Source organism: Mustelus asterias, chromosome 7 (assembly GCF_964213995.1).
Source record: "Mustelus asterias chromosome 7, sMusAst1.hap1.1, whole genome shotgun sequence".
NCBI lineage: Eukaryota > Metazoa > Chordata > Chondrichthyes > Carcharhiniformes > Triakidae > Mustelus > Mustelus asterias.
Genome location: NC_135807.1, coordinates 21,046,256 through 21,114,473, shown reverse-complemented (window position 1 = coordinate 21,114,473; position 68,218 = coordinate 21,046,256). Strand labels below are relative to the sequence as shown.

Here is a 68,218-nt window from a genome sequence, read left to right as displayed (position 1 = left end):
GCCTCTCTGTGTAAAAAAACAGTGAGTTGATATTACATCTGGATTTTTCTGTTTGATGAGTGCCGCCAAGTCTCTCTCATTCCCTATCATACATGGCGCTCCATCCGTACAAATTCCAATACAAGAATCCCATGAAATCTCAACTTTTTCCAAATACTCAGACAAGGTTTGGAAAAGATCTTGTCCTCTGGTATGTTTTTCAAGTTCCTTGCAAAATAGAAACTGTGTGATTATTTCGTCATTGTGAATGAATCTGATATAGGCAAGCAACTGTGCTTTTCCACTAATGTCGGTCGATTCATCAACTTGAATGGCAAATTTAGAATCCTTCATACTTTCGGAAACACGCTTCTCAATATTAGCTGACATATCAACTATTCTTCTGCGAATTGTATTATCAGACAAAGGAATTTCCATAACTTCTCGCTCAGCATCATCACCAAGCAAAGTTTTCACAATCAAGCTGCAGGCAGGCTGAATCAATTTTTCAGCTATTGTATGTGGTTTTGTCTGTTGAGCAATCAATTCAACCACTTGGTAAGATACAATCTGCATCTTATCTGAGACTGTCATTCGTTTTTCGAAATACGATCGTTGGCATTTCTGCTGTTCCAAAAGCCTTTCAAAATATTGAACATCCTTGTTTGCCAGATTTCCATGTTTTGACAACAGATGTCTTTTCATCTTGCTTGGGACCATATTGGAATTGGAAAGCTTCTCACCACAGATCAAACACATAGGCCGGGGTACGTTTTCATCTCCAGTCCATGGGAAACCAAGACTCAGGTAGCTATCCATATATTGTCGATAAACTTTCTTTTTTGGAGGTTTGCTTGGGCCTGCTACTGATGTAGAATTAAATGACTCTTCTTCAGCACTCTATTCGAACGGCGATTCTGGATCACAACGTGGACGCGGATCGTCCTCAGCATCACTTGATGCTCTTGCTCTCACTTTGGAAAAATATCTATCCATGTTTAAATGTTTCTTTGATTGTCCTTGAATCTTCCCGCCACACTTGCCATCCTCTCTCGCTGCACCAGTGTGGCGCGCCGCACCCTTTGGGAACCACTGATCTAGAGTGACATTCCAATGATTAGTAGAGATGCAAACCATTAAACTTGAGCACATAATTAAGACTGACATTTTAGCGCACTGCTGAATTATAACTACTCCCACTCTTCATCCACACACTAGATCACCTGTCTTATTGAACTGTTGGACACGATTTAGTACACTGTTTTCAATTTAGTATCTGTAATTCACTCATTGCAATGCGACCTGCTCTACGTTGAGGAATTGGGGAGATCAGATGTGGATTGCGTGATGGCTTTGCAAACACCACCATTCTGTCTGAAAGTGTGACCCCAAATGTCCAGTCACCTGTCATTTTGGTTATCCACTTTGACCTCTCTTTGCACTTCGGTAGGCAGTGTCTTTGCATGACATCATGATGGTTAAGGTAGGGATGACAGGGCAACGTTGGAAACCTTTGTGATTCACAGTTGGGTCAGATAGGGTTGTGGTCTGGCACTGGCACACTTTGCATATTCTTCTCTTTGCCTTCATATTCCTTCAGGTCATCTACAGAGCGTATCTACTTGCAGAGCAGAATTCAGAACTGACTGAAAGCTGTTCAGCCTTGCTTGCCTGAGAATCTAAGACAAAGGTGTGCCAAATCCACATCCTGTACAGCAATGATGACACTAACATTTCATGCTGACAAGCACAAGAGGTAGCAAATAGACTTTCTCATGGCTGTGAGTTTGTTCAACCATCAGTATCAGGAGGACAACTGTTATGATCCAAGATGTTGCCATTCTGCCAAGTGTCACATTGACCATGCAATGCTGATGGCTGTTAACTCCATAATCGCCAGTAATCTGTCATTTGATGCTGAAATACATACATGCACACATTACAAAAACTACGTGTTATGTCCAAGCTGAGTAAGAGCTTATGGAACAACAGCAACTTGCCTGAGAACACCAAACTGCAAGACTACCAAGCTTCAGCGCACTCCTGTACAGTGGTGAAAGCTGGCCAGCTGGCACGAGCAAAGCCTGAACAGTTTGCACCTTTTTGCTAACTGAGACAAATCCTGGCATTTCTTGGCAGGACAAGGTCACCAACTGAGGGTCTGCAGCATGCCAATTCCATCAACGTACACTTGTTACTAAGCTAATGATATCTGCACCAGCTTGGTCATATTCATCTGATGGATAATGTCTTATACCCAAAGACCTTCAGCATGGTGAATTGGCCATTGGATCACAAATTCTTGGGTGTTTATAGTTCTGTTACAGAAAGCATTTGATAAGGTGCTATGTCCAAGGTTGTTACGGAAAGTAAAAGCTCATAGACAGAAGATTGGCTGGTAGAAAAAGGAATATGCATAAGTGGGTCTTTTTCTGATTGGCAGAATGTGATGCGCATAGTCCTGCAGGGGTCTGTGCCAGAGCTTAAGTTTTTACAATTTACATCGATGACTTGGATGAGGGCAGTGAAGCTAAATTTTCAGATGGCACAAAAGATCAATAGGAAAGTATGTTGTTAAGAAAACTGTGGAGGCTGCAGATAGGTTATAGATAGGTTGAGTGAGTGGACAAAAATCAGGAATATAAAGTGGGAAAATGTAAAGTTGTTTACTTTGGCATGAAGAATAAAAAAGCAAATGTATTACTTAAATGGACTGCTCAATTATACGTTGTGGAGGAATCTGAACGCATGACTCACAGGTACAGCACACAATCAAAAAGGCTAACGGAATGCTATCCTTTATTACGAGGAATTGAACATTAAGGATAAAAGCAAAGTACTGCAGATACTGGACATTTTTTGAAATAAAAACAGGAAATACTGGATAACTTGGGTCTGGCAACATCAGTGGAGAGAGAGTGTTAACATTTTGAATTTTTATGACTTTCTCGAGTTAAGAATATTCTACGTCAGTCATACAGGCATTGGTGAGACCACACCTTGAATCCTGTATGCAGCTATTAGGTCTCCTTATTTAACGAAGGATGTAGATGAATTGGAGGTGGTTCAAAGCAGGTTAGCTAGATTAATGCCTGGAATGAGTGGATTGGCTTGTGAGGAAAGGTTGGACATGTTGGGCTTGTTTCCACCAAGAGTGAGGGGTGCCTTAATTGAATATATAAGATATTGAGCAGCCTTTATAAGGTAGACATAGAAAGGATGTTTCCTCTTGAGTGAGTCCAGAACGAGAGAGCATTGCTTTAAAATTAGTTGTCATCTTTAGGACCAGGATGAGGAAAAACTTTTTTTTTTCTGGGGGTTGTGCAACTTTGGAAATCCTGTCTCAGGTGATGGAAATGAGATCATTGAATATTTTTATGATGAGATAATCCATAGCTATTGGGGATAGATGGGAATGTGGAACTCAACACAAACAGATCAACCATGATCTTACTGAATGAGAGCAGTCTCGAGCGGCTAAATAGCCTACTTCTATTTTGTATGTTCACATCACTGGGGCTTGGTGGCTCATGTGTCCCTAATAATACAGAACTAAATTAGTAATTACTTGGAGAGCTGTGGGCTAATCAGGGCCAGGTAGCATGCATTTCTGAAAGGCAGGCAGTCCTTGATTAACCTTGAAAAGATGGATGTCGGAAATGCAGCAAGTTGCCACATGAGCCTGAGTATAAAAAAGTGAGCATGGCGACATGGATAAAGAGGTGATTGAAAGGCTAAGGATAAGCATAATAGGAATTTTAATGGAATGAAAGACTGTGGCGAGTGATACTCCACAGGTATGTATTAAAACCCGTGCTTATTTAGTGCAAATAAATAACCTAGGCTTCAGATTTAAGGGAACAACCTCAATTTTTGTTCATGTCACAATTTGGCATTTGTTTAGGAAAGACTGCGGAGACCTAGGAAGCCTAGTAAAATGGATGTTGGCAGATTCTGATCAATGTCGAAAAATGTGAAATAAATTTGGAAATAAGAATAGCAAAGGAAGTACATCTTTAAAAGGCAAAATTTTTAATCACGGTAGGGAAGCAGAGGGACTTTGTACTGATGTGCAGGTGGAAATGCAATCTTTTCTCAGTGGTATATTCTCTCTGTTCTGGAGTAAATTTTGTAAATCCTTTTAGTACTTTCACCAATGCCTTTTATATTTTTCATATATAATACGCAGACCAAAAATGTACACCGTATTCCCAAGTGAGGTCTAACCAAGGTTAGAGTCATAGAGCAATACAGCATGGAAACAGGCCCTTTGGCCCAACCGGTCCATGCCGACCATGGTGCCCTCCCAGCTAGTCCAAATTGGCTACATATGGCCCATATCCCGCTAATCCTTTCCCATCCATGTACTTATCCAAATGCTTTTTAAATGTTGCTGTAGGTTCTATATACAAGTTTGACATGGGCCATCTCTTAAGAAATAGACCTCTTGTGCTTTTTTGCAATGGCCTTATTGACCTGTATCACTGCTTTGTGATTTGTGCATCCATATTTTTAAGTGTCTTTGCTGATTTATCCTGTTTACTCAGTTTACCCCAAAGGTGTATGTGGCTTCCTTATTCTACAAAATGTCCAACCTCCCATATTAATATTGAAATTCATCTGCCATTTGCGCATCCTTTCTGCAAGTTTAACATCTTGAATTGAGTTGATTTATTATTGTCACATGTATTTGGATACAATGAAAAGTATTGTTTCTTGCGAGCTGTTACAGACAATACATACCGTACATGGGGAGAAGGAAAGACTAGGGTGCAGAATATAGCGTTGCAGTTACCGATAGGGCGAAGAGAAAGATCAGTTTAATGTATGACAGGACCATTCAAAAGTCTGATCACAGCAGAAAAGAAACTGCTCTTGAGTCAATTGGTATGTGTTTTCAGACTTCTGCATCTTTTTCCCGACGAAAGAAAGTGGAAGAGAATATGCCCAGGGTTTGTGGGGTCTTTGATTGTGCTGGCTGCTTTTCCGAGGCAGCAGGAAGTGTAGATGGAGTTAATGGACGGCAGGCTGATTTGCACAATGAACTGGGCTACATTCATAACCCTTTGTAGTTCCTTGGTCAGAACAGGAGCCATACAAAGCTGTGATGCAACTTGAAAGGATGTTTTCTATGGTGCATCTGTAGAAATTGTTGAAAGTCATAGTGGGCATGCCAAATTCCATAATCTTTTGAGAAAGTAGAGGCATTGGTGGGCTTTATTAACGTTAGTGTCGGTTTGGAGAGACCAGGACAGATTGTTGGTGATTTGAACACCGAGAAGTTTGAAGCTCTCAACCATCTCCATTTATCCCCTTTGATGTAGAGCATGTCTTCTACATTTTCTGAAGTCAATGACTATCTCCTTTGTTTTACTGACATTGAGGAAGAGATTATTGTCATCGCACCATTTCATCTTGTATTTTATCTGACATCCTCAGTATTAACTGTGTTACAAACAGAATTTTCTTAGAATCTTCTTAGAAACCCTACAGCACAGAAAGAGGTCATTCGGCCCATCGAGTCTGCACCGACCACAATCCGACCCAGGCCCGATCCCCACACATTTACCCACTAATCCCTCTCACCTACGCATCCCAGGACACTAAGGGAAATTTTAGCATGGCCAATCAACCTAACCCGCACATCTTTGGACCGTGGGAGGAAACCGGAGCACCGGGAGGAAACCGGAGCACCCGGAGGAAACCCACGCAGACACGGGGAGAATGTGCAAACTCCACACATATAGTGACCCAAGCCAGGAATCGAACCCAGGTCCCTGGAGCTGTGAAGCAGCAGTGCTCACCACTGTGCTACCGTGCCGCTCTTATTGTGTGGTTCCATCCAGACAATCAGGATGTTTATATGCAAAGTGTGTATTTTCTTTACCCTCTGTTTTCTGAGCATGACATATGCCAACCACTAAAAATATTTGGTATCATGCACAAATTTTGAAATTGTGCTGAGTCCAAATTGTTTGCGTAAGTTGTGAAGAACACGAACAATGGTTCCATTGCTGATGCAGGTATTTGGGGAACACCACTTCCTATTTGTACAGGTCAGTCACGTGAATGTTGAATTTTAATGTTTTCATAGCGGTTAATGACTTCTCCCCCCCCCCCCCCCCCCCCCCATGTATTTTCCTTCCTCATTTGTTCTAGACATCAGTTATGCTTTTCCTCCTCTCCCAAACCCCTCTATTAGTATTGTGTATCAGTGTCCTCGTTCATTCTTCTCAAAAACTATGAAATCTTTTTCAGATTGCTGTTTCCTCTTAAATCATCAGACTTTTACAATATGAACTTGGAATCATCTGGTCCATGAGTTCCAGATTAGCTAATAATTTTTACTCTTTCAATCTTCTGTTCTGCATTATGGTTTTACTGTGGTCCCTCAATTTAGATTCATTTAAAATAATCTAAACATCTTGGACATTACCAGGCATTCAAACTTCTTTCTCTTTTACACCACCCCCCGCCCCGCCCCGATTATGCAGTATCCATGATTCCACACATCTTAGGATTGTGATTTCAAAAATCTGTTGAACACATATTGTGGGGTACTTTAACTGTCTTTTTGTAAGTCCATATCTACAACACTACTGCCTTATCAAAACACTACTACTTCATCAAAGATCTCTAATTAGGTTATTTCAACGTGATTTGCCTTCAACAAATTGCTGATTCATATTTTGATTCAGGTTTAATGACTACCAATGAAGCAATGAAGTTAAACAGTTAAAATCATAAAGTTCAAATAGAAGAAACAAGTACAAGGAGTGAGGGTAACATGTGATCCACAGTTTGAAACCTAGTATGTATTCAATCCCAGAGTCTGCTTTTGCATACCTTGTACAACCCCAGAAGTCTTGGTATGACCTTCAGAAGATTAGAGTCGTAGTGCTCAAGATTCCCATCTATGTGCCAGAAAAGCAAATTGTTGCAACTACATGTCAGTATTGTGTAGAAATTCAAAAAGTTTGGAATAATGGCAGTATTATTTTCTTGTCTGCAGGCTACGACCACTGTTGAAAATATTGTCTTGCACTTTGTTCCTTGACAGTTCAAAGGCAAAATTAATATCATGTTGCATTAGGGCTGCAGAACATTTTATTAGACATTGGGAAATTTGGCTTATTTTGTTATTCTGGAACAATTCATTGTTTTTCTTTGAACAACCACGAGCCTCTGTTCTGCTTTGTGGATGAAGCTATATAAGGAATATTGTTGGAGACACCTGTACATTATGCAAAAATGAAAGGCTGTGTATTAGTTAGTGACATAAATTTGGACACTGCTTCAGAGAAAAATGCTTCCAGCACTACGTAAACGGATTAAAATGTTACCTTTTACTTTAACTCAAATAAAATGATAGAAAACTTCCTAGAAGTATAACATCTACATTGACTTTAATTTATTCAATTAATTATCAGCCGCTGCATTTGCTTTTTTTCATTTATTCTACGGTATTTCTATGATTTTGTGATTGGAGTAGTGCCAGTCTACAATGAAGATGGTCCCTACAGATTTTTTTGTTAGTTCTGCACTATGATTCTATGATCTATCGAGATTGGAGTCTAATTTATTCAGTAGTAACATCAGCTGGGATCATAACAAAAGCATGTCAGTCAACTTGAACGCAAGCTCTCTCAAACAGCATATGATGATGACGAGGCAATGTTTGTTGGTTGAGGTATAATATTGGCTAGAACAGGGAAAAATTGCTTTACTTTGCAAATAATGCCATGGGATTTTTTAAATATCTATTCCAGGAACTGGAGATGCCTTGGTTTAATATTGTGAAATGCAGCATCTCTAACATTGCAAAACTCCTTCAATACGGTGTTATGAGTATCAGCCTAGATTTGTGTACTTGTTTCTGTGTAAGATTTGCAATCATAGAATGATACAAGACAGAAGGAGGATGTCTAGCCCATTGTGCGCATGTCAACTCTTTGAAAGGCAAATTCTTCCCACTCCCCAAGATCTTTCTCAAGTATTTTCCAAATGCCTTTGCAAATTATTTAATTTTCTTCCATCATCCTTTTCAGGCAGTGCAATTCAAGTCAACAGCTTCCAAGGCTGAAAGTCTGATGCCCAGAATTGGCTACAGTACAGTTAGAGCTCTACTGTTGTGTGCATCAAACACATTACGCTCATCCACTTTCTTCTCTGTTTCATTAGAAACCTCAATCAAGTTGGTAAATGCTGGATTTCGTTAATGTGTATTTTTTGAGGTCTAATCAATGCCTGTATTCCCCATTATTTGCCTTGAGCTGCCTGGTCTTTTAATTGTTAGATTTGTTTCCCTCCCTGAATTTTGAATCGGTATGTACTGTTTGCCACCTTGAGTGCTCTAAGATCGGGTTGTAAGATTATGACCAGAGCACCTCTAATTTCCACCCTTGTCTCCGTTAGCAACCTATTTACACATCCTATTCAGATTAAGTGGTTAACTTTTTTAAAGTACAACAGCAACATACTGTGGATGCTGGAAAGCTGAAGTGAAAAACAGAAAATACTGAACAGAGGAGAAAGAAATAGAGTTGATATTTAGGTCGTGACCTGATAGCTGGTTTCCTTTAACCTGGATCACCTTTCAAGAACCTCCTGTTTTTAACCTACCCAATTTCCTCTGCTATCTTATTTACTGTGACATTGGCAGCATTCTCTTTAGTGAAAACTGCTGTGTACTTGGTCTCTAATCAACCTCACCCTTGCTTGGTTTATCTTTTAAATAGTTAATGAGCGGCACGGTAGCACAGTGGTTAGCACTGCTGCTTCACAGCTCCAGGGTCCCGGGTTCAATTCCCGGCTCGGGTCACTGTCTGTGTGGAGTTTGCACATTCTCCTCGTGTCTGCGTGGGTTTCCTCCGGGTGCTCCGGTTTCCTCCCACAGTCCAAAGATGTGCGGGTTAGGTTGATTGGCCAGGTTAAAAATTGCCCCTTAGAGTCCTGAGATGTGTAGGTTAGAGGGATTAGCGGGTAAATATGTGGGGGTAGGGTCTGGGTGGGATTGTGGTCGGTGCAGACTCGATGGGCCGAATGGCCTCCTTCTGCACTGTAGGGTTTCTATGATTTTCTATGATTCAGACTCCACTGCACTATGGGGCAGCAAGTTCCGAAAATTCACCACTCACTGCAAAAGGTAATTCCTCCTCATCTCAGTTTTAAATGTTTTGGTGTCCTTATCTGAGGAAGGATGTTCTTGCTATAAAGGGAGTACAGTGAACATAGGAATGTAGGAATTAGGAGCAGAAATAGGCAAATTCGGCCCTTCGAGCCTGCTCTACCAATCAATCAGATCATGGCGGATTTCTCCCTGGTCTCAAATCCAAAGCAAAGGATTACAAGGCTGATCCCTGGGATGGCAGGACTGTCATGAGGAGAGACTAAGTCAATTCGGATTACATTCATTAGAGTTTAGAAGAGTGAAGGTGAATCTCACAGAAACATATAAAATTCTGACAGGATTAGACAGGCATATTGAGAAAATGTTCCCAATAGTGGGAGAATCCAGAACTAGGGGGTCATAGTTTGAGGTTAAGGGGTAAACCTTTTAGGACTGAGGTGAGGAGAAATTTCTTCACCCAGAGAGTGTTGAATCTGTGGAATTCACTACCATAGAAAGTAGTTGAGACCAAAACATTGTGTGATTTCAAGAAGGAATTATGCATTGCTCTTGGGGCTAAGGAGATATGAGTGGGACAGCAGGATTAGGGTATTGAATTTGACGATCAGCCATGACCATAATGAATGGCAGAGCAGGCTTAAATAGCCTAGTCCTGCTCCTATTTTCCATGTGTGTTTCCATCATGACAGTTTGTGAATTTTAATCTTTTTGTAAAAAGGTTTAAAAAACTGGAAATACTTAAGCATGGCCATGAAACTCCTAGATTGTTAATCCCTACTGGCTCCCTACTATCTATAGGGGAAGAAGGCCTTGTCTGGTTTATCTATGACTCTTGTTGGAAAACGATGAAATACCTAGACTGAATCTCTGACAGAATGATGGAAAGGAATTAAGGCGAACGTCTGGAGATTCTTCGCCCAGGCTCCCAAAAAGCATGCAGAATCCGCTTCTGATGCAGTCAATGTCTGGAAGAATCTTCAGGAGATTTGTCTTGGCCTCTGGGCTCAATTTTCCATTATAGTGTCCACTCGGTTTGTTTAAAAATGTTTCATTTTTTGGGAAAAAAAAGGAAAAAAAGCCTGTGACCTTTGCCCCATACCAACATGGTTGTGTATTTAATTGGCTGTAAGATGCTTATGGGACCTCCTGATGTAGTGATGGGTGCTTTTATAAATGTAAGTCTTTCTTGTATTAATCATTAATCTGCTTCAAGATAGATACATTACAACATTTCATAAATAATTTACTAACTGTTCCAGGTTATTATAAGATGTCCTGAGAAAGGAATGTGAATGGTTCCATAGAAATTTGTGTTCTTTTCTGTATGCATACTTTTTACTATGATGAGGGAACGGATAAGGAGTTGTATTGGTTAGGGGTGTCGTAAGATAACCTCATTGTATAGCATAGATCCATTGAAAACTGTGCACTGAATTAAATTGTTTAAACATGTATGGGATTTTGAAGTCGAATTGGTCTCTCGGTCTGATTTTTTTTTGGTTGCTAGTCTAAACTGGGGATCAGATGTTAAGAGTCATTTAACTATACCAGGAAGTTCATCCAACTGATTCTTGGGTTGAGGGGATTAGCGTATGAGGTCAAATTGGTCTTGTATGCATTATTGCTCAGAAGAAAAATGAGCAGCAATCTTATTGAAACGTAAGATCCTGAGGTGACTTGACAGGGTGGATGCTGAAAGGATGTTTCCCCTTGTGGCGGAGGTTAGAACTAAGGGACACAAAGTGTTAGCTACAGGATGCGGTGCAAAATTTTGAATGGAAATGCCATCAGCTCCAAATTACACACCATTCTGTTTTAGATCTATATCATCTTTTTACTTCACTGTTGAGTTAATATCCTGGAATTCTCTGGTTAATTCATCCTTGAACTTTCAGCATAAGATTGGCAACCGAAAGGAAAAAGCCTGCTGCAAATTTAGGACAGTTGGTAATGGTTAGTAACGATACTGTGCCTGGGTGTCTCATGTACTGAGAACAAATAATAGATGTGTAGTTGATGAGCAAAATGCTGTAAAGCATTTGGTAAAGAAAATGTTAGCCAGTATTCAGGTTGGTTTTGCTGCTTTGATTTTTTTTTTGTAAGTTAATTTTGCACAATTTACACTTATGTCTTGGCCTGGATGAAGATTGTAATTGGATTTGGAGTTTCTTGTAGAACCCAAATTGTTGGTAAGTATGTGATGTTTTAATGGCACTATGACTCATCCAATCACTTTAAGAGAAGGTGAATTGACTGGGTTAGATTTTCATTCATTTTTGATAGATAGGATGTACCTAGACAACTGTTAGCACTGTGCTTTATGATTTGGTTGGAATTGGTAAATGTACAAGCAAGGAATTCATTGACTTTTTCACACTGTCAATCTACAATTTAATGCCATAATTTGAGTGTATACTGCAGAGGTGTCTTTGATTAGTTTTCTATTTTTTTAAAAAATCATAAACCCAGAAATTGGTCCCCTTGCAATGGTATGTATATGAACATACTATGAACTTGATAGCTTGCAGTTCTGTCTTTCATCTTTGCAACTGGATTAGGTTAGCACTCCAAGGTTGTAATCTAAAACTCCTTTAGTGGGGGGTTTAAAGTTCTACAGCACTCTACTAGCGTTCTGTTTTATTATAAATACTTATTTATATATTCAAGAAATGTTGGCATTTTAGCAAAAATTGTGTGTTGTGGAATATTTTGTTTTGCAGCCCTTTCGTTTTAAATTTTCAAGCTGTTCTGGAGTCTGACTTGCTGTTTTGAATATTTAATCACATAAAGGCTGTCTAAGCATTTCAGCTAAGGAAAGGTATGTGATTTGGCCAAGAGGCTTAAGACATTGCTGTTGTAAATTTAGATTTGTTCTTTGAAAGGGTTACATTTTTGTTTTATAACTGGTATCATATAATGTACTATAGAAATGTAAGCATTCAGATATGTGTAAAATCTAGAGCTGATTATCATTTAATCGTATGACTGTTTTGAGTTAAATGAAACTTGGCCTGCTGATTTTTTTCCATCTATATCCAACATATAGTTAATTGCTTTTTATCCGATAGAAATATTTCAGGATATATGATTTGTTGTAATGTGCTGTAAACTGGGAAACAACCTCTGTTAGCTTGCTCAATTTGATAGTCTGCTTATGTAAGCCTAAAGAAGGCTGGTTTCAGGTCCCTCTGATGAAGATTGTTCAGCAGATTTCAGTCATCACATACTCTAGATAAATTCAGATAATTGGGTAAGTCCCAAATTGATTTGTACAATCCTAGCAATAAGCCTGCTCAAGCCTATCCATCTTTTGTACAACATTTTCTTATGACAGCAGTTTAGCTTTATGCTATTTTAATATAAATTATTTACTGAAAGTGCGTGCCGGTGTTTTTTCTTTGTTTGAAAAGCAGTAATTTGAATTGTTTGTTTGAAAAGCAGTAATTTGAATTGTATTTTAAAATTCAAAGCCGTAATTTGAATTGTATATTAAAATTCAAAGCTGTCCGCTCAGGTTAATTGAACTGTTTCGCAACCTGGAAGTAAAATGGTTTTTTCGTCTTTTTCTTCAAGTCTATCTGTCTTTGGAATCTATCACCCCATGTCCAGCGTCCCCTACATTTTTTTGACTCCTCCCAGGTCTATGTCTGTCTTTCTTACAACATGCTCAGAATGTGGTCGTAGTGCATTATTCCTCCTCAACTTTACACTGCTTTTAATGTAGTAGACTATGTCAGTTTCTGCAACACCTCCCCTGTTTTCTGGCTCTGTAGTCCAGCCCTCACCTTGATTCTACACCTCTTCCAAACATACCAATGGAAGGTTTGTGATGGGTGGATCTCACAGGAAGCTACAAAGGGCAGCATGTAGAGTCGAAGTATGAGATGAGTAGCATTACTGGGAATAATTACAGATTGACTAAGTGAGGGGTAAATAGTACCTCAAAGCTTTGTGTTTTGCCTCCGATTCTCTCAAATCAAAAAGTAGGAGTAAACAGGTCATTTTTTGAGTGAGTGGGCAAATGCAAGGCAGATACAGTATAATGTAGATGAATGTGAAGTTATCCACTTTTGGTAGCAAAAACAAGGCAGATTATTCTCTGGCAATAAATTGAGAGGGGGGAATGTGCAAACAGACCTGGGTGTCCTCATACACTAGTCACTGAAGATAAGCATGCAAGTGCAGCAAGGCAAATAGTATGTTGGCCTTCACAGGATGTGGAGATGCCGGCGTTGGACTGGGGTAAGCACAGTAAGAAGTCTCACAACATCACGTTAAAGTCCAACAGGTTTATTTGGCAGCACAAGCTTTCGGAACACTGCTCCTTGACTCACCTGATGAAGGAGCAGCGCTCCGAAAGCTTGTGCTGCCAAAGATCCAGTGTAGTATGGATTGGATGCTGCGCTTGGTCAAGGTCATTGGGTTGCATTTAAGCTTCATATTCATATGAAGCAATTTTTAAAAGCGGCATCTTGGCCTTTTGGCTAAGATGCAAATGAGATCAAGCCTTGGAGGAGGAAACCTCCCCCTCCTCCAATCAGCTTGGCTCATGTAGATCAGGCCCAAGACAGGTGTGAAGGCCCTGTCTTGTCAGCTTGGATCGGAAATGTCTCAACTTGTTGAGACTCTGAATTGGACTTGATTTGATTGAATTGGAAAAGTATAAAAAAATAAACCTGCACTTTAACCTGGTGTTGTGAGACTTCTTACTTAGCCTTCACAGGAGCAGTGATATCTTGCTGCAATTTTACAGGGCCTTGGTGAGGCCATACCTGGAATCTTGTGTGCAGTTTAGGTCTCTTTATCTGAAGAAGGATGACCGTGCTGTAGAGGAGGGTGCAATGAAGGTTTACCAGCCTGATTCCTGGGATGGCAGAACTGACGCATGAGGAAAGATTGAGTCAGTTAGGATTATATTCACTGAAGTTCAGAAGAATGAGGGGAGATTTCATAGAAAATAGGACTAGACCAGGTAGTTGTAGGAAGGATGTTCCTGATGGCGGGGGGAGTCCAGAACCAGGGATCATAATCCAAGGATATGGAGTAAACCATTTCGGACAAATGGAAGAAATTTCTTCTTCCAGAGAGTGGGAAGTCTGTGGAATTCGCTACCACAAAAATTCATTGAGGCCAAAGCATTATATGTTTTCAAGAGGGAATTAGACATAGCTTTGGGGGCAAAGGAGATCAAAGGATATTGGGGTGGGGGGGTGCGCACAGGGTCAGGCTATTGAGTTGGATGATTAGCCATGATCATGATGAATGGCACAGTGAGCTCAAAGTGCTGAATGGCCCACTCCTATGTTGATGTTTCTAATGCCCATTTTTCCTGCCATTCCCTGTTTAAATCCACAATTAGGTTTCCATCCCTGCCACAGTACCCCAGCAGCCCAAACAAAAATTACTTTTTACTGAAATCAAAGAACGGCGCTCTATAGAAATGTACACAAACTCCAGATACATTGTTACCCCTCTCAAAAATAACAGGAATTTATTACAAATACAACAATTTAATAGTTTGTAATCACTTGTGCTATGAATACCAAGATGTATGTTTTTTCTTTGCAAATGGGCTAAATTTATTTAACTGGATTAGACTTCAGTGTTGCTGAATGTAATAGTCAATAAAATCAGACAGATTTCTTGTTGCAAAACATGCTCATTCCTGTGGTTCAGGCTTTCAATAACTCAGCAATAGAAGCCCTAGGCTAGTGTTGTTTACTACTTGCAGTTGAATCTGCCTGCTGTGTAACTGACTTGTCAAACAAAGTACCATGGCTTTGATTAGCCCTCAGTCCAGAAAAACTTTGTCGTCTTGGATCATATCTTAATTGTTTAAAAAAAAAAGTCTCAACCAATGCTTTCTGCACTAATTAGCCGAATAAATGTGTCCATTGAAAGTTATATAAATATACTTTTAAAAAGACATGTTTTCTCTAATCATAGGGACTTGGTCCAGAAAGTTTAAAAGCGAACAGACAAACCCAACCAAAGAAAAATGCAATGCTATGGTTTTCTTGATGCCACATTGAAAACAAAACTTAGGAAGTGGTGATTGCTCTGTGAAACTTGTGATTTTTTAAAAGATTGTTGAGGGAGCTGTACACAGGCAAAAACTGTGCAATTTGTTTTTCATGTGACTGCAGATCCAAATTACTTGACTAGAAAATCCTCAAATACAGAAGTGAAGCTTGGCTATATTGGAAACGCTGTGACAGCTACAGTGGGCTATTGCAGATTGTAGTGTCAACCGAGGAAATTGTCAGCAATTGTCTGAAGTCCAACCTGCAAACCTCATTATGCCTTGGTCTTGACTTTAAACTTGTGCTTACCATAGGTTTCAGTCATTGTTTCAACACAGCTGATTTGACAAAGATATGCAGAAGTATACATTTATTTAGACTATCTTTCCAAATGAAATTGATTGTAGAAGTAAAATCGTAACTCAAATTTTGTAGCGATTCTATTCTCCAGTTTGTATAACACATGCATTTCTGAATCTAGCGTGGAGCTTCCTGTGTTAGTGAGTCACCAAAAGTCTAAAGCCCAGTAAAAATGACCAGATTTTGCAGCTTAGCAATGTGGTGATTTTATCAACCTTTACATGTGGTAATATTTAAATTTATTGTATATGCGTTATTCTTGACTAGAACATTTCTTATGTTGTATCTTCATGAACCTGTATCTACCACCTGGGAAGTCTCACAACACCAGTTTGAAGTCCAACCGGTTTATTTGGTAGCGTTGTGTGTCGACGCAGAGTCACTGAGCAGAGACTGATAGCCAAGTTCCGCACACATGAGGACGGCCTCAACCAGGATCTTGGGTTCATGTCACGCTATCTAACCCCCACGACTTGCCTGGGCTTGCAAAATCTCACTAACTGTCCTGGCTGGAGACAATACACATCTCTTTAACCTGTGCTTAACCCTCTCTCCACTCACATTGTCTGTACCTTTAAGACTTGATTACCTGTAAAGACTCGCATTCCAACCATTATTTTGTAAATTGAGTTTGTCTTTATATGCCCTGTTTGTGAACAGAACTCCCACTTACCTGATGAAGGAGCAGCGCTCCGAAAGCAAGTGGCTTGTGCTACCAAATAAACCTGTTGGACTTTAACCTGGTGTTGTGAGACTTCTTACTGTGTTTACCCCAGTCCAACGCTGGCATCTCCACGTCATGTCCACCACTGGGAGCAAGTACTTTATTTATCTGTGTTGAGAATGCTGTCAGTGGAATTTGGAGTTGGACATGGGATTTTAAAAATACAAGAATGGTATAAGAACTTCTGAAGTGAAGTTTTAGGTGTTGGAATTGAGTGCAGAGCAGGAAAAAAGTGGTAAGTAAGCTAGATGTTATATTCAAGTGACCAACCAAGCAACCCAAAAATGGTAGTAGAGGAATTCCAAGTATACGTGAGTTTTTTGAGCATAGTGTTGACTTGAACAAATTCAATTGTGGGAATTGGCACCATCTCTGCTTCAGGAAATTGAGACAAACCAACACATCAGCGGGGAAAGGTTTTTGGACAAAGATTTGCAAGGGTAATCGTATTGTTGATTAATGGAGGATGAAAGACGTGATTTTCTGAGGTAGGGAAGGTAGACATGTGTTTAGAACAAGAATATTCGGCGCTCCTTAGATTTGAAGCAGTAGCTTTCTGTGATGCGTGTGGACCATGAAGTGCATCAATTAATATCAGATGGCTGAGGCTTTGTTTCATTTGGAAATGTGGAACAGATTCTGAAATTGCAAGAATAAAAAGGATGATTAAAAAATGTTAGGGATATTTAGTTTTACTTCATCTTGGTCTTCTTTTGTTGCATCACCTCAAGACGTCTCAAAAAGCTTTACAGTCTACAAAGATGGTTATCAGAAAAATAAGTGAATCCTGAAGTAATTGAGCACAAAATGAACAATTATGATAAATAGAACATACATTTAGCTAGGTTGTGGGGGTGGCACGGTGGCTAACCACTGCCACTGTGCTGCCACCATGGTGCCCCCATAATCCTGGAGCTTTGAGAACACTTCTGGAGAGCGAGCCACAGAGAGAGAGCCTCTTCCTTCTATCAGCTTGAAGCAGCAAATGTTCTTTATTTTTAAATGGAAGTTTCCTGTAATTGAGAGGTCTAGAATATGTAGCAAGAGGTTTAAAAAAAAGGCTATTTGTGAAATCTCCAACTGAGAATGAGATACATCTTCAAGCTGTGAGGCTATGGAATTCACTGAGTTAGTGGTTTCATTTTGTATTCTGATTATGCATATGTAGTGCAGAAAGGATTAATATCATTCAGTCCACATCCACCATTTGGCCCACATCCAGCAAGGACTTCTGTGCATGTTTAAATATATATATCCTCTAATATAGTAACATATCCCAAGGTGCTTAATGATATCTGTATTAAAAAAATTTGTACTGAGTCACGAAATAACAAGATAGATAAGAAAACGCTTACTCAGAGGCAGGTTTTAAGAAACAACGGTTTGGAAAGGGAACTGTTTGGGGATAAGGTAACTCAAAGCACGGTGATCAAAGGCAGTGAGATTTTGAAAATTGGATGCCAAGAGGTCAGAATTGGAGTGTAAAAATCTCAAAGGCTTCTGGGGCTGGAAGAGGTTAGATAGGCAGGAATGAGCAAGTATGGGTGATTTATGCGAGTTAAGATATGGGTAGTATAGAATTTTGGATGAGCACAAGTTTATACAAAGTGAATAATGGTAGGCCATGTAAGGAGCATTAGAATATTAATACTAAAGGTAATTAAGGCATGAATGAGAGTTTCAGCTACAAAAGAGCTGAGACAGGGTCTCAGTTGGATGTTGTAGAGGGGGAAATACAGTGGCTGGCATTGCTGCCTCATAGAGCCAGGGACCTGGGTTCAATTCCAGCTATCCGAGTGGGGTTTGCACGATTTCCCCTGTCTGCGTGGGTTTCCTCCCACAGTCTAAAGATGTTTAGGTTAGGTGGATTGGCCATGATAAATTGCCCCTTAGTGTCATGGGGATTAGCAGAGTAAATATGTGGGGTTACGGGGATAGGGCCTGGGTGGGATTGTTGTCGGTGTAGGCTCGATGGGCCGAATGACCGCCTCCTGCACTGTAGGGATTCTATAATTGCAAGCAGTTTTGGTGATGGAATGGATGCTCATCAAGATTGCAAATGCAATGGTCAGTTGCCAGGGATGGACACGGTGGTCAGAGAATGGAGCTTGTGGTGGAGACTTAGTTGGTGGAACTTTCTGCTCATCCAATACTGTATGAGCAATATAGCAAATCAGACTGTGGAAGGGTCAAGAGAGGAGTGAAGGAACAAAGAGTTTTGTCACTATACATGTTTTCAGAGGAGGAGCATGTAGACTCCCTGTACAACTCTTAATAAGGTTTAGGTTGCGAAGCTGCAATTAACCTTTACAAACTACTATTGGAGCTTTTTAAAAACCAATAGTTTTGGCATGATCCCTATATGTTGAAATGCAAATGTAAAATTAAACTTTGTAAAGATTGCTGGCGCACACTTTAGGAAATGGAAATGTCTGATTTGCTTGTGGACACCATTGGATAGATTTTTTTTATGCCTTTATCAATGACCAAAAACAAATTTTGATTGATCTGTTGATCTTATTACCTGTCCTTATGCAATTGCTGCTGATCTTCCAGTGTAGACATGATGGACTGAATAGTTTCCTTTGGTACTGTGATCGTTTCAACCTTTGTTTTTTCCTATTTTGTGTTTCAGAACAGTCACTCGATGGGGAGTAACAGAGGACCACCTCTTTGTGTTGCCCTCCCAACTTTATGCTGCAGAGAAAACACCTCTTCCATAATGAAACTAGTATTAACTGAATGGCAATTAATATGGATTTTTAATAGACAATAAATAAGCCATAATCCAAAGTTTCTACCAAATAGCTTTCTTTTGGTTTTTTGAATGCATCTGAAAGAAATAGAGGAAGAAAAGTGCTAAGCCTACAAAAAAAACGACGAAGACATCTTGAATAAGCATTTCCCCAATAAAAGCACGCACGTTTTCTATGGCGGCAATGGCTCCACAGAATGACGACACAGAATCTATGCAAGCACAAGAATTACCAACTAAATTGAAAAAGAAAAAAGACGACAAGGAGAATGGCGATGAAACAGTTAGTGAGGGGTCCATCGATCGCATTCCTGTCAAATTATGGGTGATGCATGGTGCAGTGATGTTTGGCAGGGAATTCTGTTATGCAATGGAAACTGCCTTGGTAACACCAGTATTGTTACAGATAGGTGAGTACAAAAATATAAGCAACACTGGAAAATGCATCTGCAAAAGTTTTTTTACAGTTCAGATCCAATACAAGGACCAAAACACTGGGACTAAGCTAATGTATTTTAATTGAGTTATTTATCCATGCAATTCTTATTTATATACACCCACACTGACTATATTTTAATAGAACTGAGTTGTTAATGCAGTAAATATCTGCAGTCTTACTACAGCAAATATGCACTTTTTAAGAATCTAACTTTACATCATCATTGAATCATAGCTTACAATGCAGAAAGAGGCAACTTAGTCCATAGAATCATACAGCACAGAAGATGCCCTTCGGCCCATCGAATCCACACTGACCTGCTAGAAACACCTGAACTCCCACCTAATCCCATTTGCCAGCACTTGGCCCATAGCCCTGAATGTTATGATGTGCCAAGTGCTCATCCAGATACTTTTATAAAAGATGTGAGACAACATGCCTCCACCACCCTCCAGGCAGCACATTCCAGACCGTCACCACCCTCTGGGTAAAAAAAGCTTTTCCTCACATCCCCCCCCTCCCCCTCACTCTTAACTTGTGTCCCCTCGTGACTGACTCTTCAACTAAGGGGAACAACTGCTCCTTATCCACTCTGTTCATGTCTCTCATAATCTTGTACACCTCGATCATGTCACCCCTTGGTCTTCTCTGCTCTAACGAAAACAACACAAGCCTATCCAAACTCTCTTCATAACTTAAATGTTCCATCCCAGGCAGCATCCGGGTAAATCTCTTTTGTATCCCCTCCACATCCCCTCCAATCACATCCTTCCGAAAATGTAGCGACCAGAACTGCACGCAGTGTTCTAGCTGTGGCCTCACCAAAGTTCTATGTAACTCCATGACTTCCTTACATCTGTAATCTATGTCTCGATTGATAAAGGCAAGTGTCTCATATGGCTTTTTCACCACCCTGCCAACATGCCCTTCCACTTTCAGAGATCTGTGGATAAACACACCAAGGTCCTTTTGTTCCACAGAATTTGTGTGTTCTACCATTCATTGAATACTTTCTTGTCAAATGACTCCTTCCAAAGTGTATCACGCACACTTTTCAGGGTTAAATTCCATCTGCCACTTATCTGTCCATTTGACCATTCCATCTACATCTTCTTGTAGTCCAAGACTGTTAACCACCTGTCCAATCTTTGTGTCATCCGCAAACTGACTAATCCTACACCCCCACACATAATTGGGGGCCTTGTGGTATGCCACTGGACCCTGGCTTCCAGTCACTAATCCAGTCACTAAAGCAGCCTTCTGTCTTCACCCTCTGTCTCCTACAACTGAGCCAATTTTGAATCCACTTTATCAAATTACCCTGTATCCCATGTGAATTTACCTTCTTTACAAATTTCCCATTTGGGACCTTGTCAAAGGCTTTGCTGATATCCATATAAACTGCATCAACTGTACCACCCTCGTCTATACACTCCATCCTGTATGCTCCAGCTCAAAAATGTGACAGCCAGTCTAATCCCACTTTCCAGCATGTGGTCTCTAAATGTAAGGTTATCCACTTCAGTAGCAATAATAGGAAGACAGATTATTACTTGAATGGGTGTAAATTGAGAGAGATGATACTTAACGAGACCTTGGAGCCCTTGTGCGTCAGTCGCTGAAAGTAAGCGAATAGGTATCGTAGGCAGTAAAGAAGGCAAATGGTTTGTTGGCCTTCATAGCAAGAGGATCTGAGTATAAGGTTAGGGATGTTTTGCTGCAATTGTATAAGGTGTTGCTGAGGCCACATCTGGAGTATTGTGTGCAGTTTTGGTGTCCTTGTCTGAGGAAGGATGTCCTTGCTACAGAGGGAGTACAGCAAAGGTTTATCAGGCTGATTCCTGGGATGACAGGATGTCATATGAGGAGAGATTAATTTGGTTAAAGTTATATTAATTGGAGTTTAGAAGAGTGAGGGGGAACTCATAGAAACTTACAAAATTCTAACAGGATTAGGCAGGGTATATTCAGGAAGAATGTTCCTTATGGCGGGGGAGTCCAGAACTGGGGGTCATAGTTTGAGGATAAGGGGTAAACCTTTTAGAACTGAAGTGAGGAGAAATTTATTTATTTCTTCATTTCTGGTGAATGTGTGGAATTCACTACTACACAATGTAGCTGAGGCCAAAATGTTGTCGAATTTCAAAAATAAATTAGATATAGCTCTTGGGGCTAAAGGGATCAAGGGATATGGGGGTAAGGGAGGATCAGGATATTGAATTCTATCAGCCATGATCAAAATAAATGGCGGTGCAGGCTTGAATGGCCGACTCCTAGTTTTTATGTTTCAAGCAGAACGTTCCAGATCCCAACAGCCCGCTGGGTTAATGAAGGGGAAATCATGCTTGACAAATCTGTTGGAATTCTTTGAAGATTTAACTAATAGAGTTGACAATGGAGAACCAGTCGATGTGGTATATTTGGACTTTCAGAAAGTGTTTGACAAAGTCCCGCTCAAGAGATTATCGCGCAAGATTAAAGCGCATGGGATTGGGGGAAGTGTATTGAGATGGATTGAAATCTGGTTGGCAGAGAGGAAACAAAGAATAGGAATTAATGGGTGCTTTTCAAATTGTGGAGATGCCGGCGTTGGACTGGGATAAACGCAGTAAGAAGTTTAACAACACCAAGTTAAAGTCCAACAGGTTTATTTGGTAGCAAAAGTCACACAAGCTTTCGGAGCTCCAAGCCCCTTCTTCAAGTGCGTGGGAATTCTGTTCGCAAACAGGGCATATAAAGACACAAACTCAATTTACATGAATAATGGTTGGAATGCGAATACTTACAGCTAATCAAGTTTTTAAGATACAAACCATGTGAGTGGAGAGAGCATCAAGACAGGCTAAAGAGATGTGTATTGTCTTCAGACAGGACAGCCGGTGAGACTCTGCAGGTCCAGGCAAGCTGTGGGGATTACAAATAGTGTGACATGAACCCAATATCCCGGTTGAGGCCGTCCTCATGTGTGCAGAACTTGGCTATCAGTTTCTGCTCAGCGACTCTGCGCCGTCGTGTATCGTGAAGGCCGCCTTGGAGAACGCTTAACAGAATATCAGAGGCCGAATGCCCGTGACCGCTGAAGTGCTCCCCAACAGGAAGAGAACAGTCTTGCCTGGTGATTGTCAAGCGATGTTCATTCATCCGTTGTCGCAGCGTCTGCATGGTTTCCCCAATGTACCATGCCTCTGGACATCCTTTCCTGCAGCGTATCAGGTAGATAACGTTGGCCGAGTTGCAAGAGTATGTACCATGTACCTGGTGGATGGTGTTCTCACGTGAAATGATGGCATCTGTGTCGATGATCCGGCACGTCTTGCAGAGGTTGCTGTGGCAGGGTTGTGTGGTGTCGTGGTCACTATTCTCCTGAAGGCTGGGTAGTTTGCTGCGAACAATGGTCTGTTTGAGGTTGTGTGGTTGTTTGAAGGCAAGAAGTGGGGGTGTGGGGACGGCCTTGGCGAGATGCTAGTCTTCATCAATGACAGGTTGAAGGCTCCGGAGGAGATGCTGTAGCTTCTCCGCTCCGGAGAAGTACTGGACGACGAAGGGTCAACCACGGGACACGGTGGACAGAGTACCCTTTGTCGTCCAGTACTTCCCCGGAGCGGAGAAGCTAAGGCATCTCCTCCGGAGCCTTCAACATGTCATTGATGAAGACTAACATCTCGCCAAGGCCATCCCCACACCCTCACTTCTTGCCTTCAAACAACCGCACAACCTCAAACAGACCATTGTCCGCAGCAAACTACCCAGCCTTCAGGAGAACAGTGACCACGACACCACACAACCCTGCCACAGCAACCTCTGCAAGACGTGCCGGATCATCGACACAGATGCCATCATCTCACGTGAGAACACCATCCACCAGGTACACGGTACATACTCTTGCAACTCGGCCAACGTTGTCTACCTGATACGCTGCAGGAAAGGATGTCCCGAGGCATGGTACATTGGGGAAACCATGCAGACGCTGCGACAACGGATGAATGAACACCGCTCGACAATCACCAGGCAAGACTGTTCTCTTCCTGTTGGGGAGCACTTCAGTGGTCACGGGCATTCGGCCTGTGATATTCGGAGAAGCGTTCTCCAAGGCGGCCTTCATGACACGACAGCGCAGAGTCGCTGAGCAGAAACTGATAGCCAAGTTCCGCACACATGAGGACGGCCTCAACCGGGATCTTGAGTTCATGTCACACTATTTGTAATCCCCACAGCTTGCCGGGACCTGCAGAGTCTCACTGGCTGTCCTGTCTGGAGACAATACACATCTCTTTAGCCTGTCTTGATGCTCTCTCCACTCACATTGTTTGTATCTTAAAGACTTGATTAGCTGTAAGTATTCGCATTCCAACCATTATTCATGTAAATTGAGTTTGTGTCTTTATATGCCCTGTTTGTGAACAGAATTCCCGCTCACCTGAAGGGGCTTGGGGCTCCGAAAGTTTGTGTGGCTTTTGCTACCAAATAAACCTGTTGGACTTTAACATGATGTTGTTAAACTTCTTACTGTGCTTTTCAGATTGGCAGGCAGTAACTAGTGGAGTGCCACAGGGATCGGTGCTGGGACCCCAGCTATTCACAATATATATTAATGATTTGGATGAGGGAACAAAATGTAACATCTCAAAGTTTGCAGATGATACCAAGTTGGGTGGGAGGGTGAACTGTGGCGAGGATGCAAGGATCCTTCAGAATGATCTGGACAGGTTGGGTGAGTGGGCTAATCAATGGCAGATGCAGTATAATTCGGATAAGTGTGAGGTTATTCACTTTGGAAGCAAAAACAAGAATGCAGATTACTACCTGAATGGCTGTAAATTGGGAGAGGGGAGTGTGCAGCGGGACCTGGGTGTCCTTGTGCACCAGTCACTGAAGGTAAGCATGCGTGTGCAGCAGGTAGTAAAGAAGGCAAATGGCATGTTGACCTTCATTGCGAGAGGTTTCAAGTACAGGAGCAGGGATGCGTTGTTGCAACTATACAGAGCCTTGGTGAGGCCACACCTAGAGTATTGCGTGCAGTTTTGATCTCCTTTTCTAAGGAAGGATGTTCTTGCTCTCGAGGGAATGCAGCGAAGGTTTACCAGGTAATTCTGCGGATGGTGGGACTGATGTATGAGGAGAGATTGACTTGATTAGGATTGTTTTCGCTGGAGTTCAGATGAATGAGGGGGGATCTCATAGAGACTTATAAAATTCTAACAGGACTGGACAGGGTAGATGCAGGGAGGATATTCCCGATGGTGGGGAAGTCCAGAACCAGAGGTCACAGTCTGAGGATTCAGGGTAGACCATTTAGGACTGAGGTGAGGAAACATTTCTTCACCCAAAGAGTGGTGAGCCTGTGGAATTCATTGCCACAGGAAGTAGTTGATGCCAAAACATTGAATGTATTCAAGAGGCAGCTGGATATAGCACTTGGGGTGAATGGAATCAAAGATTATGGGGAAAAAGCAGGATTAGGCTATTGAGTTGGATGATCAGCCATGATCATAATGAATGGCGGAGCAGGCACGAAGGGCCAAATGGCCGCCTCCTGCTCCTATATTCTATATTAAAATTATGTCCTCATCTTGCCTCTAATAGGTGGAAAGGCAATTTGTGAGAGGGATGCAAACAGTTTACAAAGAGATATTGATAGGTTAAATAAGTGGGCAAAAAGTTGGCAAATGGGTATAATGTGGGAAAATGCGAAGTTGTTCTTTGTACTCCCTTCCAAATAGAATATTATTTAAATGGAGCAAAACTCCAGAAAGCTGCAACAGAAGGGCGCTTGGAAATACAAAGCTAGCACACAGGTGCAGCAGGTATCCAGGAAGGCTAATGGAATGTTGGCCCTTATTTCAAGTGGGGTTGGAGTATAAGAGTGGGGGAAGTCTTGCTTATAAGGTATTGGCGAGCCCACATCTGGAATTGTTTTGGTCCTCTTAATGAAAGATATTTCATTGGAGGCAGTACACTTCTGATGATCCCTGGTATGGCAGGATTGTCGTATGAGGAAAGGTTAAACAAGTTGGGACTGTACTCATTGGAATTTAGAAAAATGAGAGGTGATCTCATTGAAACACATAGGATTCTTGTGGGACTTGACAGGGTAAATGCTGAGAGGACGTGTCCCCTCGCGGGAGAGTCTTGGACCAGAAGGCATAGCCTCAGAATAAGGGGGTGCCAATTTGAAACGGAGTTAAGTTTCTTCTCTGAGGGTTGCAAGTCTTTGGAACTCCTCACCACAGAGAGCTGTGGGGACAGAGTCCTTGTGTGTTTTTAAGGCTGAGATAGATTTTCGATCAGTAAGGGAATCCAGGGTTACAGGGAAGGGCAGTAAAGTGGACACAATGAATGTCAAATCAGCCATGATTCTATTGAATGGTGGAGCAGGCTTGAGGGGCCGATTTGCATACTTGAGTTCCTATTTTTTATTTTGGTCTTTAGCCTTCTACCAATCACTTTAAATTTATGCTCCCTAGTCACTGAACACTTTGCTAAAATAAATAAACCCTTCCAATCTACTCTATCCAGGTCCCCCTCAATTTTGTACATGTGAATCAAATCTCCTCACAGTCACCTCTATTCCAGGGAGTACAACCCAGCCTACCCAATCTTCCCTCATAACTGCAATTTTCCAGACCTGGCAATATCCTTGTGTTATAATCCAGGTCAGAACTCCACGGTTTTCATGAAGTCAGCCTGGACCATTTTGCACTTGGAATTTTGGCATGGGTAAACATAAGATGTTTCACTTCAGGTATGATTCAAATGACCCACTGGGGAGCTTTTATCAAACAAAGTTTATATAAGAACACAGTTAACACAGAAAATTAGCAACAACTTTTACCACTTGCAAACCAGCAAAAAAACAACTATTTGCATAAACCTTAGCTCAAAATACTGTTCCAACCAAACAAACATTCTTACAAACGCACACCCGTCTTAAGTTTAGCACAGAAAATAAGAATGCTCACGTGATGTAGCATTCCAACCCCCTCTGTGGTTTACTCCTTTGGATGGTGAGTTGAAAACAGAGACCTTCCGACCCTGATTCTTTCAGCACACTTAGAGAGACCGAGGCACTCCTTGCCTCAAGCTACTAAGTAGCCGGCCACCAAGAGCCAAACCTCCAATACCAGAGAGAGAGACAGAAACCCTGTTTTCAGTCTGAATTCCAAACAACTTCCAACTAGCAAAACTGAAAGTAACTCTGAATTTCCCTATGATGGGAACCACCTGACCGTGACCAGTTGCAAACCAGACAACTCAAAAGGGTCGTAAACTCCAGGACATTGCATTAGGCCCAAATTATAAATAAACGTTTCTGCAATTACCCTGCTACAACAACCATAAAAGATACCAGTACAGACAGAATAGCAACAAGCATAAAAGGCCAGGCCCTCTTAAATGAACTGCAGAGAAACATGATTAAATTACATTTCTTAAAGGCACAGTAGCGTCACACTTGTAAATGTCCTCTGAACCTTCTCTGGCAATTACATCCTACTTGCAATGAGGTGACCAGAACCATGCACCACCCTCCAGTTGCAAGCTAACTAATGTTTTCTTTATAGTTCCAGCATTATCTCCCTGCTCTAATTTATTCGTCAAAGTGTGGAATATGAATCAATTCCACATGCCTTCTTAACCACCTTATCAACTTGTTTTGCTACCTTCAGGGATCTGTGGACGTTCATACCAAGGTCCCTCACTTCCTCTACACCTTTCAGTATTCCTTCAATGTGTAATTCTGTCTTTTTGATTTCTGTACTATCATGAACAATCAAAGGAACATGCTATTTGATTTGATCAGCCAATCACATACAACCTATTCACCTGGCATCAATGCCAAGCACCCTTTTTAGCCCTTGGTATGAATTATTACGATTGTTTGAAATTTGGCATTTTTGTTTTTGTTCTGATGAGTGCAAGGCACACAGCTTTGGTAACATGTCTCTTTTGTCAGTAATATTCAAGTTCTGTACTACCAAAGAGGATCTTATGAATACAGCAGCAAAGTTTCCCTATCACCCAACAATGCTGCAAAAAATGTAGCATCTTCAATTTGGAATTGTGATAAAGCAAGCTCTGATCTAACAGTTAACCAGTAACAAATATTTTCTGGGTGGAGGGGAAAATGCAGAGCTGAATTCACTTGCATATGATTCTAATTAAATCATTTTCTCTCTCTTTGTCAGCTTACTTCTGCTATCCTTGACATCCTTTTGTGTGCATTATTTTTACTTCAAGCTAGCTATTACCTAATCTTGTTCAGCCCACAGGACCTGTGATCAAACTCTATTATGACCCAGACATTTGACTGAACTCTTCTTTGCATTGCCTGTGAATTAGAGTTGGGTCTCTAATTGTGCTGAGGTGTGTCACAAATTTGGCTATGTTATTTGAAAAAGCACTTGCACCCTCTCGCAAAGTGGTCATTCGGCTCTTGGCGCACTCTTGTTTTTGTCAACATCTGGTAAACTGACATTTCAAAAATGTGTTTACATGTATATTTTTTTCATTTTTTTGAAAAACAAACTGGAATAATTTAGATTACTTGATAATGGGGGGAAAACAATCATCTGTTTACTTATTTACTTCTGGTCTATTGTTAAGCTGGTTCAAGCAAAACATTCTAAAACAGCATATGCTGAAGTAAACAAGCTTATCCAAAACTTCCTCATAACTAAATGTGTTTGACCTGCAAAATATAATCTTAAATTGTTGATTCTCAGCTGAGATGTGAAAATACAAAAGGCCACTCTCTTGCATTTCTTTAGCCTTGTCCTGGGAAAAGTAGGGAACACTAGTTCCTAGTATTGTTCAGTATAACTGTGCTGACATGTTTATGAAATGGGGTTGCCCTGACCTATTGCATCTCAACAATAGTAAAGGGGTGAACAATGCTGGAAAGCTTTCATTTCCCCTTTTTCTCCTGGTAACAAGTAGAATAGGAGTAAATGAAACAATGCAGGTAGTATTGCCTCATAATGTACTGATAGGGCAACTCTGTTGGTGTAACATTATGTGATCTTTCAATGCCAGTGACACTATTAGTTGTTTGGTAGCACAGAACTTGAGTATTGCTGAAAAAAGAGAGGTGTCTAAACTTTTCATCTTGCACTCATAGGGCACTTTGCAAGGATACCAGTATAAGGGGGAAACAACAAATTATGCTGTATGAAAAGAGAATGCTGATTGATTGGCAGGTGGACTCTGGTAGCGGCATTGCCTTGGAGAATGCACAAGTTGATGGTGACTAAATGTTAACTGCCAATCACTGTTCAAAATTTAAGCTAGGCAGCTTTAATGATTTGTTATGGTATTGCCCTGGGGAATGAACCAGTGAATGGCTGTCACTTACTTTGTTCAGCTGAGGCAGGTGTAATGTGTGTGAATGTTCTTTCTGTCTGCAAAGAACAGGCCCCTCTGTATTAATACATGTAGCTTCCAGGATATGCAAATGGGTCACACTGCAAGCCTGACTGGCTACCTTAAATTGGTTGTCTTTTCTGGCAAAGTTCAGTAATACTATCTATTTCTATTTTATATTGCTAGTATGTAATTGTTCACCCCGTTGTCTGATCATTTGTTCATGGCAGCTACTGCATATTTGAGTATTAAGATGTTGTCATGTCCAGCAACCAAAAGACATTTTTAAAATTCATTCATGGAATGTGTACATTGCTGGGTAGGCCAGCATTTATTGCCAATCTCTAACTGCCCCTGCCCTGGACAAATGTGAGGTGATGCATTTTGGAAGATTTTTGCAGAAGCGAAGTATACAGTAAATGGCAGAACTCTTAGAAGCATTAACATACAGAGGGGATCTAGGCGTACAGGTCCCTGAAAGTGGCAACACAAGTGGATAAAGTGGCCAAGAAGGCATATGGCATGCTTACCTTCACTAGTCAGAGCATAGAGTATAAAAATTGGCAAGTTTCAGCTGTATAGAACTTTAGTTACGTCACATTTAGAATATTGAATAAGGTTTAGTCGTCACACTACCAGAAGGATGTGGAGGCTTTGGAGAGGGTCAGAAAAGGTTTACCAGGATGTTGCCTGGTTTGAAGGGTATTAGCAATGAGGAGCGATTGGACAAACTGGTTTGTTTTCACTTGAATGCTGGCAGCTGAGGGGGCGACCTGATAGAAATTTACAAAATTAAGAGGAATGGATAGTGGGAATCTTTTTCCCAGGGTAGAAATGTCAATTATTAGGGGACATAGGTTTAAGGTAAAAAGGGGAAAGTTTAAAGGAAATGAGAGGCAAGTTTTTTTTACAAAGAAGGTGGGAAATGCCTGGAATATGCTGCCAGAGGAGGTGGTAGAAGCAGATACAATAGCAACGTTTAAGAAGCATCTTGACAGATACGTGAATAGGTAGGGAATAGAGGGACACAGACCACATAGAGATAACGCCTTTCTAAACCAAAGACCTTTTATGTGTCGACGCAGACTTGGTGGGCCAAAGAGACTGTTCCTGAGCTGTACTTTTCTTTGTTCTCTTTGATTAAGTGGTGGTAAGCTCCCTCATTGAACCCCTGCAGCCCATGTGGTGCAAGTACACTCATTGTGCTGTTAGGGAGAGATTTCCAGCATTTTGATCCAATGACTGGAGAAATGGCAATATATTTCCAAGTCATATGTGTGTCTTGAAGGGGAACTTCCAAGTAGCAGTGTTCTCATCCATTTTGTTCTTGTGTGGGACTTGGATGTTGCTGTCTAGCCAGCATTTATTGCCCATCCCTAGCCAGCATTTATTGCCCATCCCCCCCCCCCCCCCCCCCCCCTTGTAGACAGCAAATTCCAGGTCCCTATCAAAGGCAATTAGGGATGGACAATATATGCTGGCCTAGTCAGCAATGCCTACATGTCATGACTGATTATTTTAAAAATCCAGGCAGTTAATAAAATTTTAAAGACTGACATATAGTGCTTTTGGCCACAGGACATCTCAATGATGTCAGCAAATGAAATACTTTTGCAGCACCTCATCTGACTGACGAAGATAAACTAATCCCTCCTTGTCCTCAATCTCGACAGCTACGCGGTTGACCAAACTCTCATCTTTAAGTCTCTCATCTTTACTGTTGCTCACCAGGGTGGGATTGCACTTGCGTTGTTCCATTCCTATCTAATAGTAACCAGAGTATCCTTTGCAATGGTTTATTTTCCTGCTTCTGCACAGTTGCCACTGTACCCCCCAAAGGATCTATCTATATGCTACCCTTCAGCAAAGACATCCAAAACCAGAATATTGGTCTGCACGTGTACACTGACAGCACCCAGCTCTACCTCACCACCACTTCTTTCAATGATCACAGTTGGTAAATTATCAGATTGTTTGTCAGACATCCATTACTGGACAAGCAGAGAATTCATAGAATCCTACAGTGCAGAAGGAGGCCATTCGGCCCATCAAGTCTGCAAACAACTACAATCCCACCCAGGCCCTATCCCCATAACCCCATGCTTTTACGCTAGCTAGTCTCCCTGATACTAAAGGGCCATTTAGCACGGCCAATCCACCTAACCTGCACATCTCTGGATTGTGGGAGGAAACTGGAGCACCTGGAGAAAACCCACGCAGACATGGGGAGGATGTGCAAAATCCACACAGTGACCCAAGCCAGGAATCAAACCCGGGTCCCGGGCACTGAGAGACAGCAGTGCTAACCACTGTGCCGCACTAATTCCTTAAATTAAAATTGGGAAGACCAAAGCTATTGTCTTTTGGCCCGAGTTACCAAGTTCATCCTTCTCATTTGCAACTGTTAGAACCACAGTGGGTGTTATTTGCTGATCAAGCCAAATCCCAGAGAGAAACCTGTCTTACTGATCATAAACTCTTTCTTTGTGTTCTGAAAACAGGGGAAAAACACTGATCCCAAGAGCATAGAATTTCAGTAACACTAATGGGATTTTTAAAAATTAAAAGATTTATGAGCAACATGAAAAAACTTAAGCACACAAGAAAGTTACACAATTAAAACATCTTACGAAAATTCCCCCAAAAAATCCACATAGAGCACACAAGTATATGCTGGGAAATCTCTATAAAAATGAGACATTAAAATAGGAGATGTAAATAAGTCATTTCCCAGAAAGCAAACAAATGGGAAAGGTAACGAAAATTTAATTTGATTTTAAGTAAACAGATTAAGTTCAATGTCGATAAACAATTATTTCCAATTCATTCCGTCTGTTTTCTGCCATATTGTATATCGTACTAGCAGGTGCATCCATCTGTTTCCTGTCCAGATTATTAGTTGCATTGATAGCCAGTAGGAGTGAACTATCCACCTGCCATTTATCTAGGAGCCGACAGGAAAAGTAACTTGTAGCCAAGGGAAATTACATCATTGTTCTGACCAAGATGTGTGTGTACGGATGGCCGGTCTTGATTTCTGTAATGAGTAGGTTGTCAAACAGTTAGAGCTCAAGTCATTCTCTGACCTGGAGAAACACAATGAATGTTTTCCTGCAGCATGGAATTTATGCAGACATTATTGTTTTCAATCAGTGAATTGATGCTCAATACCGTCATCCTGTGTGTAGTGTTGTGAGAAAGGCTATTTCAACTAAATCCCACTGCTTTCCTGTTGTTGAAGATTAGACTTTCCCTTTGACTCTGTGATCTTTTTGAATGTTCAATTTTCATCAAATTACCATGCACAATTACCATGAAAAATTTTCAAAAAATAGATTTTTGATAAGCTGCTACATGAATATATAGAATGTACTTTTATAAGTCAGTACGGTCTGACATTTTCATATGCTCAACCCTAAAATTCTGAGCAGTCTCAAAAGTTATGAATAAATAATCTTGAACAACAGCATTGCGGGTGGCACAGTGATTAGCACTGCTGCCTCACAGTGCCAGAGACCCGGGTTCGATTCCTGGCTTGGGTCACTGTCTGTGTGGAGTCTGCACATTCTCCCCGTGTCTGTGTGGGTTTCCTCTGAGTGCTCTGGTTTCCTCCCACAGTCTAAAAGACATGCTGGTTAGTTGCATTAGTCATGCTAAATCCTCCCTCAGTGTACCCGAACAGGTGTCAGAGCGTGGCGACTAGGGGATTTTCACAGTAACTTCATTGCAGTGTTAATTAACTTGTGACACTAATAAATAAAGTTTAAACTAATAGTTATCATTTTCAACCCTCCATCTTAGTTAGTTTCTTGTCAATTCCCAAAATTTAACCTGAATCCCCAGAACTTTATCTAGCTCAGTAACCTTTCATGTGGAACTTGCCATTTATTGAGTTGTTCACACTGTTCTTGAGCTATTACCTCTTCAAAGGAGTCAGCAATAGATTAGATGGGATCTCTGCATTCAAAACCATGTTGACTACAATTTAGTAAATGGTTACACCATCAGTAATCAATTGCACTCTTCTATGCAGGAATATTTTTTCACTTCCTGTATATGGAATCACAGAATTACAATTTTTACAGTGCAGAACATAAAATTAGGAGCAGGCTACTCGATCCCTTAAACCTGCTCTGCCTGCAACTTCAACCTACATTCCTGTCTATCCCCGATAACCTTTCAACCCCCCTCCCCCTGTTGATGATGAATCTTATCTTGGTCTGCCTTAAGACTATTCAAAGACTCTGCTTCCACTGCCTTTTGAAGAAGAGGGTTACAGAGACACATGACCCTGAGAAAAAAATTCTCCTATCTGTCTTCAATGGGCAACCCCTTTGTTTTTTGAAAAGGGGGCCATTTGGCCCATTGAGCCTCCACTGGCTCAAGTGCATTCTACCTAGTCCCATTCCCCTGCTTTATCACATAACCTTGCACATTATTTCTTTAGCAATCCAACTCCCTTTTGAATACCGCAATTAAACCTGTCTCCACCACCCACTCTGGAAGTTTGTTCCGGACTCCAGTCACCATTTGGGTGAAGTTAGTTTTTGTCAAGTCACTTAATAAGATCATATTTAATAAGATCTTATCATTTGATAAGGTAAGTGGCTGATTCCATTCCCTTGCATTATCTTTGTAACCCTTAATTCCCCAACTGATTTATAAACCGATTTCGGCCTTGAAAATATTTAAGATCTCCGCCTCCACTGCTTCCTGGATAAGAAATTCCAAGATTCACCACTCGAGAAAAGAAATTATTCGTCAAATCCATCTTAAAAGATGCATTAACTTGGATGCAGTACTCCAAATGAGGCCTAACTAGTGTCTTATACAGGTTCAACATGACTTCCTTACTCTTGTAATTAATGCCCTTATTAATAAAGGCTAAAAATACTATATGCTTTATTAACTGCTCTCTCAGCATCCCCTGCCATCTTCAATGACTTGCATACATAGACATCAAAGTCACTCAGAATCTGCACCACCTCTTAGAGTTTCTACATTCATTTTTTTATTCTCTATTTTTCTTACCAAAATGAATCACCTCTCATTTTTCTGCATTTAACTTCATCTGCCATGTGTCTTCCCAATCCACCAACATAACTGTATCCTTTTTGAGATCCTAGACTTTCCTCATGGCAGTTGACGGCATTTCCAATCCTTGTATCATCTTCAGGTTTCGAAATCATGCTCTGAGTGCCACAGTCTAGGTCATTAATGTATATCAGGAAGAGCAAGGATCCCAACATTGATCCTAGGAAACTCTAGTACAAACTTTCCTCCAATCAGAAAAACAACCATTTATTACCACACTGTTTCCTGTCACTCAGCCAATTTCATTGAAACCCTACAGTGCAGAAGGAGGCCATTTGGCCCACCGAGCCTGCACCAACAACCCCGCACATTTACCCCACTAATCCCTCTAACCTACACATCCCAGGACACTAAGGGGCAATTTAGCATAGCCAATCAACCTAACCTGCACATCTTTGGACTGTGGGAGGAAACCGGAGCACCCAGAGGAAAACCCACCTTGTAATAATAATTTCTTATTCAAGTGCCTACTTTTCCCTTTTATTCCATGAGCTGAAGTTTTGCTCACTGTGTCTGTTGTGTGGCACTAGTAGATGCGTTTTGAAAATCCATATAAACTACTTCCTATTTCCAATCTTGCCAATACCATCCCAGTGTCTACTGACTCCCTTAAAATTGTCGATGGCTCTCAAATCTCCATCTTAAGCACTCTGACATCCACCTTGTTTATATTGTAGTGATTATTTTTGGTGTAGATCATTGTGCAGATGATGAGCAACGTTCACAATCGTTACAGTGCATTCAGCTCAAGTCTGCACTGGTGCACTGAATGAGCATTCTGCCCAGTCATACTCCCTGTCTTATCTGCATAACCTTGCACACTAATTCCTTTCAGATAGCAATCCTTTTGAAAACCTCGATCAAACCTGCCCCCACCACTCTCTCAGGCGTTCGCTCCAGACTCCAACCACCCTTTGGTGGGGGGAAAAAATACTCCCATCACTTTTACTATTTTTTCCAATTATTTTGATTCTGTGCCTTCTAGTTGCTCATCTTCTCTAGTGGTTATTTGGACAAGGCCACTTAGAAAAAACAATGCCTTGTTTTCATCCCCTTTCAAGTTTGTTTACAACTTTCATTGGCCTACTCTCTCTATTCCCACTTGATTTATTAATTGGTAAGATTGTGCTTATTCTGAATTTTTTAACAAATTAAAAGTACGTCTTCATGGATAGATTTATCGTGTGATTAGTTAGGCAGGACCTGTTTAGCTGTTAATTGTGTTTAAAAACTGGCCTGGAGCCTATATAGACACTTTGGTGATGCTCAGCTTTGATTTGACTATAGAATTTGTGAATTTGCATCCCTTGACCCATGTATGATGTGTTAACTTTTTTTGGCTTAGTTATGAAGTATGAGAATACCTGTTTTATATGTTTTGCATCTTTGAATTTGTTTTAATTGCCATTTGACAAAGAAATACTTTTCTCTTGCATCCAGAATGGCTCCAACCATGAAGTTTGTTTTTCAGTACAATTGATCTCCAATCTGCTATGTGAACGGCAACATCCGATCACTTTAGCCATAGGCTACATTAGGACAATGGGAATGAATCCTGCACTGTGGTTTAAATGGATTTTAAAAATATTGGTATGGAGGCTGAAAAGTAGGTTGATGAATATTTTGCTTTCTGTTGATGCCTGTGATAGAAGAGGTAACAATTCGGGCACAAGAACTAAAGAACTGGTTAACTTTATTTAGAATGAAAAAGAGCAATGAGTGAATGCAGGATGTAGAATGATCTGTAAAGTACATAAAAGGAATTCAGGAGATGCTTAATTAGCAGCGGGTACATGAGATTATGGGAAGAAGGATAATTTGACGCAGACTGTGTGAATAGCTGAGGTGGTGAGAGGGAAAGGAAAAGCTGCCAATTTGGAACATAATCCAGAAGTCTGAAGGGAAAATGCAGGCTGATAAACAAAGATATAGGTTACACCACCAGCACAATAGTGGTTTCTGACCCAAGCATCAATCCTCCCCATCTCACCCTCCATTCACTCACAATCAGAATTGGATGTATCCATTTTACAATGTCAACATCTCCTGTCATAAAGTAAGTTTAACTAAAGTTAAATTTTGAAATTAATAAAGTTAATTGCGAAGGCCAGATTTCTATCTCTATTCTTTTCTTTATCTTGCACTTTAATTGAAATTGGGGATACTTATTGGGAGTCATGCACATATAACTTCAGTACACGATTTAAGGAATCCTAAATTATAATGGGGCTATTTATTACAAATTAACTCTGAATAGTTCATTTCCACTGACAGAAGGTGCCTTCATCTGAAGATTCATATTTCTTCTTGCAGGTCTTCCAGAACAATACTACAGTCTCACCTGGTTCCTCAGCCCAATCCTTGGATTGATCTTCACTCCTCTGATCGGTTCTGCAAGTGACCGCTGCACCTTGACCTGGGGCCGCCGGCGGCCTTTCATCCTGGCTCTCTGTATTGGAGTTCTCTTTGGGGTTGCACTATTCTTAAATGGTTCCCTTATTGGTAAGTATTCCGTTAATTCACTAGTTATGATGTAAGCAATGTTTATTGTTTCACAGTATCGTAAATAATTTGGAAGTAACTTAACTTCAAATTCTAACTCAATTTAGGAATTTCTGAATGTCATTGATTGGAAACCCCAGAAATAGTGTAGTACTCATTTTCCCTTTGAAACCTGTTTCATTTATGGTATATCTGAAGCTGAAAAATGCAAATCCCACAAGCAACAGTTTGCGAATACAGTGTAGATAAACAAGCAACAAAATATTGAAGTGCAAAATCTCAGATGTGCTCTTGTTGAATGTTTTAGCAACATGAGAATCTCTACCCTTTTCTCCAAGCAGCTTCAAGTGGTTAAAACAATGGGAGTTGTAACCACAGTAAATATTGTGGAGCAACCGCTGGTTCTTATATGCATAATTTAATTATTTTAAATACTGTGGTCTGAGCTTTTGGGTAATTGGGTCAAATTTGGAAAACTAGGAAGTACTCCGAGATAGCCTTATCATCCTTCAGGTAATAGTTGCTGTGTACTGAGATTGGGATAGAAAAACCTCCAGAGAGGGAGAATAATTATCTCACAAAAATCCAAGGAAGAGTTCCACCTGGGTATAGAGGTCTCTGCAACCACGTCCGAACCTTGGGGGTTGTAGTAAATAATGACTTAAAGTATATCTTCCAATATTCTGAAAGCATGTTTTTTGTCTGTTAGGCCACCAGGGCAAGAAAGCAGTAGAAAACTTGTAGAATGGGCAGTTGAGAGACAAATGAACTTTACTACAGGTAATAGGATGGTGGCACAGTGGTTAGCACTGCTGTCTCACAGCACCAGGGGCCTGGGTTCAATTCCCAGCTTGGGTCACTGTCTGTGTGGAGTTTGCACATTCTCCCTGTGTCTGCGTGGGTTTCCTCCGGGTGCTCCGGTTTCCCCTCTCAGTCCGAAAGACGTGCTGGTTAGGTACATTGGCCATGCTAAATTCTCCCTCAGTGTACCCGAATAGACGCCAGAATGTGGCAACTAGGGGATTTTCACTGTAACTTCATTGCAGTGTGAATGTAAGCCTACTTGTAACTAACAAATAAACGTTTTTGGAGGTGATGCAATTTGGTGAAACAAAATAGAAATCTCATCTCTTGCCTTTGGAAATGAGAAATTGAATGGAGCAGAAGAGCAAAGGGATCCAGGGCCACAGGTGTGCAAATCATTAAAAGCAGCAATGCTAGTCAGGAAAGCAATTAAAATCACAACAAAGGATTGGGATAAGATTTTCAAGGATCATACCAGGACTGAGTGATTACAGCTATAGAAATGATTAGACAGTTTGGGGCTTTTATTGAGGTTATTGATATATCTTGAACATTATGAATGGGTGGGCAGAGTAGATGTGAGGAGAAAGTTTCCACTTTTTGTATTTTTTTCGGGATGTGGGCATTGGCTAGGCCTGCATTTGTTACCCAGCCCTAATTGCCCTCGATCACCAGCTTGAACTGCTGCAATCCATCTGATGCAAGTATTCCCACGGTGCTGTTAGGAAGGGAGTTCCAGGATTTTGAGCAACAGAGAAAGAACAGCAGTGTTGGAGGGAAACTTGCATGTGGTGCAATTCCCATGCTTCTGCTGCCCTCGTCCTTCTAGGTGGTAGAGGTTGCAGGTTGGGAAGGTGCTGTCAAAGGAGCCTTGATGAGTTGCTATGGTATATACTGCTGCCACTGTCAGTGGTGGAGGAAATGAAGGTTTAGGTTGGTGGATGGGGTGCCAATCAAGCAAACTGCTTTGTCCTGGATGGTGTCCACCTTCTTGAGTATTGTTGAAGCTGCACTCATCCAGGCAAGTTGAAACCATTCCATCGTACTCCTAGCATATGTCTTGTAAATGGCAGACAGACTTTGGGGAAGCCAGAAGGTGAGCTACTGTCTGCAGAATTCCCAATCTCTGACCTCCTCTTATAGAACATAGAACATAGAACAGTACAGCACAGAACAGGCCCTTCGGCCCACGATGTTGTGCCGACCTTCATCTGAAACCAAGATCAAGCTATCCCACTCCCTACCATCCTGGTATGCTCCATGTGCCTATCCAATAACCGCTTAAATGTTCCTAAAGTGTCTGACTCCACTATCACTGCAGGCAGTCCATTCCACACCCCAACCACTCTCTGCGTGAAGAACCTACCTCTGATATCCTTCCTATATCTCCCACCATGAACCCTATAGTTATGCCCCCTTGTAATAGCTCCATCCACGCGAGGAAATAGTCTTTGAACGTTCACTCGATCTATCCCCTTCATCATTTTATAAACCTCTATTAAGTCTCCCCTCAATCTCCTCCGCTCCAGAGAGAACAGCCCCAGCTCCCTCAACCTTTCCTCATAAGACCGACACTCCAAACCAGGCAGCATCCTGGTAAATCTCCTCTGCACTCTTTCCAGCGCTTCCACATCCTTCTTATAGTGAGGTGACCAGAACTGCACGCAATATTCCAAATGCGGTCTCACCAAGGTCCTGTACAGTTGCAGCATAACCCCACGGCTCTTAAACTCCAACCCCCTGTTAATAAAAGCTAACACACTATATGCCTTCTTCACAGCTCTATCCACTTGAGTGGCAACCTTTAGAGATCTGTGGATATGGACCCCAAGATCTCTCTGTTCCTCCACAGTCTTCAGAACCCTACCTTTGACCCTGTAATCCACATTTAAATTTGTCCTACCAAAATGAATCACCTCACATTTATCAGGGTTAAACTCCATTTGCCATTTTTCAGCCCAGCTTTGCATCCTATCTATGTCTCTTTGCAGCCTACAACAGCCCTCCACCTCATCCACTACTCCACCAATCTTGGTGTCATCAGCAAATTTACTGGTCCACGCTTCAGCCCCCTCCTCTAAGTCATTAATAAAAATCACAAAGAGCAGAGGACCAAGCACCGATCCCTGCGGCACTCCGCTAGCAACCTGCCTCCAGTCCGAAAATTTTCCATCCACCACCACCCTCTGTCTTCGATCAGATAGCCAGTTACCTATCCAATCGGCCAACTTTCCCTCGATCCCACACCTCCTTACTTTCATCATAAGCCGACCATGGGGGACCTTATCAAACGCCTTACTAAAATCCATGTATATGACATCAACCGCCCTACCTTCATCAACACACCTAGTTACCTCCTCAAAAAATTCTATCAAATTTGTGAGGCACGATTTGCCCTTCACAAATCCGTGCTGACTATCCCGGATTAATCCGCATCTTTCTAAATGGTCGTAAATCCCATCCCTAAGGACCTTTTCCATCAATTTACCAACCACCGAAGTCAGACTAACCGGTCTATAATTACCAGGGTCATTTCTATTCCCTTTCTTAAACAGAGGAACAACATTCGCCACTCTCCAGTCCTCTGGCACCATCCCCGTGGACAGCGAGGACCCAAAGATCAAAGCCAAAGGCTCTGCAATCTCATCCCTTGCCTCCCAAAGAATCCTAGGATACATTTCATCAGGCCCAGGGGACTTATCGACCTTCAGTTTATTCAAAACTGCCAATACATCCTCCCTCCGAACATCTATTTCCTCCAGCCTATTAGCCTGTAACACCTTCTCTTCCTGAAAAACATGGCCCCTCTCCTTGGTGAACACTGAAGAAAAGTATTCATTCATCACCTCGCCTATCTCTACTGATTCCATACACAAGTTCCCACCACTGTCCTTGACCGGCCCTAACCTCACCCTGGTCATTCTTTTATTCCTCACATAAGAGTAAAAAGCCTTATAACACAGTAAGAGTTTTAGCAACACCAGGTTAAAGTCCAACAGGTTTATTTGGTAGCAAATGCCATTAGCTTTCGGAGCAACTTTCCACTCCATCTGATGAAGGAGCAGCGCTCCGAAAGCTAATGGCATTTGCTACCAAATAAACCTGTTGGACTTTAACCTGGTGTTGTTAAAATTCTTACTGTGTTCACCCCAGTCCAACGCCGGCATCTCCACATCATCTCCTCTTATAACGACAGTGTTTTATGGCTGGTGCCGTTCAGTTTATGTTTCATAGTAGCCCATTGGATGTTGTTAGTTGGGAATTGAGCAACAGTTTGAATGTCATGGGGTGATGACAAATCTACTGAAGTTCTTTGAGGACGTAACTAGTTGAGTTGACCAGAGACAACTGTTTATTTAGTTTTTCAGAAGCCTTTTGCCAAGGAATTTCATAGCAGCTTACTATGTAAAGTTAAAGTGCATGGGATTGTGGGTAGTGTCTTGAGATGGTTAGAAAGCTAGTTGGCAGACAGTTCCAATTGGCAAGCAGTAATTAGTGGGATCTGCAGGGATTTGTGCTTGGGCGTCAACTGTTCACATATATTAATAATTTGGATGAGGAACCTAAATGTATTATCTCCAAATTTGCAGATGATCCAAAGTTGGGTGGGAGGGTGAGCTAAAGAGGATGCAGAGATGCTTCAGTGTGATTTGGACAGGCTGAGTGACTGGGCATATGCATGGCAGATGCAGTATAATGTGGATAAATGTGAGGTTATCCACTTTGGTAGCAAAAATAGGAAGGCATATTATTATCTGGATGTAAATTCAAAGAGGTGGATACACAGGGACACCTTGGTATCCTCGTGCATCAGTCATTGAAACTAAGTGTGCAAGTACAGCAGGCAGTAAAGAAGGCAAATGGTATGTTGGCCTTCATAGCGAGAGGATTTGAAGATAGGGATATTTTACTGCAATTGTCGAGGGCGTTGGTGAGACCACACCTGCAGTATTGTGTTCAGTTTTGTTGCAGTTTTTAATCTGAGGAAGGATGCACTTGCTGTAGAGGGAGTACAACGAAGGTTTACCAGGCTGATTCTGGGATGGCAGGACTGTCACATGAGCACATGAGTTGGTTAGGATAATATCCATTGGAGTTTAGAAGAGTGAGAGGGGACCTTATAGAAACATATAAAATTCTAACAGGATTAGACAGTGTAGATTCAGAAAGAATGCTCCCAATGGTGGGGGAGTCCAGAACTAGGGGTTATAGTTTGAGGATAAAGGGTAAACCTTTTAGGACAGAGGTGAGGAGAAATTTTGTCACGTAAAGAATGGTGAATTTGTGGAATTCACTACCACAGAAAGTAGTTGAGGCCAAGATGTATTATTTCAGGAAGGAATTAGTTGTAGCTCTTGGGGCTAAAGGGATTTGGGGTTAAGGCGGGATCAGGGTTTTGAATTTGACGATCAGCCATGATAATGAATGGCGGAGCAGGCTCGAAGAGCCAAATGGCCTAATCTTGCTTCTATTTTATATGTATGGTTGGATTCTGTCTTTTTGTGATGGTCATTGCCTAGCACTTATGTGGCACAATGTTACTTGACATTTTATCAGGCCAGACCTGAATATTGTCACAGTCTTGCTGCAAATAGGCATGGACTTCTTCAGAATCTGAAGAGCTGCTAATGGTGCTGAACATTGTGCAATTATCAGCAAGCAATCATTAGCAAGCATCCCCATTTCCATGATGTTAGGAAGATCATTGGAGCAGCTGACGATGATTGGGCCTAGGACATCACCCTGAGGAATACTGCTGCGATGTCCTGGGGCTGAAATGATGGCCTCCCAACAACTGCAAACATCTTCCTTTGTGCCAGGTGTGACTCCAACCAGTGGAAAGTTTTCCCCCTAATTTTATTAATTTCAAATTTGCCAGGGTTCCATGATGTCTCATTTGGTCAAATAATGTTGTGCTATCAAGGGCAGTCTCTCTCTCATCTCACTTCTTCTGAGTTCAGCTCTTGTCTATGTTTGGGCCAAGGCTGTTATGAAGTCAGGAGCTGAGAGGCCCTGGCAGAACCCAAACTGAGCTTGACTGAGCAGGTTATTGCTGTGCAAGTGCCACCTGATAGCCCTGTCAATTACGGTTGATAACTAGGCCGATTGGATTTGCCTTGCTTTTTATGGCTAGGACATTCCTGGGCAATTTTCCAACTTGCTGGGGGTATATGTGGAGGAATCCAAAACTAGGAGTTATAAATACAAGATAGTTACTAATGAATCCAAGTGGGAAATGAAGAGAAATTTCTTACTCAGCAGTTAGAAATTGGAACTCGCTAACACAGGATGAAAGAGGTGAATGGCTTAAATGTTTTCAAAAGGAAAGATGAGTACGTAAAAGGGTAGGAAAGATCTGGTGAGCAGCTGAGATTATGTAGATGGAATGGGATGAGACATGTGGAGTAAACGCACCAGCAGACTAGTTGAGCTGGCCTGTTTCTCTCTGTTGTATAAAAACAGCAGGTACTTTTTCAAAGCAATATATTAATCAGAGAAGGTTATTATAAAACCTGTCTTTTCAAAGATTTGCAGTACCTGGGAAAAAATATGATTAAGACACAGCCAGTCAAGATTTCTATAATTTGACATATCTTCCCATACCTTGATTTCTTTGGTTACATTAAGTAAATTCAAAAATTCTTGATCTGGCTACTTGTTCATCTGGAACTCTGGTTCCTGGGCCTTCCACCTGCCTCAGATATGAGGCAGCTTTCGCTATGATTGCCAAGGACCTGAGTAAAGGTCAACTGCAACAGATCATAACCCAAATAAGAACCACTTGATCAATATTCTAACTGTTAAATGACTATGAAATGTAATACGAACACAAGTTGTTGTATATACACAGCAGGTCAGTCAGCAAATTGTCACCAGTATGTAGAAAACCAGATAGGTAAATCAATATTTTCTCTAACTATTGAATTGCTTGTTTTCACTGTACAAGAATTAAACTGTTAAATACAATGTGGCAGTCCAGTTTATACACTGATTACCTCTAGCAAGCAACCACAGTTTGTCAATAAGCAAATTAAAACTTTTCCACATTAATAAATCTTGCATTGCATGTAAAGTGAAAGTATCTCAAATCATCTCTCCACCAAAACGCATTGATAGACTAAATACTGGTCAAAGCTTAATTTAGGTATTACTGGTAGAAAAAGGTCTTTTCTGACCAGGTTATTGATAAAAGCATGGAATTCATTCAAATTTTGAAATTTCAGTACATAAATTCAATACATAGGGCGGCACGGTAGCACAGTGGTTAGCACTGCTGCTTCACAGCTCCAGGGACCTGGGTTCGATTCCCGGCTTGGGTCACTGTCTGTGTGGAGTTTGCATATTCTCCTCGTGTCTGTGTGGGTTTCCTCCAGGTGCTCCGGTTTCCTCCTACAGTCCAAAGATGTGCGGGTTAGGTTGATTGGCCATGCTAAAAATTGCCCTTAGTATCCTGAGATGCGTAGGTTAGAGGGATTAGTGGGTAAATATGTAGGGATATGGGGGTAGGGCCTGGGTGGGATTGTGGTCAGTGCAGACTCGATGGGCCGAATGGCCTCTTTCTGTACTGTAGGGATTCTATAATAAACAAGTTGGTTCACTGGGCAATCGTACTCTGGGAATTGGCATTGCATCAATTCAGTCTAGACGGGTGCTGACACTATTGGTCAAGGATTTTGAGTCAAAGCTTTGAGTCTTGACTGAGAAATGACATGAATTTTGCCACACACTGAGCGGCACAGTGCTTAGCACTGCTGCCTACAGCACTAGGGACCTGGGTTCGATTCCTGGCCTCGGGTCACTGTCTGTGTGGAGTTTGCACGTTCTCCCCATGTCTGCGTGGGTTTCCTCTGGATGCTCCGGTTTCCTCCCACAGTCTGAAAGATGTGCTGGTTAGATGCATAGACCCAAACAGGTGCCGGAGTGTGGTGACTAGGGAAATTTCACAGTAACTTCATTGCAGTGTTAATGTAAGCCTTACTTGTAACTAATAAGTAAACTTTAACAGTTTCTATCAAAAGATTAGAATTGGATAAACACTTCTATCTTTTTATGCCTTAGTTCCCCAACATGGAATGCACCATTTTTACCTGTCTTAACTCACTCCCTATTTTGGATCCTTGCTCACACCCATAGTATATCTTTGCATTTTTATGGGAATCTTGTTTTGCTTCAAACTGGAAGAAATGCTAACCTGGGAAAAAACAATAGATATTGCCAGATACTCTGCTTTTGAGCTAGTCCAAAGCACCTATTCCACAGCAACTGATTTTTATTTCCCCCTGGAATGTGTGCATCGCTGGCTAGGCCAGCATTTATTGCCCATTCCTAATTGCCCTTGAGAAGGTGAAGGTGAGCCTCCCTTGAACCAGTGCAGTCCATGTGGAATAGATAGTGGAATGGAACCACTCAAATCAGCAAATTTCCACAGAAAGGAAATGAGTTCAAGTATTTAAGGTGTCCATAACATGCTCATTTCTCTTACTTGAAAGCAAATTTACCTTCACCACACAATGCTTTGTGGATAGTTTCATTAAAAATCCACAAAGCATCGTTTTTTTTTGTAAATTTGATTAAGTTAGTAGTCTTCAGTTTGATTCATTCACATGCTTTGGGAATTCCATAAATCCAACCTCTTTCACATGAGAAAAATGGTAGGAAGCAATTCATAGGAAATGTTTCCTGTTGTTTTCCTTTTAATAAAAGAATTCTCAAGCAGTTGTCAGAGGAGTATAAGTCCACATCCTTTATTATTGGAACACTGTGCTCATATCAGGTCCAAATCTTTACACCACCTCCTGTTATGGTCTTCAGAAGAAACAACTAATTTATTTTACAAGTAAACACGTTTTCACATGTGCAAGAATACTTAACAGAACAACTATTTTTCATGTAGCAGTAGCACCAATGAGATGAAGTATACATGAAGCCGACATTTGCATTCAATGTGTCATTTTTGCTCTAAAAAGCAATCAATTTTTCGCACATCGTTAGATGTACTGAACTAAACAGGATGCAGTGGGATTCCCCCAGGGGTCGTTATTAGGACTATTGTTTTTCCTTGATATAAGTGACCTGTTCTTGGGTATAGGGAATACTGTTTTGAAATTTATGAATGGCACAAAAATTAGCAGAAGAGGGTGTAGGTAGACTGGTGAAATGGGTAGATGTACTAAGGGTAAAGTGATACAATTCAGGAGGAACGACATGGTGATGAGGTAGTGTAATCTAAATGGTGTTATTTAAAGGGTGGCTACAAACGCCAAGGGACCTGGGGGCACATGTTTCCAAATCTTTCAAGGAGGCAGAGCAAAAACAATTAATAGTTGCTACTGACCAAAGTATAGTTGCAATATATAAATCAGTTCAAAAAACAGGATACACCATTGGATTCAGTTTCACACTTATCAAAATTATGGGCCAGTACTTGAGAATTCTGCAGAAGGACATGGAAAATGACATTTGAAAACTTTTAGGGTAGACCAAAATGAAGATGTAAGCTTTTATTTTGCGTTGTAAAAGTCCTTGATGTTCCAAAGCATTTGACGTCTAATGAGTAAGTGAATTGCTATTTGAAATGTAGTCACTGGTATTTTAGTACACAAGTGATGACGAGTTTGCACGGTCCTAAGTGAGACACCTCGGGGCCTTGTTTCCACGTGAATACTCAGGTGCCCCTTAGTTAATCTGAAAGATAAGTCATGCTCTGAAGTATCAGAACATGTTCCCAAATCTTGAAGGGGGTTTTGAATCATAAACATTTTTGTTGTGCTGGGGTGTGAGTGGCAGTATTTATCAGTATCCTCAAAGAAATTTTTCTGCTATCTCGATGTCCATAGCTATAGTCTTAAATTTCCAAAACACACAATTCTTTCAAAGGAATGCCTTTTTCTTGGGGCTTGTCCCCTCTGACAGAAAATAAGGTATTTATTATAAACAAGGGCTGAGTACCACCACCCAGGGAGCAGCCTTTCACCTGTACCAGCGTGAGGGTGGGGAAAGAAAGTGCTGAAGTCGGCTTGTGAATTGCTTGACCCATTGTCACGTTTCCATTGTCACAAGTGGCACAGTCACATGTACCAATGAGACCTTGATGCTTTCCGGGTTCAACTGTTACAAAGATTTTATATTATTTGGTACTAACAAAATTATAACTCCATTTAGATGCTATAAAGAAAATAAGCTATCAAAACTGTTAAAAATGTTACCTTTTACTTCAAGAAAAATTGTTACATGGAACCATGACATGTTTCATTTCTCTTTGATTTTCTCCATCAGTCCCCCATATGGTTTAAAGTTTTATACAGTTTCCAAATTGGTGTATTTTTGACACTGCTTGTCGAATAACTATATAAATTTTCATATCAAGTGAGAAATAGTCATAGAGCCATTGAATCATACAGTGCAGAAAAGGCCCTTCAGTCCATCAAGTCTGACCAACAATACCACTAAAGGCGCGCTAATCCCATTTTTCTGCATTTGTCCCATATCCTTGAATGTTAAGATATTTCAAGTGCTGATCCAAAAATGTTTTAAAGGTTGTAAGGTTTCCGGCCTCGACTACCTTCCCAGGCACTCCATTCCAGATTCCCACCATCCTCTGAGTGAAAGTTTTTTTCTCAAATCCCCTTTGAATCTCCTGCCCCTTACCCTAAATCTATGTCCCCTCGAGATTGACCCCTCAACCAAGGGGAACAGCTGCTTCCTACTCACCCTGTCCATAGCCCTTAAAATCTTATAAATCTCAATCATGTCTCTTCTTAGCCTTCTCTGCTCTGAAGAAAGCAATCCAAGCCTATCTAGTCTCTCCTTTAGCTCAAATGTTCCATCCCAGGCAACATCCTGGTGAACCTCCTCTGTAAACTCTGTAGTGCTATAGTGAGGTGACCAGAATTGCACCCAGTATTCCAGCTGTGACCTAACCAATGTTCTGTACAACTCCAACATTACCTCCTTGCGCTTGTACTCTATACCACAACAGGTGAAAGCAGGTGTCCCATGTGCCTTCTTAACTATCCTATTCATCTGCTCTGCCACCTTCAGGGATCCGTGAATAATTATCCCAAGATTCCTCTGAGCTACCCATTGTCCTGCCATTCATTAAATAATCCCTCATCTTGTTGTTTCTTCCAAAGTGCATCGCTTTGCACTTAAATACCATACCATCTGCAACTGCTCTGCCCATCTAACCAATCTATCTATATCTTCCCTTACCAGCTTCTTCACTATTAACCACCTGCCAATCTTGATGTTGTCTGCAAACTTATAGAATTTAAAACACTTAAAGGGGAGTTTAAAACAGAGCATCACAGCCTCAGATTTAATTGCACTTTTATTGCGACAAGGAGAAGCACGCAAGATGTTAGAAGTTGATGAATGAGAATAGAAGTTGCATATTTAAAAAAAATAATGGATATGTGAAAGAATTTTGTAAAGTCGATTTTCAGTACATTGTCAATTTCTTTGGAACCTAATCGATCAGATTTTTCAGTGAGCTGTAAATGAACGACACCTTCCCACTGACTTTTTTTTTGCACTGTAAAGTTACTGTTGGTGGCACATCCTTGACAAGACATGTGGGTTCAAACAGTGCAAGAGCTGGTTATGAAAATGGTCAGATTGAAGAATCATTAATCATCAGTACAGAGTCTGAACCAGGCAATGAATATTGTAATTAATTCTATGTCGCATCAAGTAGAGAAAACAATAGCGAAGGAAAGCAGAATTGGATTAAGAAGGACATTGAGACAATTTTTAATGTGTTCTTTCAACTGCCAAGGTTAATTAAAGGCTGAAAGAATGAAGCCCTGAACCTATTAAATTAACTTTCTGTTTTTGAGAGATTGCTTGACTGTAATGAAGACATTTTTTAAAGATACTTTTTGTGGCAAATTTAGTCCAAATCTACAATGAAATAATAGATACTTCACACTGTTTAATACATTTGAATGGGGAAGCAAACAGAGGTTTCACATAGCGTATAAAAGTCTCCTTATCTTGGACAGAAGTCACTAGAAGTTGTTATCCAGTTTGCACATATGTAATGGTGACCATCGTTAACCTTGGTTAGAATTATACAATGATAGAATCCCTACAGTGCAGAAGAAGGCCATTCTGCCCATTGAGCCTGCACTGACAATCCCACCCAGGCCCTATCCCCGTAACCCCACATATTTACCCTGCTAATCCCCCTGACACTAAGGGACAATTTACCATGGCCAATCAGTCTAACCTGCACATGTTTGGACTGTGGGAGGAAACTGGAGCACCTGTTTAAAATGTACCTATTGTAACTATTGTAACCCTCAATGCCTGTATTTGCAAGGTACAACTGGCACATTATCTCCAAACATTGCTCCTCCATCCCAATAGTCTGAGCCCTGGGAGGGAAAGGCAGAATTTTGAAGTTTATTTTGTAGGGACAAGGGAGATGGTCAACACTGCTGCCTCACGGTGCCAGGGACCCAGATTCAATTCCTGGCTTGGGTCACTGTCTGTGCAGAGTTTGCACGTTCTCCCCATGTCTGCGTGGGTCTGAAAGACGTGCTGGTTAGGTGCATTGACCCGAACAGGTGCCAGAGAGTGGCGACTAGGGGAATTTCACAGTAACTTCATTGCAGTGTGAATGTAAGCCTCACTTGTGACTAATAAATAAATTTTAGGATTTGAAAGGGAACAGATTAAGTTGAGGAGAAAAGTAAAATTACAATTTAAATTCAGTGTGGGGTGAGGTAATTTCACTTGTGCTAATTGTTATAGATTAGAATCAGTTTGGAATTTGAATATGTGGAATATTCTTCCTCATTTACACACACTGAAGCAAGAAACACATTGCATGGCAATTTTAGTTTGATGTGGAGGTGCTGGCGTTGGACTGGGGTAAACACAGTAAGAAGGAGTGCTGCACCTTCATCAGGTAAGTCGGAGCAGCGCTCCGAGAGCTGGTGGCTCTAGCTACCAAATAAACCTGTTGGACTTTAACCTGATGATGTGAGACTTCTTACTACAATTTTAGTTTGGTCAAGGCTTTAAACACAAGATGATGATATTTTGAGATAATGGAGCTTGGAGTTGAAATATATCCATTTTAGGAACATGAAAGTTGTGTCCTGGCTTTAATGCAAACATGTGGTTTCTAGCAGCCTTGTTTTATTTTGAGTAATTCTGTTCCACAGGTCTAGCCATTGGAGACGTCCCAGACAATCAGCCAGTTGGTATAGTCCTGACTGTTCTGGGTGTAGTAATATTGGACTTTTGCGCAGATGCAACAGAGGGACCAATCCGAGCTTATTTGCTGGATGTAGCAGACACTGAAGAGCAAGATTTGGCACTCAATATCCATGCTTTTTCTGCAGGTTTGTAACCTGTTTTCATTCCCTTTTTTTATATTTATCTCTAAAATGCGAAGGGAAGACCTTGCTAATAAACTGACTTTTACATGATTTTGAAGTAAATCATATAATTGATCCACATAAAAATAGTACATGCATAATTTAAAGTGTATACTACACTTGGGTGAGAATTTTCCTACACCTTTATCAAACTGTTCTGTTTTTAAAGGCTATTAGTTAATTTACTTTTTCATTGAATATGCAGGGGAAGGCTCTTTAAAAGGAATTCTATATTTAATGCACTTTAAGATGCAGAGCATTTGCTTACCCCCAGCTAGGAATACTATCTACAACTTGATCACCTTACTGTAGATAGGAGGACATCCTGGTTTTAAAGTGGATGCAGAGTAGGACAGATGGGAATTGGATTCCGAGGAGGAAACTTGAGGTAGTTGAAGATCTTCATCCAAGGGAAACAAAGATTCATGGGAATTTTCATCAAAGTTCTAAAGGGGTATTGATAGTCTGATCCAATGTAAATTACTTGACACAACGACAATGTTATTAACCTGAGGGCAAGGACTTGAGTTTAGAAGTGAATTTAAATGTAACTACTTCATACATAATGGAAAAGGTATGGAACAGATTGCCTATAGATAGCTATCTATTTCTGTGTGAAGAATTAACTGAATATAAAGTCTTTATCGTATTTTTGGGCTGAGTCACAATGATTTTTTCAGGTCCTGAACATAAAAGTGTGAGAGAGAGGCGTAGATTATACAGCTCGTCAAGACTGCTCTGCCATTCATTATGATCATGTTGATCTTGGGCTTGGTCTAGGAGCAGGAGTAGGCCATCTAGCCCCTCGAGCCTGCCCCGCCATTCAATAAGATCATGGCTGATCTGTAGTGGATCAGTTCCACTTACCCGCCTGACCCCCATAACCCCTAATTCCCATACCGATCAGGAATCCATCTATCCGTGATTTAAACATATTCAACGAGGTAGCCTCCACCACTTCAGTGGGCAGAGAATTCCAGAGATTCACCACCCTCTGAGAAGAAGAAGTTCCTCCTCAACTCTGTCCTGTGATTCTAACTACTTTATTTATTAAGGATCTTTGTGGAAAGGTAAATGGTTTATCAATGCAGATTAAGAATCTAAATTGGTTTTTGCCTCTAATTTGTCCCTAGGTCTGGGTGGAGCTGTTGGCTATATGCTAGGTGGCTTAGATTGGACACAAACCACTTTGGGCCAGATCTTCCGATCCCAACAACAGGTCCTCTTCTTCTTTGCAGCCATCATCTTTTCTGTGTCAGTTGCTTTGCATCTTTTCAGCATTGAAGAGGAGGTGTATAGCCCTCAACAAGACCGCATTGATGAGGAAACTGAGACACGCTCTGCTAAGATAAATGACAGCCTCCCGCCCATCCCTCGGCTTGACTTGCTTCACGAGGAAGGACCTTACTCTGCTTCAGTCTTCCCTAATGAAACCTACTCAGTGCAAGATGTTGATCTCGACTTCCTGGATGTAAATATTGGACGGAGCCAAAGTGACTCTGTTTTGCACATGCCTGATGCGACAATAGAAATTGAATCCGAGTTGCTGTTTTTGCGGGATATTGAACCTTCTATTTTTCAGGACCAATGTGACAGCATGTGTCACTCTTTATCAAGTTTACCCAAAAGTAACAACCCGGAGATTATATCCAGGTTCAATCAAGTGTCTGCTTTGCTCAGGGAACATGAGTTTGATGATTTTTCGCAGAATGATCTGAAGACTGATTCCAAAGTGGCAAATGGACGTGCTGATGACCTTAGTAATGGTAATATCAATCATAGCACAAGTGGAATTAAACAATCAACGACCAGCAGTTCCATGCGCAGACGGAGGCACATGTTCTACCGGCAGCCATCTCACACTTTTTCATACTATGGCAAAATGGGTTCCCACCGTTATCGCTTCCGTCGTGCCAATGCCATTGTCCTGATCAAATCCTCACGGAGTATGAATGACCTGTATGACCTGCAGAAGAGACAAAGGCAGCGACAGAGACAACGTAACCGCAGTGGTGTGACCAATTCAAGCAGTGATACAGAGAGTGAAGAAGGAGAGACTGAGACTACTGTGAAGCTTCTATGGTTGTCCATGCTGAAAATGCCAAAGGAGCTATTACGACTCTGTATATGCCATCTGGTAACATGGTTTGCAGTGATTGGCGCTGCAGTGTTCTACACAGACTTCATGGGGCAGGTTATCTATGGAGGAGACCCAAAAGTAAGCTATTTTGAGTTGAGCCATTTTCTTTGTTCTTGTATTTTGATTATGTAAGGTGCGCCCTCTAAATTTGTTTGCTCTAAGAGATAAGTAAGAATGTTCAGTATTATGGAATTTAAAATTGTTTCATGTCCACTCGCAAAGTAAAAGGTTTTAACCTAACCATTTAGATGACCCTGACTAGGCTCTGTATGTGATTCATTTTTCCGCAACATGAGCCATACTGTAATTGATGTTTATCTTAAAACTTTCAATTTTATTAGATAGTCATGTATATTTTCATGGTCCAAATACTTGCAGCAATCAGAGAGGCCTTTTTGTTCAGCTCACTGTATCGGTGCTGCCTTTGGATAGAGCCATACACTTATTTAGTCCCATTCCCCTGTAGAATCGTCCTCTAAAAGAGTTTATTGATCTTGTAATAACTACTGATGTATTCTTCAAAGGCACTCGCTGTTTGGAAGGAGGGTGATGATGAAAAATGTCTTCTAATAGTCTGTTTAGTCCTTGCTGAAACCCCGAGCCCCTTTACAGCTTCTAGGTGTCAATTCATCTGTTCTTTAAATAGAATTTGGTTTAAATCGAGATGCATAGTTTCAGATGAAATTCTGGGTTCTTTTTACAGCAAGTTCGAAATTGAGAATAAGTCAAATCAAACTCCGCACACTCTGCATAAGTTTAGAAGTGAATAGATTAAATATTGAAATTCTTGGATGGTACAAAGTTCTATAGTAGGTAAAATATGCATACAGTCCCGCTTGCTGGAAAAGCAGTTTATCCAAAGAAGGCATGATTGGCTTGAGGTAAGAATTCTAGCAATGGCAGCGAGCATTTTCACTGGACTTGCTTCTGTTTCTCTGACCTTGTATCTCTTTATATTCTTTGTCAATGACTTACTCAGCTCCCCTTTGTTTAAGACATCATGTTTTAATTTAATCAGAGCTCTTGATGGAAATGGTGCAGATCGAAAATGGCTGCTTAATTTTCCAGTTTAACTGAACTTAATGCTAAAATGTTAATCATCAATATGAATGTGGAATATTTTAGTGCTGTGTCCAGATGATTTGAAAAATCTACTGGCCACAATTCTGTAATGGTGCACATACACATTGAATGGTATTATTCTGTCCTCACTAGGTTTGTTTTTGTAACCAGTGACAATCCTTCAGCTTCTATTATCCTCAATGTTGTGGGGATAAGGAAAGCCAGAATACGAAGCAGTCATGATTTAAGAAAACAGGATGAAATGCAAATGTGTGACTTGACCTTTTACTTCTAACAATATCCAAGCTCTTAAAACATCAACTAAATGAACTGTAAAACAATTAACGGGTAGACTTTCTGCTCAGTCACATTAGATGTACACATTTTTCATTTTATCACATAGCATCTTTGATCTGTTTTCTTGCAGAAGAAAAATATTTTTTTAATGAGGTTTTCACGTTGTCTTGCTGTGTACAGCAAGTTGCATATTTCCTTTAAGAAGAGAGAACAAACTTGCACCAGAATGTCTGAAATGATGCTCTGTAAAGCATATGATCATTTAATTTGTTTTCTTTATCCTTTGCCTTTTTCCCCTCACCCCATCACGCAAACCAGAGCTTAGACTGAAATACTGAACTGAGGAAACAGCAGTGACGTTTTATTGGGCAACTTTGGATATTGGAATGATATGACATCATTGGTGTTAGTGAGCATTTCAGATTGAATTATTCAAAGCAGGAAAATAAGAGAACAAGTGATTCATTAACATCATTGCATTCCGTGCTCATTCTAGCTGAAAGCTTGGAAAACGACTGCAAGGGAAATCGCTATTTTCTTAAATTCTGTTTATTGACTAGTTGCTGTCCGACTTATTTATATCAATTTCTCAAACTTTCAGCCTGCAATCAATTAATTGTAGAGTGGGTGCTGTAAATAATGGATGATTTCTTCCAGACACCGACATCTAGCACAGATCAGAGAACCTCAACACAAATGGATACCTAGAAGGGCTGAGTTTCCAAAGAAAAACTATTAATTGATAAAAACTGCATGTGTCCCGAAATCCAAAATAAAACATTGAATGAACAAAATCATAGCAAGGAAATTAGAATAATAAATTTAATCATGTTTGGTTTCAGCCATACTCAAACGTTAGTTCCAACTAACGTGGGGCGGCATTGGTAGCACAACGGTTAGCACTGTTGCCTCATTGCACCAGGGACCCAAGTCCGATTCCAGCCTTGGATGTCTGTGTGGAGTTTGCACTTTCTCCCAGTAACTGCGTGGGATTCCATCGGGTGCTCCAGGTTTCCTTCCACAGTCCAGAGATGTGCGGGTTAGGTGGATTGGCCATGCTAAATTGCCTCTTAGTGTCCCAAGATGTGTAGGTTAGGCGGATTAGTGGAGTAAATAAGTGTGGTTGCAGGGATAGGGCCTGGGTGGGAGACTGCGTCAGAGAGTTAATGCAGACTTGATGGGCCAAATCAACTAGCCTCATTCTGCATTGCAGGATTTTTGATGATCAAACTTGCTTAAAGCAGAATCCACTGAAAATTCCACATTGTCTAACTGTTGACAAGTTGATTTTTGTCTCTGGCATTCATTCTTTTTCTCCTTTCTCTCTTCCTTCCTTCCCATCCAACATTAAACAGTTGTACATTGAACTTTCAATAACAAATATTAAAACTAGTTTTCATATTGACTTAATCAAAATTCTTGACTTTTTTTCAGGGGCCTTCCAATTCTACCGATCTCTGGAACTATAACACTGGTGTACAGATGGGATGCTGGGGACTTGTTATTTATGCTGTTACCGCTGCCATCTGTTCAGGTTAGCATCAAGGCTAACTATGCCTGAACCAGGCAGAAGTTTACCATATAATCTAGTTCTTGCATTGAAGCCAAGGTTTTCCCGCACATGTGCCATAATCAATTGTATGATTATGCTAGCTATTGTGTTAAAAAAGCATTTTAATACTTCATGTAGTTGTAGACTGCTGTCAATTTGGAAAGAAAAGTGCTTTAGCTGTAGGTGAAAGGTCACAAAACAACAATATGCAGGTCATGAATGGAGATTAGTTGTGCTCTTTAGTGCTGACACAATGATATCCAAATGTTTTCATAACTGCACAGTGGACTGCCCCTGTATCTGTGTAATATTGCTTTTGGGAGCCATAAAAACCTGTGTTTTTGGAAAGGATCTTTTAATGTGACAGTGAACAAAGAGGTTTGATTTTTTAGCACTGCATGGGTCAGTTTAGTGCAAAGAGCCGACAAGTACTAAACCAGTGTAAATTCACGGCTCTAATTCATTAGCATAACTGTGTTTCTCATAGTTTCCGAATTCGATAAGTCCGGTTCTCTCCACTTCACAGTTATCGCGATAATGCACAGTAACAAGGAATCTGAAGATTAAATGAAATTCTAGATTGCTGCGATGGAGAGTGGTCCACGTTTTCCAAGGTCTTGTGGATTTTGATGGATGGTGGTGGGAGGGGGAGAGAAAGAGTGCTATGTGGCAGGGGCAGTTTGGTGGTGGACCTTTGTCTTACGGATGTTTAGTATAAGGCCTGTGTTTGCGTATGCCACGGTGAAGATGTTGACTATAAAGTGTCCATCAGTGAGGAATTACTGAACTTTCCAATTGAGTAAGATATTTTAGAGAGATTATACTGGATAAAATATCTCTGTTGTGAAGTTATTGTGTTGTTGAAAAGAGAAATGTTTTGGAAGCTTTTCAGCTGGCCCTCATCCAACCAAGTGCAAAATGTCAAATTTTAAGCAATCATAACATTTCATACAAAAGAAAAGGGTGGTGATTGGTTGGCAGTTCAATTCTGGCTGAGGCATTACCACAGAGAATGGATTACCCATGCTCCATTGGTTGTTCAGAATGGGCAGAGAACGGACTGTACTCAACCAGACCACACTTGCTAAACCCAAAACAAAATGTGTACTGTTTAGAAATGATTCCATGATGGGGCAACACTTGCTGAACAATCCTGAATGGGCTAATTGCTACACTAAGAACCAATTTAAGATAATCAGCCAAGCTCATTTATGCTCACTAGAAGTAACATGCATTAGTACACAAGGATCTGTGTACTAAAGGAACATGTTCAAGCCTTGTACCTTACCCAGTTGCTTGCGGAACCTATAGTTCCCAGTTGCTATCTCCATGTCAACACCGTAGCCAATCAAAGTTGACTTGCTAACCAATCAACGCCTTTTGCTCCTGTGGTATAAATTGTGATCATTTGAAATTTGGCGTTTTGCATTTGTCCTGGAGTGGAAGACTAAAAACGTGTGCAGCACGTCTCTCTTCAGCAAATCCTGTACTGCCAAGAGGCAAAATGTTGCTTTCCAAAAAAATGTACAAACTTATTTCAGTGTTTGTTAATGCAAAATGTTAGTATGTTCAGTAATTCTGCTTCATTATTCAATCAGTAACTTGTACTGTTCAGATATTAACAACCAACGGGCAAAATCCAGTAGTGTTGAAATAGGGCATTTTTTAGATAGTTTGTCCATATGAACTTGGTTGGTGTACACATCGAAATAAGTCACTTTACATGATCTTGAGTATTTCAGAATTTTGGACTAAATGAAATCGTTATTGCTGGGAAAATTGTGATTGTAGCTTTTTTAAGGTGTTGGAGCTCTTGACTAAAATCCATTGACTCCACTTAATTTCATAAAAGTATCTCATTAAATCACTGATTTGTTTTCATACATTTGAATTATTTTTCTTTTTTCCTGGCAGCTATTTTGCAAAAGTACCTGGACAACTACGACTTGAGCATTAAAGTTATCTACATATTGGGAACGCTGGGATTTTCGATTGGTACTGCAGTGATGGCTATTTTTCCAAATGTATACGTGGCAATGATAATGATCAGTACAATGGGGATAGTGTCCATGAGTATTTCGTACTGTCCTTATGCTCTGCTTGGACAATACCATGAAATGAAAACGGTAAGCAGTATATTTGAAGTTTTGTCTTTTTGTTACCACAGGTTTTAAACTGCAGTACTTGGTAGCAACAGTGGTTTCTAAAATGATGTGGACAAAAGGTGGGGTTCAAATTACCATTTAATTATCTAATTCATTATTTTGGAAATCAATAAAATCCTTACTTCCAAGAGTGTCAGTTAAGCGTTCTAGGTGTATTGGAATGGAACAAATTTCTCCCCTCTAGATGTATTGAATGGATTCAGCATTTGAACCTGGAGTTTGCACATTCTCCCCATGTCTGCATGGGTTTCCCCCAGGTGCTCTGCTTTCCTTCCACAGTCCAAAGATGTGTGGGTCAGGTGGATTGGCCATGCTAAATTGCCCCTTCGTGTCAGGGGGACTAGCTTGGGTAAATGCATGGGGTTACGGGGATAGGGCCTGGGTGGGATTGTGGTCAGTGCAGACTTGATGGGCCAAGTGGCCTCCTTCTGCACTGTAGGATTCTGTGACTTAATTGAAGCATGCAAGGCAGAACAAACTCTTGTTGGCACGTTTTTAAATGTTCGATAACCCATTAATCTAAATTACTGTCTGTTTTAGAGAAAGATATCCCTGCTCTTGTAAAAGAGAGTTGGGCTTGAGAACCATCCAGTATTTTAATATTTGACTGTGTTCCTAATTTTTAATTTTATAATTCGTGTTATGTTTTATTTAAGAATGAATCTTAATTTCCAGTCTAGTCAAACTTATTTAAAATTCTGTTTTACAGTATAGAAATCACAGTCCTGGAAACTCCAAGAGGGGCTTTGGTATAGATTGTGCGATCCTATCTTGCCAAGTTTACATTTCCCAAATACTGGTAGCATCAGCACTGGGCGGTGTAGTGGAAGCAGTTGGCTCAGTTCGAGTCATCCCTATTGTGGCATCGGTTGGTTCATTCCTTGGCTTTTTGTCTGCCTTGTTTCTTGTCATCTATCCTGAGAATCCAAGAGAGGAGGAGAATAGAGAGACCCTTATGGCATCTTCAGAAAGCGGTGGGAAAAATGCAGAGAAGCCAGTTGTTTTGAAGCTGACTCGTAAAGGCACCGTCTCTGAAGTGGAGATCGAATCGGCTGTGTGAACCGACATGTTAGCAAAACATTCCAGAAATTTGTGATCAGAAATACACAACAAATTTCCTGTGCTTCATTTTCTTCTGTAGTCTTAACCCATCTTGTGGAGGGGGCGGGGGGGGGGGGAAGCAAAAACTAACCACGTTAGGTTCTGGTAAAAGTCTGTGCCGGCAATTTGGCAGTATGGACTGAGATACAACATGGTGCAGTTCACAGTAAGCAAATTTTTAAAAATAAGTTTTAACAGTGAACATTTTCAGAACATTTTGCTGCTTTTATGTACCAAAGGCTACAGGGAGGTATCCAGTGAATAGAGAGATTTTTGGTCCATTCAAAACAAAAATTGCCTTGATCTACTGTGTAAACGTAGCATTTTGTAGCTCGGAAAGATTTTCTATTTTGCTGCAACAATCGATTTCCTAAAAAGCCGCTGGCACTCTTGAATAAAACTACCTTTAAAAAAAATTGGCCTCTCTTAACATAAGTTGAAATTTAAAAATCCATTAATCATTTCCACACTTAAAATGTTCATCAGTAACAATCTATTTTCCTGGGCAGTTTAAATTTGTTTTCAAACTTCATTATGCAAAATCCTTTTACATTTATTTTCATCCTCGTAGGATGAGTAAAGATGTCCATGGCCTATAAAATTTGGAAGAAATGAGTGACCAAATTTTCTCATGTCAGATGCCCATTGGCTTTACCTGTTAACTGTTGTAGTAAACTATTTACAAGAAAACTAGGAGATCAAATTTATGATTAAATATCTGAGAACTGTCTTGTGTCCAACTAGAATGTTGGCCTCTTGTAATTTGAACCTATGTTATCAGTACCTTATTTGTTTTAGATGGCGACTGTCCAGGTTTTCCTATGTGTGAGAGACTTTTCAAACAGTTTACATTTTAATTCCAACTTTGTATGCTCACTTGTTTAATATCTTCACCTGAAGAAGTGAAGAACAAACATCTGAACATAACGTAATTTATTAAATCAGCAAAGACTAAATGGAGAACTTGTCCTGAAAATACAAATGATTTACAAATTCATAAAAGATCTGCTGTCTTCGTGCTGAACTTCCTGTAAGCTACTTTCAGGTTTGTGGCTGCGTTTTATATGGTCCAATTATATATTTTTGCTCTTTCATCCAAGACTCTTTTCATAATTGCTTTTGATGAGATACATTTCTACAAGATGGGACTTGTCCACCTAGTTGTCCCATGTTCAGACTGTAAAAACTGCTTCACCACTCCCAGTATGGACTCAGAGCTTTAATGTTGTTTGAGACTGCAACTACTTGGCAGTCCCAGCACTCTAACCTTGAAGTAATAGGTTAGCAAATCATCTACGATGGAGAGAATTGTTTTAACACCTGAAATGGCAACTATAGGGAAACAGATTTTAGCAGCAATTAGGATTATAATTTACCACCAAATGAAAGTTCAGTCATTTGAAAATTGAACTGGGGCCAAAGAAGCCTGAAACTAAACATGGCCTGTTTTTATAGATACAGCTCTGAGATGGCTTAAGGTTTGCCTGTTACTACCTGGAAAGGACAGCAAAAATGCAGCATATAATAATTTCTGTTGCTCTTAATGTTGAAGTGAAAGAGAACTACTTGTCAAAAGTTTTGATATTTCCAGGATTAATCTGGGCCGCCCTCAGCCTGGTTTCAGATTGTGAAACATAATTCAGAATGACTTTGACAATGTGCCGAGAAAGGAGGAAAAGCGGAGACTAACCACTGGGTTTTTGTTTTGTTGCGTGCAGACTAATCAAACCAATGTTGCAATAATTTATCTATCTACCTTTGCCGTAAAATAGACTTCTGAATGCATGAAGAAACTGTGCTGTGTCATCACCAGGAAAATAATAATGGCATTGTATGTAAAAAATCTATTCTGAATTCCATCATAAATCCATTATTAGTACTTGAAGTATGGATACAGTGCAAGGACTTGTGTGTTTGTAACAAAAGCACCATCTAGCCAAAGCAAATAGACATCAATAAATGACAAAGGAAGGGACTTTGCAAAAATTCTGTAGTCAACACATTGGTTCTGCACCATCATGATGTTGACTATTTGGCAAAACTCTATGTGAATGTAGTATGCTTGGTTCTTTGAATGCTTATGGCAATCCAACAGAAAAATTGCACACAATTCCACATCACAAAAGACTTTTAAACATTTTCCAAGGTCCTATTTATTTTGCAATTGTATTGTGATTTTTTTGTATTTTAAAATACTACTGAACTTAGAGGATCCATTCAAACAAAATGTCAACTTGTGTTGGGTGCAGTTTATATTTGAGCTCGTGATAAGGCAATTATCCTCAAGAATTTTTAAAGTTTCAAACTTTCTTTTTATATTTGTACAGGGGGAAAAAAAAATCAAAATGTAATGGTCTTTGATTTTCTGAACTTGTCGAGAGTTTTAACTCTGGCTAACCCATGTCCAGCAAAAATGGAGCTACTAACCGTTCAAACAAAAATACTACCTTCATCCTCAAAGTCTGTTATAGTAATGGGAATGTGTAGCATTTTATGAATACCCAATGCAATTTGTTGTGACATCTGTTCCATGTCAATGGGGGTGTAGGTTGAGGGGTTGCAGGGGGAAAATATTCAAATACAAGTTTAAATTTATTTATATTGATAATGACCAGAAGTTTAATTTGTTTTGATGAACTTGTCACTTTATTTAATGCAAAGAATTGTGCTTGGTCACACCACTTGTAAGATGTGTCTAGTTCACAATGATCAATGTATAACTTTTGTGAACAGGTTGTAAATATATTTCCTCTGTTCTGCATATTCCGATCTACAGCTTAAAGCAATTGTACTTGTGGCATGTCTCTTTGTTTTAAAAAAAAATCCTCAATTGTGGAGAATGGCCTGGGATGCTTGCTAGTTTTTGTTAACATGCAGAAAAGATCTTGCATTTGACCCATCCATCAACAACTGAAATATGCCAAAATGACAGTGATTGCTCCAAATTTGCACAGCATGTACGTGGTGTTTCTTTTCTGTATATTTAAAGATTTACCAAAATTGTCTATATTAGTAGATCCATGGTTTTAGGAGGCTACTGTCACCTTGTAATTATTGAACTGCACTTAGATGGAATAGTGGAGGAAATACATCAAATGCCTCCAATTTATACCAATGGTTATACAAAAGCATCTCATTTTAAATATGGTTCCGTAGTGAACTGGCCAAAAGACGACTGCTTTTTTAATCAACTTATTAAGTTGGGGCACTAGTAGCTCTTGCTGAGTGGAAATATTAAATGTGTTAAACACATGCTTTAGTTTTTAAAAAGGGATGAAAGCAAAGAATGTTTAAGATAGATGATACGAGTGACTTAATGGCATAGACTTTATTTCTATATTTTCAAGCTTTTTTGTTGGAGGGATTTAAAATGAGTCATTGCATGAAACAGTGACTTTGTTCAGCACTTTCCATTTTAACTGTGTACTCGATTGATTTTAAAAAGAAATTTAGAAAAAATTCTATTCTTCCATATAGTGTTTCAATATATTCTCTTTCATGAAGAATAAAAAATTCAAAATTTATTCTTGTCTGTGTGCTCTTACTTCTGCTGACTAGTTATATCACTGCTCTGATGAAGGATCATCTAGACGTGAAACATTGGCTCTACTCTCTCTCCACAGATGCTGTCAGACCTACTGAGATTTTCCAGCATTTTTCTGTTTTGGTTATATCCCTGTTCAATGTAGATTAATCATAAAATCAAGAATTGCTGACCTGTAAATTACAACTTGATAGAGTTGTCACTGAAGGCGCCAGCTGCATTGTGCAATGACATGGAAATGTACTGGCAGGCGACCTGAATCCAAAACTCAAATTGCCCCATCAACTTTACAGTATGTACAGTCTAACTAGAATGATTTGCAGGCTGGCAAAGTTCAGATTGTAATTATTGACTGGTTCCATGCTATCTGAGCCCCATGATCGTATTTGTGTTGCTTGTCATTTTATTTTGCTTTAAATTGCTGGTATTTGTGCGGTAATGAATTCATTTCATTGCTTGTTGAGTTTTTTTGCTTTTTCACCCCTTTCCCCTTCATTAGTGTCTTCAGCCTGTCCTCTTTCCATTGGCTTTGCTTTGTATCTTATGTTGCAAAAGATCAAATCACCAGATTGAAACCTATGCCTCCACTTTGCCTGACAATAGACATTCCCTCCTCCCCCCAGTACCTACACCTTTTTGAGTTGCATTGGATCTCGCATCCAATTCAACCTTGCCTCTACGCTTGTGTTACTACACTTGTTCCTTTTAGCTAGGCACTATCCGTGAAAACGTTTTCACCCACCAACAGCCATGTAAGTTCCGCTGTGAAACAAACTTCTCAAGTAATTCAATATAAAAAGAAATAGGGAAAGTCTTTGTGGTCCCTTTTGGATGATAGTGAATTCCCAGCCATTGCACAAACTGGAAAGTTGTTCTAGAGGTTAATGACTCTCTTGGAATAGGAAAACCACAAAGCTACTTCCCCGTAACCTTCCTAATTTAAATAGGCTTTGTGTAGACAGTCTAGACCCATCATTACTTTAAACAACACAATCAAATGTCCCTAAAGCCCTTTGAGAGTAAAACAACTGAACAATCTGAGCCAGGTGTTAGGATGAAGGGCAGTTGAACAATATTAAACATGTAATGACTCCCCTGATTACCACATACTCTCCCTCCATTCTCAGTTGATGTATCAGTGTTCCAGGTTAAACACCATTTGGAGGCAGCAGAGAATGGCAAGAGCACAGAATGTACTCTGGGTGGGGGACTTGAATAGCTATTGTCTAGAGAGCCTTAGTGGTACCAGTACAGACTAAATTGGCCAACTCCTAAAGAACAATGCTGCTCGACTGGATTTTCAGCAGGCGGTAAGGGAACCAACAAAAGGGAGAAACCTACTTGACTTCATCCTCACAAAACCTGATGTGTCTATCTACGTCAGTATCAGTAGGAGTGACCACTATAATTCCTGTGGAGTTGAAATTGTCTCATGTGGTACTACCACTGTACTAAGTGGGATAGATTTTGAATGAATTTAGCAACTTGAGACTGGGGAAACTGAGGTGCTGTGGGGCAGCAGCAGCAGTAGAATTGTACTTTACCACAATCTGTAACCTCATGGCCTAGCATTTCCCCAATCTACCATTACCACCAAGCCAGGGGACCAACTCTGGTTCAATGAAGAGTGCAGGAGGCCATGTCAGGACCAACGCCAGGAACACCTAAAAACAAAGAGGTGTCAACTTGGTGGACCTACAACACAGGACTACTTGCATGCCAAGCTGCAGAGCTAAGCGAATCCACAACCAGCAGATCAAAGAACAATATAGCACAGGAACAGGCCCTTCGGCCCTCCAAGCCTGCACCGATCGTGTGTTCCTAACTAGACCATCCGTTTGTATCCCTCTATTCCCAGTCTGTTCATGTGGCTATCTAGTTAAGTCTTAAATGATCCTTGCATGTCTGCCTCAACCACCTTGCTTGGTAGTGCATTCCACGCCCCCACCACCCTCTGTGTAAAATACGTCCCCCACATATCTGTATTGAACCTTGCCCCCCTTACCTTGAACTTGTTTGTCATTTCTGACCTGGGAAAAAACTTCCAACGGTTCACCCTATCTATGCCCTTCATCATTTTATAAACTTCTATTAGGTCACCCTCAACCTCCATTTTTCCAGGGAGAACAACCCTAGTTTACTCAATCACTCCTCATAGCTAATACCCTCCATACCAGGCAACGTCCTGGTAAACCTTTTCTACACTCCAAAGCCTCCACGTCCTTCTGGTAGTGTGGCGACCAGAACTGGATGCAGTATTCCAAATGTGTCCTAACCAACGTTCTATATAACTGCAACATCGTATGCCAACTTTTATACTCTATGCCCCATCCAATAAAGGCAAGCATGCCATATGCCTTCTTCACCACCTTTTCCACCTGTGCTGCCACCTTTAAGGATCTGTGGACTTGCACACCCAGATCCGTGTGTGTGTCTATACTCCTGATGGTTCTGCCATTTATTGTATAGCTCCCCCCCCCGCATTAGATCTACCAAAATGCATCACTTCGCATTTATCAGGATTAAATTCCATCTGCTATTTCTCCGCCCAATTTTCCAGCCTATCTATATCCTGCTGTATTCTCTGACAATGTTCATCACTATCTACAACTCCAGCAATCTTTGTGTCGTCTGCAAACTTACTAATCAGACCAGCTACATCTTCTTCCAAATCATTTATATATATCACAAACAGCAGAGGTCCCAATACAGAGCCCTGCGGAACACCACGAGTCACAGACCTCCAATCAGAAAAAGACCCCTCCACTGCTACCCTCTGTCTTCTATGGCCAAGCCAGTTCTGTACCCATCTAGCTAGTTCACCTTTGATCCCGTGAGATTTAACCTTTTGCACCAGCCTGCCATGAGGGACCTTGTCAGATCTAAAGCTCTGCAGTCTTGCCACATCCAGCTGTAAATGATGACAGATAATTAAACAACTCATTGGAGGAGGTTCCACAAATATCCTCATCCTCATTGATAGGGGAGTCCAGCACCTCAGTGCAAAATACACAGTTGAAGCATTTTCACCACATCTTCAGCCAGAAGTTCCAAGGGCATGATTCATCACAGATGCCAGTCTTCAGCCAATTCAATTCACTACATGATATTAAGAAATGGCAGAAGACATTGGATAGTGCACAGACTATAGGTTCTAAAACTATTCCAGCAACAGTACTGAAGATGTGCTGCATAACTTGCCATACCCCTACCAAGCTGTTCCTGTATGAACAGTAGGAATAACAGCAAAATGGACTATTATTTAAATGGTAAAAAATTGCAGCACACTGCTGTGCAGAGAGACCTGGATGTCCTTGTGCAGGAATCTCAAGGAGTTGGTTTGCAGGTGCAGCAGGTAATTAAGAAGGCAAATGGAATTTTGTCCTTCATTGCTAGAGGGATGGAACTTAAAAACAGCGAAGTTATGTTGCAGCTGTATAAGGCGCTAGTGAGGCCACACCTGGAGTACTATGTACAGTTTTGGTCTCCTTGAGAAAGGATATACTGGCACTGGATGGGATGCAGAGGAGATTCACTAGGTTGATTCCGGAGTTGAGAGGGTTGACTTATGAGGAGAGACTGAATAGATTGGGGCTATACTCACTGGAATTCAGAAGAATGAGGGGAGATCTTATAGAAACATATAAGATTATGAAGGGAATAGATAAGATAGAAGCAGGGAAGTTGTTTCCACTGGCAGATGAAACTAGAACTAGGGGCCATAGCCTCAAAATAAGGGGAAGCAGATTTAGGACTGAATTGAGGAGGGTCTTCTTCAAAGGGTTGTGAATCTGTGGAATTCCCTGCCCAGTGAAGCAGTTGAGGCTACCTCATTGAATGTTTTTAAGCCAAGGATAGATAAATTTTTGAACAGCAAAGGAATTAAGGGTTATGGTGAGCGGGCGGGTAAGTGGAGCTGAGTCCTCAAAAAGATCAACCATGATTGTCCACCGAGTCTGTGTGGGTGGAAGTTCAGAGTGGGAAGGGGCCGGTCACTTTGCTGGGGGTTTTCTATAGGCCGCCCAATAGTAACAGGGAGGTGGAGGAGCAGATAGGGAAACAGATCCTGGAGAGATGCAGTAATAGCAGAGTTGCTGTGATGGGAGACTTTAATTTCCCAAACATAGATTGGAATATCCCTAGGGTAAGGGGATTGGATGGGGAAGAGTTCGTTAGGTGTGTTCAGGAGGGTTTCCTGACACGGCATGTGGACAAGCCGACAAGAGGAGAGGCTGTACTTGATCTGATACTGACCAATGAACCTGGACAGGTGTCAGATCTCTCAGTGGGAGAGCATCTTGGGGATAGCGATCATAACTCTATCTCCTTTAGGCTTGAATTGGAAAAAGAGAGGATCAGGCAAGCTGGGAAAGTGTTTATATGGAGTAAGGGGAAATATGAAGACATTAGACAGCAAATTAGAGGAGTAAATTGGAAGGAGGTATTCTTGGGGAAATGTACTGAAGAGAGGTGGCAGTTTTTCAAGGAATGTCTGTCTAGAGTTCTACAGGACAACGTTCCGAGCAGACAGGGAGGTGTTGGTCGGTTAAAGGAACCGTGGTGCACGAAAGCTGTGCGGGACCTAGTCAAGAAGAAAAGGAAAGCGTACAAAAGGCTCAGAGAGCTTGGCGAAGATAGGGATTTAGAAGAGTATACGGCTTGTAGGAAGGGACTAAAGAAGGAAATTAGGAGAGCCAGAAGGGGTCACGAGAAGGCCCTGGCAGGTAGGATTAAGGAGAACCCTAAGGCGTTCTATAAATATGTGAAGAGTAAAAGGATGAGACGTGACGGAATAGGGCCTATAAAAGATGAAGGCGGGAAAGTCTGTACGGAACCAGTAGAAATGGCAGAGGTGCTCAACGAGTAGTTTGCCTCGGTTTTCACAGAGGAAAAGGACCTGGGTGGATGTACTGTGGGCGTGCGGTGGACTGAAAGGATTGAGTATGTGGACTATGTTGTTTCGTTGATGCTTTCTAACATTGATATTGTCAGAGCCCAGTGTGCTAACGGGCCTGGATCAGCTCCTGGAATTAGGGCATTATTTCCTCGGAAAGAGATTCCAATATTCCCTGCAATGCAGAAGGATGAGAAGTGATCTAATTGAAACATGAAATTGTTTATGGAGTTGGTGGGGTAAATGCTTAGAAAGAAAATATTCTCCTTGCCGGGGAATCTAAAACACCGGTTCAGTCTCAGAATAATGGGTCAGCCATTTGGAACTGAAACGAGAAACATCTCCAAAAAGTTGAGAACCTGAGGAATTCTCTATCCCCGAGAGCTTCTGATGGTCAATTGTTGAGTATATTCCAGACAGAAGTCAATATTAAGAGATAAAGGAGGAGAAGGTGTTGAGTTCGATCAGCCACAATCTGAGACTCAAGTGGTCCACTCCAGCTTTTATCTCGTATGTTCTTTTATTCTTTAATTTTGGATTCCCTACCAGAAGAAATATTGGCTTGGATCTTCCAATAGCAATGGGGGTGAATGTTGAGACCTTCTTTGGAGATGTGCATCAGAAGCCTGAGGAAATCCCAACCCATGCACACATGTGGTATTTACCTGTGAAGCTTAAACTTGTAATGGGTAGAATTATGCTGCCCATGCCTTTGAGACTGCCTTCGATACTGATATTAGTGTCAAACACGTGGGCTAGATGCCCTATCCATATTTCTTTCTCTTTCATACTTTTCTTGGTTAATATAACTTTCTCCTCCATGCGGTTACAACTTAAATATATCCAGGAGAGAAGTGATAAAGGAAATGTTCTGTGATTGAAGGGATGCAACAAACGGTATTTGATTTGATTTATTGTTACATGTACTCTGATGTAGTGAAACGTATTGTTTCTTGCGCGCTATGCAGGCAAAACATACTGCTCGTGAAGTACACAGGGGAAAAGGATAGGGTGCAGAATATAGTGTTGCAGCTACAGGTAGGGAGAAAGATCGGCTTAATATATAATGGGACCGTTCAAAAGTCTGATGACAGCTGGGAAGAAGCTGTTCTTGAGTCTGTTTGTACATGTTTTCAGACTTTTGTATGTTTTTCCTGGTGGAAGAGAGTATACCCCTGAGTGCACAGGGTCCTTGATTATGCTGGCTGCTTTTCCAAGGCAGCGGGAAATGTAGACTGAGTCAATGGATGGGAGGCTGGTTAGCATGATGGACTGGGCTACGTTCACGACCTTTTGTAGCTTCTTGCGGTCTTGGTCAGGACAGGAGCCATACCAAGTTGTGATACAGCCGGAAATGATGCTTTCTATGGTGCATCTGTAAAAATTGGTGAGATTTGTAAATACCACATGTGTGCATGGGTTGGGATTTCCTCAGGCTTCTGATGCACATCTCCAAAGAAGGTCTCAACGTTCACCCCCATTGCTATTGGAAGATCCAAGCCAATATTTCTTCTGGTAGGGAATCCAAAATTAAAGAATAAAAGAACATACGAGATAAAAGCTGGAGTGGACCACTTGAGTCTCAGATTGTGGCTGATCGAACTCAACACCTTCTCCTCCTTTATCTCTTAATATTGACTTCTGTCTGGAATATACTCAACAATTGACCATCAGAAGCTCTCGGGGATAGAGAATTCCTCAGGTTCTCAACCTTTTGGAGATGTTTCTCGTTTCAGTTCCAAATGGCTGACCCATTATTCTGAGACTGAACCGGTGCTTTAGATTCCCCGGCAAGGAGAATATTTTCTTTCTAAGCGTTTACCTCACCAACTCCATAAACAATTTCATGTTTCAATTAGATCACCTCTCATCCTTCTGCATTGCAGGGAATATTGGAATCTCTTCCC

At 40.9% G+C, this 68,218-nt stretch overlaps 1 protein-coding gene across 1 annotated transcript; it reads left to right on the top strand.

Moving 5' to 3' along the window:
- Positions 1-11,851: 11,851 nt before the first annotated feature.
- slc45a4a (solute carrier family 45 member 4a) lies at positions 11,852-61,390 on the top strand. The gene is made up of 8 exons (XM_078215787.1): positions 11,852-11,927; positions 18,852-19,381; positions 36,175-36,363; positions 49,341-49,520; positions 50,690-51,774; positions 54,490-54,589; positions 56,522-56,733; positions 57,482-61,390. The coding sequence occupies exons 2-8, from the start codon at positions 19,147-19,149 to the stop codon at positions 57,830-57,832; spliced, it is 2,352 nt and encodes a 783-aa protein (XP_078071913.1). The 5' UTR covers positions 11,852-11,927; positions 18,852-19,146; the 3' UTR covers positions 57,833-61,390.
- Positions 61,391-68,218: the final 6,828 nt, after the last annotated feature.

Excerpts from the sequence above, each read along its gene's own strand:
- slc45a4a (XM_078215787.1), top strand. The coding sequence starts at position 19,147 with ATGGCGGCAATGGCTCCACAGAATGACGACACAGAATCTATGCAAGCA. Across the intron at positions 19,382-36,174 it reads ACCAGTATTGTTACAGATAG|GTCTTCCAGAACAATACTAC; the intron begins GTGAGTACAAAA and ends TTCTTCTTGCAG. Across the intron at positions 49,521-50,689 it reads TATCCATGCTTTTTCTGCAG|GTCTGGGTGGAGCTGTTGGC; the intron begins GTTTGTAACCTG and ends ATTTGTCCCTAG.